Source organism: Sorex araneus, chromosome 1 (genome assembly GCF_027595985.1).
Source record: "Sorex araneus isolate mSorAra2 chromosome 1, mSorAra2.pri, whole genome shotgun sequence".
Taxonomy (NCBI): domain Eukaryota; kingdom Metazoa; phylum Chordata; class Mammalia; order Eulipotyphla; family Soricidae; genus Sorex; species Sorex araneus.
The window spans coordinates 40,240,052-40,296,985 of record NC_073302.1 but is presented as its reverse complement, the minus strand read 5'-3'; the positions used below and the strand labels follow the sequence as shown (position 1 = coordinate 40,296,985).

The 56,934-nt window shown below is 45.6% G+C and overlaps 1 protein-coding gene across 1 annotated transcript; it reads right to left on the bottom strand.

Annotated features, from left to right (window-relative positions):
* Positions 1-1,255: 1,255 nt before the first annotated feature.
* KIF24 (kinesin family member 24) lies at positions 1,256-48,270 on the bottom strand. Its single transcript, XM_004600382.2, has 12 exons — positions 47,654-48,270; positions 40,235-40,424; positions 34,066-34,163; positions 31,572-31,787; positions 26,385-26,472; positions 14,942-15,063; positions 14,006-14,111; positions 11,079-11,150; positions 7,537-7,646; positions 3,165-5,222; positions 2,136-2,229; positions 1,256-1,714 (listed from the first exon to the last, which is right to left on the bottom strand). Exons 1-12 carry the CDS (start codon positions 48,268-48,270, stop codon positions 1,574-1,576), a joined length of 3,912 nt encoding a protein of 1,303 aa, XP_004600439.2. The 3' UTR covers positions 1,256-1,573.
* Between the last annotated feature and the right edge of the window lie 8,664 nt (positions 48,271-56,934).

The window sequence follows — 56,934 nt, the reverse complement described above, 5'->3', positions numbered from 1 at the left end:
AGAAATGAGGAAGTTCCTTCTCCTGTGAGAAGCATTGGTCGCCATGTGCTCTGCATTAGACAGGACTGGATTCAAACTGCTTCGCCAGCCTCAGTGGCGCTGCAGTAACTGATAAAGTACTTCACCGTTAGTTTCTTGTCCTATGATGATTCAGTCCCCATCTCTAGTGCTTATAGCTGGCTCCTGCAGAGCCTTTGGGCCAGGAAACGGGAGAGGCCGCCCTCTAGTGGTCAGATAGGGCATTGCTGAAGTGTACAAAGAAGGGTCTCCCGAGTTTGAGAAACCAGTTTAGTCCCCCCGTTGCCCTTTAACTTAGCCCTCCTTTAATTTTTAATTCTTTAAATATTTTAATTTATTTTCTGGTTTTTGGCCACATCCAGCAATGCTCAGGGCTCTGCACTCAGGAATTAATTCAGACTGTGCTCGGTTTTAGCCCTCCTTTAAAACCTTAAAAATTGGGGCTGCAGCAATATAGTACAACAGGTAGGGCACTTGCATTGCATGTGGCTGACCTGGGTTTGGTGCCTGGCATCCTGTATGTTCCCAGTCCTGTCAGGAGTGATTTCTCAGTGCAAAGCCAGGAGTGAGCCCTGAGTATTGCTGGGTGTGCCCTGCCTTACCCTCCTCCACCCCAAAACAAAGCAACCTTGAAAAGTTACTCTTGGCTTGAAGGAAATGAAAGCATCACACCAGGATGGGTCTAGAGCTGTGTCACGTGACTCTCAGTTTGACCGAGAGCCTTGGGAAGTGAAGTTTTGTTTTTTGGCAGGGTGTCGGGGATTGCACCGAGAGCCTCTGACATTCAGGCTACATGTTCCATCACTGAGCCACATCCTGACCCTGCTTTGTATTCTGATCTTGAGCTTCCTAAGAAGATACATAACCAAGTAGAACTCAGACGAAGGGCTCGTTGTGTGAGGGCAGAATTCTGTATTCGCACATCACACTGCTGGCCAGGGCCCTGGAGAGGTGGGCTGGCCAAAATAGGCTGAGAGGGGACCTGCTTTGGATTCTCCCATGGCTAAATACCCTATAAGGGTTTGTGGTGGACGAGGAGTCAGCCAGGAATTGAGGGACCACGGGAGCCAGGAGGGCTGGGTATGTGTGACTGGCTGAGGGTCCCAGAGATGGGACGGGCACATGGCAGGGATGCGGGCGCCCTCTGCTGTCTCAACACGGGGTTGCATAGCGGTGGGGAACCAAGGGAGGCTGCTTCACACCTGCTGCCGGTTCCAGACACTTCAAGGTTTATTGACATTCTCAGAAGGAAACCGATTCACCCGCGCCCTGCCCACACTCGGCACCCTCCGCAGGTCTGGAGTAAGGCACAGAATTAGCTTTCTATAGAGCATAGCGTGCTCTTCAGCTAGTAACCTCTAGCTTACCACCGAGCACCCCCAATTCTGATTCCCAAATTAGGAGGGGGTTGATTATTACCACGGACAAAGGGTAAGACTCCCTCTGCCTGAGGAAAGGGCTGGCCTTGCTCTGCATCTCACAGCGCTGCTCCTGCTTGGTGCTGCAGGCTGGCTGCATCCCCAGGCTCCTGCCTCCCCCCGTTGGTCTGTCCAGCCTAAGATACCACCGTCCTCTTGGGGGCTGTGGGCAGCCTGTGGCAGGCCAGGTACAGCTGCAGCTGGCTCCTCAGGCTCTGGATGCACTTGGATTTCAGAGCCATGATTTCATCCAACTGGACCACAAAGTCTTCGAAATCCTGAGGAAGGAAACGGGACAAATGCCGGGTGGGTTTTCTCGGCTGTTGGGAAGGTTTCGGAGCTCAGCCCCTCCCCTGGGCTAGTCCCAGTGGTGCGGCAGTGGGGGTGTCTCTGGATGGAGACACTGGACGGAGAGGACAGGCAGAGCGGAGGGCCTGGGGAGAAGACCTTGGCCTTCAGGTGTTAAGTCCCCGGCCGGCCCAGGGAGGGCCCCACCAGCCATTTGGGAGACAACTGCGAAGGACAGGCTGAAATTCCCCAGCCTGTGGTCCTCACACCCCCAGGCCTCGGTGCAGGGGCCTTTGGGGGGGGTCCCACGGCCTCAGCAGACAGGTCCCATACAGAGCCACGGCCTGGCGGGGCCAACACTCTGGCCAAGGGAGTCTGACGGCCCTCGGGGGCCCAGACAAAGCCACTTACGTGGGGAGCCAGGCGGCTCATCAGCGTCTCCTCCTTGAAGCTCAGCTCGGCCATCTCATCCAGCTGCTCCTGGTGAGCTCGGATGACCACCTGTCTGGAACCCCAAAGGAACGCCGTCATCCTCTCGGCCTCCCATCCAGGAAGGGGGGCTTCCTGGGGGCAAGAGCTGTTTCTAGGCCAAGCGCTCCCTCTGCCAAAGCAGCCTGGGTGGCAGCGGTCTGTCGGCCGGCCGCCTCCCCTCCTCTCCCAGCCTCGCCCGGACACCAGCAAGACACAACAAGCAAGAGCCTAGGGGAGAGATGGCTCTGGGCGCTGCCCAGCTTCCCTGCAGGGGGCTCAGGGCTTGGGCACCGTGCCATCGGCGCACTCAACTGCAGTCTCCCCATTTCCCCAGAGCAGAGGGGCTTGGCAAGCAGTGGGGCGGTGGCCTTTGGTTGCCCCTACCCCTTGTTCCGGGCCCCCAGCATCACTAGCCCAGACAGTATCAGGCTGATGCGCTGGCCTTGCACGTGCCATCACACGGGTCCCTGAGCAGCACCAGGGAGTGGGCCCCAGGCACTGGTAGGTGTGCCCACTGCCCCCACCAAGAATAAAGCCACGTGACCCCCGGGGCAAAGGGGGGTACGGGTCCTTGTGCACCCTTCATCAGTCATGGCCCCAGCCCAAGTGCAGCAGCTACCAAGTCACCTCCCAGCTTCCCCCAGGGCACGGGGGCCACAGCAGGTCCCCCCTGCCCGCCTCCTCCTCCTCCTCCCGCTTCACAGGCTGCCTGTCCTCTCCTACTGGAAAGAGCTGCACAACCCAAGCTGCCGGGTTGGGACAGGCTTGCAGACGGGACAGATCCTTCCAGCACTCTAATTTCGCTGGGCTGAGGTGCCACAGGCCCGTCTCAGAGCGCTTTACGGAGTGTTCTATTGGGGAGGCGGGGGGGGGCTGGTTTCTGGAAGAAGACTCGCCTCACATCAGTGCAGCTGAGGTCCCTCTCCCTCTCCCTCTCCCCTCCCCACCTCTCTGGGAGAGTGAACTTACTGCGCATGTTCCAGGGAGGGCCGAGGAAGGGTTCCGGTGCTCCTGGGAGCACGGGTGCAGGCCAGCGGAGAGCCTGGTCTCGCCAAACTCCTGGGGACCAGTTCCTGTTGGAGCCACATAGGGTCCTCACCGAAGCAGGGTGACCTGATGCAGTCTGAGGACACGCCCTGTTCCCGCCAGCTGCGCCCTGCGGGGCACACGCTCTCCTGGACCCATGGCGGCAGGGCCTGCTCCCCACTTCCTGCGGGCAGGCTAGACCCTCGGGGAGGGAGGCTGGCGAAGGGTGTTCCTGGGAAGCCCCCAGAGCTGCCCACTTCCGTCTCCTCCACATCAGCATCGTAGTGCTCGCTTGCCACGAGCTCCTGGGGAAAGGGCATCGTCTCCCGGCTCTGCCCAGTGGCCCCGAGGTCAGCCTCCCTGGCAGGGGGTTGGTGGCGGATGGGGGACGGGGACAGAGCGGGAAGCTCGGCCCCAGGTTTGTTGTCAGGAGGGGACGAGGAGAGCCACAGGGACCCCGTGGCCCGGGGCACTGGCAGGACTTCCTCCTGGTCCTCCGAAGACGCGATGTGGTCCTCTGGGTGTCCCCCTGTGTCTGCAGTCAGGAGACTGTGTGTCGCCCCGCTCTGGGCGCGCTGCCGCACGGGAGAAGCCCCCTCATCGTCAGGATTCTCCAGCAGAGACACGGTGAGGGGAGCCATCAGCCCAGAGGCGTTCTCTGAGCAGGAGCCGAGCTCCCCTCTGGAACCTTCTCCCGGGGAAGAGTCGCTCGCCAGCACTGCTCTGGCCGCTGGAGCGGGGCTGTCCTCGCAGGCCTCTCTCGGAGAGGTGCTGGCTCGGTCCCGCTGGTCTGGGGATCCCGACGTGGCCATGTGGGACAGTGAGAGGGAGAAACTGTCCTCGTCCAGGGTCTCATGAGGCTGCTCGGCCCCGAAGGTGTCCTCTGTGGGGGCAGCAGCGGGGGTGCCTTCGCCTGTGCGGCTGTGCCCCGGGGCCCCCTGGGGGCAGCTCGGCTTCTCTACCGGGGTGCCCCTGGAAGGCGGCCCTGAGGAGGGGGCGTGCCAGTCCCAGGGCGCCTCCCCGGGCTCGAGTGCGGCTCCTCTGGGGCTCCTGGGGCCCCAGCAGTCCAGCCAGGCGCCCTCTGGCCTGGGGCTGAACGACAGACCCTGTGGCCACCGCCGGCCGGCCAGCGGGCCCTGTGGCCCGGGCTCGCTCTGGTGGAGGAAGAAGGAGTCTCTGCTCTTGTCCCGGGGCTCCTGCTTGGGGCCCCTCTGGCTGGACAAGTGGGAGAAGGAGTCTTCACTGAAGTCGCTGTCGTCGGGCTCGTCGGCGGGGGTGCCCTCGGGGCTCTCGGGGTAGCGGGCGGCGGGCGGGGAGGGGGCGCGGGGGTGCAGGGGGCCCGCCTGGGCGCGGTACTGGCACAGGAGCTGCTCCAGGGGCTGGTAGTGCAGCTTCTGCTGCAGGAGGGGCGGCCGCTGGAACTGCTGGTGGTAGAGGCGCAGGTGGGCCTCCCTCTCCTGCTGCGGGGGCACGCGCGGCGGGGCCTGGCCGCAGGACTGCTCGCTCCGGAACACCAGCTGCTTCTGCACCGGCCGCACGGGCTGCACCTTGCGGCCCTTGGCGGGCAGCTTCCCTGGCGCCGGGCCGCGCCAGCTGGGGGCTCCTGGGAGGCTCCTCCCGGGGCAGGGCGGCGGCGACTCCTCGGCCTTCTTTTGGGGGAGCTGTCCGCCGCGCGCGGGGGCTTTGCCAGGGCTGCCGTGAAGGCTCCCCTCCGGCAGAGGACTCGCTCTGGGGCCGCCTCTTTTCCCAGGGGCCTTTGGGACAGCAGCGAAAGGCACGTTGGGAGGGTGACTGGCCAGGGGCGGGGCCTTCCCTCTGGTGGAGCCGGAGGCCACTGTGAGGGGTGGCTGCAGGCCCAGCTTGACTTTTTTGGGGGAACACTTGTCCCCTGGCAGGGCCCCGGGGGAGCTCTGGATTCGTTTTGGAGACATGCTCCCGGATGTCCGACTCCGGCTGGACACAGCGGAGCAACACTTCATGCCTTTCTTGAGTTCTTTGACCCTGCAAAGGACAGAGGCTGGTGAGGAGGGTTCCCTGCCACTCGGGGCCTGCTTTCCTAAGCCCGTGGAGCAAGGCATGACAACGGTTTGGAGTCTGAGCTCCCCGGGGAAGAACAAGGAACTGGAGAGAGTCAGCAGGAACTAGCCCTCTTTAGCTGAGCCAGGGGCCACAAGCACTGACAGCCTGGGACACCCCCCCCCCGCCCCCGCACGTGGGGGCAGGCTGGGGGCAGGCAGGCGAAGGGTCCACTCAGGAGCCCCGTCTCCTGATGACCTGCTCTCAGGCTTTCCTGGAAAACCTTCCCTCACGGCCGCTGGGCACTTCAGGGAACAAAAGCCTGTTGAGAGAAGCAGCCACTTGGGGGAAGTGAAGTGTCTACTCATTGCCAGGGCTTCCCACCTGAAGCACAAACAGTGGCAAATTCTTTTTCTTTATTTTTTGGTTTGTTTTTGGGCCATACGCAGCAGTGCTCAGGACCTGCAGGGATCCTTCAGGAATCACTCCTGGCAGTCTCAGCGGGGACCATATGTGGTGCCAGGGATTGAACCCAGGTCGGCCACCTGCAAGGTCGGCACCTTGCCCACTGTACTACTGCTCCAGCCCCAAACAATTCTTGATTGCTGGATTGCTGGATCCGACCCTAGTTACCTAGTCACCAGTTACCGGTACCCACCACTCATCCCACAGCAGTACTCTCCGCCAGAGGTTTCCAGACATCACCACGTGTCCCAGTGGCCCAAGCACCCCTCCAAGGAACGTAGAGAACCTCGCTTGACTCCGTAAGGGAATCAGCAAGCACAGAACCTCTAGCATTCATCAGGTCTGCGCTAGGCCTGTCAGAGTTCCACGCCACAGTATTTTTCACTCTGTGATACACAAAACCCCGTAAGAACACATAAGACTTTTGAATAACAAAGAGACATCAAGGAAAGGTGTGGCTTTCCGGTGCTTTGCAGTTTGCCTTTACATTCCCTGGGAGGAAGCAGCCTTTCTGCCTGGGTCTCTGAGAAAAGACCCTGTCCAGTGTTTCGGTTTTAACCCAATCCTGAGTTGTAAATGCTCCCTCTAGCTACTTCTGAAAACCAAGGCGATCAGACACAGACACTTGATTTAAATCTTTTCGATCTGAGAGGAAAGGCAGGCTGGTGGCAGCGCTAAGCAGAGTGTCACAGGGCATGGTTACAGAGGACAGGTGAAGCTTGAGAGACTCAGCAGGGCATTTGTTCAAGAACAGACAGAGGTGCCCCGGCAATTCCAGATTGTTCTAGGCTACTTCTTGTGACAGAACCTAAACATTTTACACTAAGAGAAAAGCACCAATGTTTCTCCTACTAAATGATTCCAGAAGCCAGAGGGCTAGAAAGAATCTTTTTGTTTTAAGGTCAGACCCCCAGGGTTCGGGGACCATATGGTTCTGGGGATGGAAACCAGCCCCCCACAAACAAAGCATGCCCTCAGTCCTTTGAGCTACCCCAGCCCCAGTCAGAACCTTAAAGTGATTTGGTCACCGATGTCTCCCAAATGTACTCACCCTATTACAAAATCACTCCTGCCACTGAATTCTCCTGCCACAAACTGGGATTCAGCTAGAACTTCATTCATTTATTTAATTTGGTTCAGGGCCCCAGTGGCTGTGCTTAGGGCTTACTCCTGGCTCTGTGCTCAGGGATTACATAGGGCTCAGTTGCTGGGTCAGCTTCATGCAAGGCAAGTGCCCTGACCGCTGGACTATTGGCCCAGCCCCCTCTTCACATTCCATCATATAACAAGGGAAGCCTCCTGGAGGAAGTCTGTGTGGGCGCCTATCAGTACTCTGCTGTGGAAGTTAACACTGTGAGAGTGGTCCTGATGTGCCAGGTGTGGGGCTGGCCCCTTCTCCTACGTCCCCTCACTGATTCCACACCACAGTCACAGGAAGTGGGCGTTCTCGGAGAAGAAAACCATGCCGTGAGAACTCAAGAACCTGGGGCTGGAGAGGCAGCTCTAAGGTTCAAGTTTTCAAGTTCCAGCCCTTCTTAAAGACTCAACTTATTCTCTGCCACACTCTGGGCTGGTCTCCTCAGGAGCTAACAGCTCTGAGTCCACCTGACTGTGACAATCAATCAAGGCTGAGGCTCACGCAGAGAAAACCCCAGTGAACCTTCTGCTCCAGAGAGACATTTCATCTCCTTGCACCAGTCAGGGCCACTGACGGAGGAGCTGTCTCCGGACACTAACGGAATGACCGGACCCCATTCTTCCCATCACTGACCCCACACCCCGATCACAGCAGGGTCCCAGCCCCCAGGATGGACGCCCCAGCCCAGTGACTCACCGGTCAGCATAGCGCAAAGTATTCAGGGTGTGTTCGGTGGCCATGTGGCTGGGTGAGATGTTGGCAATCATGCAGGTTTTGGCATCACCGATGAAAGAGTCCTTGAGGACCTGTCCGGAAGAGGAGAAGGCGGGTCAGCAGAGTCAGTCTGCTAAGGGGCATCATAATTCCTTACTATATGCAGGGAGTATATCGTGCCTACCATAAAAAAGCAATTTGCAAAAGAAGAAATAAAAATGATCAATAAGCATATGAAACTTTACTAATCAAAGAATAAAGTAAATCATGAAAAATGAGCATTTTTTAGCCACAGGGTGAGGCTGACTAAAATCCCATCCTGGAGAGGGTCTGAGGGGTGGGTCTGAGGGGTGAGTCTGAGGAGGAGGGTCTGAGAGGAGGGTCTGAGGGGAGGGTCTGAGGGGAAGGTCTGAGGGGAAGGTCTGAGGGGAGGGTCTGAGAGGAGGGTCTGAGGGGAGAGACTGAGAGGAAGGTCTGAGGGGAGGGTCTGAGGGGAAGGTCTGAGGGGAAGGTCTGAGGGGAGGGTCTGAGGGGTGGGTCTGAGGGGTGGGTCTGAGGGGTGGGTCTGAGGGGGAGGGTCTGAGGGGAAGGTCTGAGGGGAGGGTCTGAGGGGAGGGTCTGAGGGGAGGGCCTGAGGGGAGGGTCTGAGAGGAGGGTCTGAGGGGAAGGTCTGAGGGGAGGATTTGAGGGAAGGGTCTGAGGGGAGAGTGAGGGGAGGGTGGGGGAGAGTCTGAGAGGAACGTGAGGGGAGGACAGCTCTTCAAAAGGTTTGCCCACTTACCTCACCAGCCTGGAATTAGTAGTTTTTCAAAATTAATTAGGGACATATTATCTGGGAATGAGAAATGTGTTTTGGAAAATAATAGGGTCGTTGTCAGAATCAAGATCAGCCTCCTATCCGAAGGATTTCCTAGGGTCAGGGGCCTAGGTCAGACGTTCGCCTGACATGTGTGAGGCTCTTCAGGCCCCAGATTACCAAAAACCATTAAAGACCCAAAGGGGCCACAGAGGTGGCACAGTGGGTAAGGCCTGGCATGCATTTGACTTGAGTTCAATCCCAAGAGCCTCCGGACTGATCCCTGAGCACAGAGCCAGAAATCAGCCCTGAGCACACAATGTGGTCCAAAAACGAGGAGGGAGGTGGGGGAGGCAGGCCTGGGCTGCTGACTGAAATCATGTTCAAGAAGACACACTCTATGCCACAGATCAGTTTTTTTATTTTTTTCCCCACAGATCAGTTCTGACTAGCTACACGAACTTTTGCCCTCTGCTCTGCAGTGCAGCTCTCCCAGCGGCCCCGAGTGACCCCTGTCAAAGCACAGAGACCCCGGCCTGGAGCGCACACTGCAGGCCGACTCCCGGGCGGAGTGGGGAGCCCCACAGTCAGATGTCCTTAGAGGCTGATCTGACAGCAGACAAGGTTTTCCATTAAAAATGCAGCACGTTTCATGACAGAAAGACAGAAGGGAAAAAAATGACCTGGTTCCACCACTCAGAATAATTAGTTAACATTTGCATAATTTTCTGTACAGTTTTTTCTCATTTCATAATTTAAATTATAAAAACAGCAAGTGATCACACCTTACATGAATTTATAATGTTAGAATTCCACCTCTGCCTTCATTTATTATTCACTGCATGTCTCCTATATGAACTGCTTCTTTTGCATCTTACTAGACTATTCTCCTCCATGTGACTACGTATATGTGAAGGAAAAAAAAGTTTAAAATTTCAAAAGAGGGGCTGGGAAGACAGTAAGGCTGACCTAAATTCATTCCCAACACCAAGCCCACCAGAAGTGATCCCAGAACTGCAGAGCCAAGAATAAGTCCTGAGGAATGGCCTCCCCGGCCCCACTCCTTCAAAAAAGTGTAAAAATCACAAAGGAATAGGGCAGAGACATACTGCAGGGATTAAGGTGCATAACTTGCATGTCTCTGACCCCAGCTTCATCCTCCGCACCACATGGTCCCTGGGCATTGCTGGGTGAAGCCCAGGAGCCCTGGGGACCACTGATACAACCCTGAAGGCCACAGGCACCAAGGGAGGGGGGCAGGTAATCCCTGGTACCCCAGGGCAGCATCAGATCCTCAGGTCCTTCCCACCGGTTTTGAGGTCACAACCAGCAATGCCCAGGGTTTACCCCTGGCTCTGCACTCAGGAATCATTCCTAGTGGTACTCGGAGGACCATATGGGATGCCGGGGAGATCGAGCCTGGGCTGGCCCTGTGCAAGGCAAATGCCCTACCCGCTGTACTATCGCTCTGGCCACATCCTCAGGTCCTTGCAGTGAACTACCATCAGGATAACTGAGAATCACCAGGAGGGAAGCCTGGGCCTCTTAGACAATACTTAAGGAGTAAATTTTTTTTTTTTTTTAATCACACCCAGCAATGCTCAGGGGTTACTACTGGCTCTGTACTCAGGAATCACTCCTGGCAGTACTCAGGGGACCATATGGGATGCTGGGAATTGAACCCGGGTCAGCTATGTGCAAGGCAAACACCCTACCTTCTGTACTATCGCTCCAGCCCCAGGAGTAAATTTTTTCTAAAAAGTAAATTAGAAAAAAAATCACAAAGGCAGGACTGGAGAGATAACACAGCACGTAGGGTACTATGAAGCTGACCCAGGTTCAATCCCCAGAGTCCCATATGGTTCCCAAACTCTGCCAGGAGTGATCTCTGAGTGCTGAGCCAGGAGTAAGCCCTGAGCACAGCTAGGTGTGATCCCCCCAAACAACAACAAATCACAAGGCAGGGAGTAGAGACAGCTCAACGGGCCAGAAACGTGCTCTGGACTCTGGCACCAACCACATGGTTCCCTGAGCACTGCTGAGAGTGGCCCAAAACCAAATAAATAATCAAAAACACCCAAACCAAACCAAGACAAATCACGTAGGCAGTGATGACACTCCTCTAGCTAGTATTCTCACATCACCAGACAGCTCAGCCATCTTTTCCATCAGTGCATGTCAGAAACCAATCTTGCTCTTTATAAATGCAAGGTTTTATCTCAAAACACTGATCTAATTATGTCTTACAGTCAAGAAAATACCAATGACAGTGCTACTACCTCCTTCAAAAGCTCAGAGACTGGGCTGGAGTAGTAGTACAGCGGGTAGGGTGCTGGCTTTGCACATGACTGACCTGGGTTTAATCCCCAGCACCCCATACGGTCTCCCAAGCTCCATGAGGAGTGATTCCTGAGTGCAGAGCCAGGAGTAAACTCTGAGCACTACTGGTATGACCCCCCAAACCAAACGAAAACAACAAAAACAGAGACCTTACTCAATCAAGTTTTCTTTTCACTGGAACTAAGAAACTTTGGGAAGGGGTCAGGCTGGAGCTGTTGCCTGCAGAGCACCCTGAGCTCAGATGCCTCAGTCCCTGAAGCAATGGACTACCCTTGCTCCGAACCCCAACACCATGCCTGGAATCAATGCTGCCTTGCTGGCTGGCACCGGATGTTCTGTAAAAGGAGGAACCGATGAGTGAGAGCGCAGAGCTCCCCTGGGATTTTACCTGAGTTAATTTACTTTGCCGGAATGGAGTGTGGGTGTGCTCCTGATCCAGTGCTCGGATGCATTCCTTCAGCTGCAGAGAGGGAGAACAACAAGCACATCAGCTATTGAATATTAAGCACAACGAGCCACAGGCTGGAGTTTCTTAAAAACTTCACACTCAGGTAAGCCTCCCAAAGGAAATCAACAAGGATGCCTTAGGAGCTTCCTGTCGATAAAGAAAATCCTAGACTAGAAAACCTTGTCCTACTTCAGCTGTGCCAAACTTAGCATTTGTGGCCCAATGGTTAGCCCTGGAATGGGAACAGACCCACTCAAGGTCTGTCCTTTAGCCCCTGAGTCCAAGCTTAGAGCTCTCCGCTCTCACTCTCTTCCCAATCACCCCCGATCCCACCCTACACACACACACACTACTACTGAGTGTACAGGCAACAGCAGATTAGTCAGAAGTGGGCAGGAGGAATTCCAGAGTCAGAACTGGGAAGAAACTGAGAAATCCCCTACGTCTTGGCCCTTTCAACCCCCATTTTATGTACTAGGAGAGGAGCGTTTGGACTCTACCTAGCACTGCTCAGAGGCTACTCCTGGCTCTGAACTTGGGGAACCAGATGTGGTGTGGACTGAACGAGGGTCTGCAGAGTGCCAGGCAAGTGCTTTAACTTCTGTACTATCTCTCTGGGTCCCTCATCTCCACTTTAATTATTTTTGGTTTGCGGTCACACCTGGCAATGTTCAGGACTTACTCCTGGCTCTGCAATCAGGGATCATTCCTGGCAGGGCTTAAGGACCATATGGGATGCCAAGAATCAAACCTGCAAGGCAAGATCCCTACCCACTGTACTATTGCTCTGGCCCCAGTGATTATTACTTAACATTACTAATTCAGGAGGTCATTAGGCCTATATACTGAGTAGAGAAAATAAAGTACACTAATGTTACTAGGGACTGGAGTGATAGCACAGAGGGTAGGGTGTTTGCCTTGCATGTGGCCGACCTGGGTTCGATTCCTTTGTCCCTCTTGGAGAGCCCGGCAAGCTACCGAGAATGTCCCGCCCGCACGGCAGAGCCTGGCAAGCTCCCCGTAGCGTATTCGATATGCCAAAAACAGTAACAAGTCTCACAATGGAGACATTACTGGTGCCCGCTTGAGCAAATCGATGAACAAGGGGACGACAGTGCTACAGTGCAATGTTACTAGACTAAGAATTCTAGCACAGGGGCCAGAGTGATAGTCCAGCGGGGAGGGTGTTTGCCTTGCACACAGACGACCCGGGTTCAATCCCCAGCATCCCCTGTGGTTTCCCGAGCATCGCCAGGAGTAATTCCCGAGTGTAGAGCCAGGAATAATGCCTGAGCATTGCTGGGTGTGACCCAAAAAGAAAAAAAAAAAAGGAATTCTAGCATAAAAGAGAAATAAAAATTTCTACAGAGATTTCAATAAAAGTCCTGAAATCTTAATTTTGAATTAATTCATTAGTAATCCATTTATTAATCATTAAAGTTGATATATTTTTCTCTTTCAAAATATACAGGGGGTGGGGAGTCTAGGTGGGGAAGGGAACACTCGGACACTATTTGAGGGAAACTGACACTCGGGTGGAGAGTACAGTATTGAAACGTTTTATGTATGAAACTTTGCTGTCATTATTAAGCTTGCCCTGTGTGCACCGACCTAGGTTTGAGCCCTGGCAGCAAATCTGGTCCCCTTAGCAGACAGAGTGCAGAGCCAGGAGTGACCCCTGATCAGGCATCACTGGGTGTGGCCCCAGAACAAAAAAGAACCAAAAAAGAAAATGTTGAAGATGAGTCAGGAGCACAAGGACATTACCAAAAACTAGCAGGGGCGAATAAAGATGATACAGGAATATGCCTGAAAAGGCTTCCACTGGCTAAAGCTATGCTGTTTACAGTCAGCCTGGGGTTTGACTTATTCCAGCGACACGCCATTTGATTACCCTACCTTGATAGTATGATTTAAAATTAGGGGGATGAATACTTCCCACCCTCTTTTTTCCTCAGAATTGCTTTGGCTTTTTGTGGAGTTTTATGGCTCCACACACATTTAAAAGATGTGCAATTTAAACAGGAAAAAAGAATATCATTACGCCGAATTTATAATCGTATGAACAAAAAACTGACTCATGCTGGAAATGACAGAATAAAGGGAAAGAATAAAGCATTTATCTCATCTTCTCTGCTATTTCAGGAAAATCAGAAAATTGAGGGTAATTATTTCCAGATAATAAATACGAAAGGAATATCAGACTTGGATAGGACTGGATAGTAAAGAGATTAGGCTTTTGCATGTGGCCAAGCCCCTTTCAAGTCCCTGGCACCACACTTGGTTCCCTGACCACCATCAGATTGAACTCTGAGCACAGAGCCACGGAGAGCCCCTGAGCACCCCCACCCCCACCCCCAAAGAGAACTAGAGTGTCAATGTTTTGGGTGTGTGGTGCCTATGTGAGCTCATGTGCAGGACCACTAAGGCAGAGGGTGTTGTGTGGCCCCCCCAGAAAACACCGCAACTAAGTGTGTGTGCAACATCCAGTCGATACAACAATGAAGGAAAGGGAAGGGGGGGTGTGTGGGGGGAAGACACTTGAAAAACACAGAAACCAGATGAAATGAATCTTAATCACATTCTTTGGTTAACTTGATACACCCCAAAATACTATCAGCATGTAGTCAATATTAAAAAGTAATGAGATGGCTTTTGTTTTTGTTTCGGAGACACACTTAGTGGTGCTCAGGGGTTACTTCCTGGCTCTGCACGCAGGAAGTACTCCTGGCAGTGCTCAGAGGGATCATATGGGATGCCGGGGATCGAACTTGGGTCAGTCACCTTTAAGGCAAACGCCCTATTCACTGTACTATGGCTTCAGCCCGTCCGATGTTTTTGTAAGCTCAAGGTTTCAGACAACTTACAGCCAAAAGACTCTGGTTTATTTCGGCACCTTCCATCTTTGTCTGTCTGTCTGAGTCCCTGGCATCTGCTGCTCTTTCACTGCCAGCCAAGTCGATAAAAGAGATCCTAGAGAGAAGACACAGCAGGGATGACTTCTCTGGGACATGGACTGACTTCTCTCTCGGTCAGTATTTTGTGACTGCAGGAAGAAATTAATACTGGCCCATCCTCAGGAAACAAAAAACATTATTGTCAGCCTTCCAGAAGTACGGCAAGATTCTGATCTGTCAGCTGTGGCAGGCACTGTTCACTCAGGCACTTCCGTTGGGTTTCCATCATTTGTGAGAACGCATGACTGAAATTAATAAAAACATTCTTCCCATAAGGCTAAATGACCACAATGCAAATCACTTAGGTGACCACTTAGATAATTAAATAGAAACTTTTGTGGGCTGCTTTCCAGCCCCCCCGCCCCCCAAAGAAGAAAGAAAGAAAAGACTCATTACTCAGAGGTGTGATAGGCTCATCCATCAGCCTGGCAGAGTTTGCTAAGATAGCACCAGAAGAGCAGTGAATGGATCCAATTGTCTTATGGCTTCTTTCAAGAAGGATGGATTAATTTTCTTTCTTTTTCTTTTTTCTTTTTTTTTTTTTTTGCCTGTACACTCTCTGAGAAGTGTTTCCTGCTATTCTTCTGCTGACACTGTGTTTCACGTTAGCAGTAATCAATGTCCCTTTTAATAACTTAGGGTTGACCAACAATAGGTCATTACTTCATTGTTAATCAGCGGATGGCACTTTCGTCCAGTGATTTATTTCAGGGCTAACAACTCTACTCCGGATCCCTGAAATAAAGAACTCCATGGCGGCAGGGAGTCCTGCTGTGGATAACATGTATTTCAAAGACACATTAGGGAAAGACGGACAATGCAATTCCCTGCGTATTCCCAGCTCACCTGCCAAACGTCCTCTTGGCTGAATCCTTGATCTGTATCTGGATGACAGCATGGGAGCGGGAGGAGTCGGCATTAACTCCAGTGGCCCCGGTGCTCCGCTCCTTGCTGCCTTTCAGGATCACCTGAAGAGAAAAGCCACAGGGTGACTTCCCCATGGAGTAAACAAAGCCCTCTGGCTCCAAAGAACTGGCTACAAGCAGGAGAGGCTAGATAGATATATAACTTTGTCAGTACACTCTTAGTTTTTCTCCCCCTCCATGTGGAAAGCTGCCGAAACACTAAATCATGTGGAATAAGTACCCAACAGCAATGAAACAATGTGGAATACTAATCTTGGGAGAGAACATTCAATAGCTCAAGAGCTAATTTACTTCTTGATCTCATATGCTCTTTTTAATATCTTTGATGGATTTAACCTGACTGAAATCCCCAGGGCATAACTTGGCTCCAAAGCAAAGTCCCATAATCCCCATCTATCTTAGTAACTGAAACAAAGGACCGAAAAGTGCATCATGGAATGACTGATCACACCCACCTGTTCTACCAGAATGCTGTCATAACGACAGCCAGGCCTGATGCGTAGGAACATGAAAGTGATGAGTTATCACAATTTTCATAAGCTCATAATTTCCCTTGAGACCAGTGCCCCTCCAAACTGGAATTGAAAAAAAAAAAGTGGGTCCCTCAGGAGATGGGTATGGGAGAAAGGACTGAACTCTGGTCACTGGGAGCAGTCACATAGTCACACATCCTCAACATGGGTAGAGGGAGAAAGTGCTGTTTACTGAGGTTCAAGAAGGTAAAGAGGGGCTGGAGTGATAGCACAGCGGGTAGGGCGTTTGCCTTGCACGAGGCCGACCCAGGTTCAAATCCCAGCATCCCATATGGTCCCCTGAGCACCGCCAGGGCTAATTCCTGAGTGCATGAGCCAGGAATGACCCCTGTGCATTGCCGGGTGTGACCCAAAAAGAAAAAAAAAAAAAAAGAAGGTAAAGAACATTAGATATATTATTTGAGAGTCAGAGAGATGGCATAGGGGGCAAGGTGCTTGTATACGGCTGCCCTGGTTTGACCCCTGGCACCACATGAACCCCCAGCATCACTAGATAGAGTATTGGAGATCCCTGAGCATCACCTGGTTCGGCCTGGATAATATCCCCGAACCACAAGGCCTAAGCAGCACCACATCCTCAGGCCCTAGCATTAAACTGTGAGCCTAGTTAGTAGTGGCTCCTGGGTCCCTAGGTCCCACTAGGAGCATCCCCAATATATATTGAGGGCCAGAGAGATGGCTCAATGGGCTGGGCAGCATATAGGTATATATGTCCAGCCACATGCAAGACCCTGAGTTTGATGCCTGGCACCATGAGATTCCCTAAGCACTGCTGGGTGAGCCCTGGTGGTCCCTGAGCATTCCCAGGCCAGACATCACGGAGGGTGCCTCTCCCCAGCACTACCGGGTGTAGCCCCTATAAAGGTATTATTTGGCAGAATCTGCACAACAGCTTAATGTGAGATAAGTGTGATTATTATGAACAGCTGACAGATGAGGAATACTTAGAGGCTGATACTCACCAACAAATGTAATATGACAGTCAAATTCTACCAAGTAAGGCACTTAATGACAAATTTAGTTATTTTGCAGCAAATTACAATATGGATGTGGTATTTCATTTTTCCTCAATCTCTCAGAGTTTTAATCTGACCATAGTAAACAGAGCCTAATTTGCGAATTAAGTGTCCAAAGAGTCAAACTCCAACAGGAGGCTAAGCTAACAATTCAACAAGAGGCAGGTTACTTTCTAAGAAATTCTGACAACTAGGCGCCCTCTGCCACTTCTGTTGAGACCTAGGAAAGCTCAGAGAAGCCTGAGGGCCCAACTATCAAGGAACTCTAGGGACTGGCAGGAATTCAAATGATGGCCTTGAGGTTCACCCCCCAGGGAAGTTCGAGGAGGGTGGCTTCTGGGGTTCTATTCTAAAGTTCTGCATAGCATTTTCACTACACCATGTTGTACTCGGTACCCGTGAGTGCTCAGAAAATCTACTGGAGGGGCAGACTTTCCTGACAAACTACCTTCTGGGGAAGGCAGAAGGGAATTTCTGGCCTTTGGTTCAGTTTCCTGAACTTCAGTAATGGCCTGCGATCACTATGTCTTTCAAAAACTGGTAAAAACCAGTTAAGGGGCTGGAGCAATAGCACAGCGGGTAGGGCATCTGCCTTGCATGCGGCCGACCCAGGTTCGATCCCCAGCATCCCATATGGTCCCCTGAGCACTGCCAGGAGTAATTCCTGAGTGCAGAACCAGGAGTAACCCCTGTGCATCGCCAGATGTAACCCCCCCCAAAAAAAAGCAAAAAAAAAAAATTACCAGTCAAACTCTGAAAAGAATCATACAAACCTTTTCTATAAATGACAATCAACTCAAGTAAGCAGAGAGGGAAATATGTGAATTTAGATTGAATGTAGATAGCATCTTGGTTGTGTGAACTTTTGCAAATCACTTGACTTTTTTAAGAAATTGAGGTGCGGGGGCTGGAGTAATAGCACAGTGGGTAGGGTGTTTGCCTTGCAAGCGGCAGACCTGGGTTCGATTCCCAGCATCCCATATGGTCCCCCCAGCACCGCCAGAAGTAATTCCTGAGTGCAGAGCCAGGAGTAACCCCTGAGCATCACTGGGTGTGACCCAAAAAGAAAAAAAAAAAAGAAGAGAGAAATAGAGGTGAATTTCTTACCTCTGAAATAGTACTGTCATTGGTTATATTTACAGAGAAACTCTAAAAGATACATGTAAAGAACTTAGAACCATGATAAATACCCATACCTTTTTATTTTGTAATGTTTTGGGCAATACCTGGCACTGCTCAGGGCTTACTCCTGACTCTGTGCGCAGAGAGCACTCTTGGGGGAGCTTGGGGAACCATATAGGGTGCTGGAGATCAAACCCCAGTCTGTCACATGCAAGTCAAGTGCCCTATGTGCTGTATTATTGCTCTGGCCCCTCGATACTTAAAAAAAAACCAGGGCCGGAGCGATAGCACAGCGGGTAGGGCATTTGCCTTGCACGCGGCCGACCCGGGTTCGATCCCCGGCATCCCATATGGTCCCCCAAGCACTGCCAGGAGTAATTTCTGAGTGCAAAGCCAGGAGTAACCCCTGAGCATCGCTGGGTGTGACCCAAAAAGCAAAAAAAATAAAATAAATAAAAAATAAAATAAAATAAATAAAATAAACCAAAAAACTAAAGAACAAACATCTTTGTTCCCCAAACTTAAACTATTTCTTTTCACAAATGTAAAATAATCAAAGAGTTTCATGGGGAAATAAAGCTTTAAAGATCAACATAGGGGGCTGGAGCAATAGCACAGTGGGTAGGGCGTTTGCCTTGCAGGTGGCCAACCCGGGTTCGATTTCCAGCATCCCATATGGTCCCCTGAGCACCGCCAGGGGTGATTCCTGAGTGCAGAGCCAGGAGTAACCCTTGTGCATCACCGGGTGTGACCCAAAAAGAAAAAAAAAAATCAACATAGGCTTTCCTAGTGCCAGGGGAGAAAAGAAAGGAGGAAAGGAGGCAGTGAAAGAGGCAAGGAAAGAGGGAGGGAGGGAAGGGAAGAAGGGAAGGGAGGGAGGGAGGGAGGGAAGGAAGGAAGGAAGGAAGGAAGGAAGGAAGGAAGGAAGGAAGGAAGGAAGGAAGGAAAGAAAGAAGGAAGGAAGGAAGGAGGAAGGGAGGAAGAAAGGAAGGAGGAAGGGAGGAAGGAAGGAGACCTAATTTACTGGGGGGGGGGGCTGCTACAAGGCTAGGGTTTAGCCAAATATACAAAATCACCTTGAGAATCACTAGTCCTCCTACCCTTCTTCTCACTGTCTCCCCTTCTCAAATTCTCCTCTGGTAACTGGAGAAATCTCCATCCTTTAGACAAAATGTGTTAGTGAACTGGAGATCTACTACAATAGAAAGCAAAGACAGCTGCTGAATTCTGTGGCACTGAAAAACATTCAGGAACTTAACAAGAGTAGGAGACAGGGGGCTGGACAGGTAGTGCGGGGGTTAAGACGCATGTCTAGCATGTAGCTGGCCTGGTTTGACCCCTGGCACCATCCAGCTCCCCCAGCATCGCTGGGTGTAGCCTGGCCAGGGTGGCCAGGGAATCCTCAGGCCTTGGCTGAGAGCTGCTGGAACAGGTCTTCCCATATTCCCCTTCCCTCTCCCCTGCCAAAAAAAGGATATGGCAAACTGAGCTAGCATCAATCTAAACATTTTACATTCCTGATCTTCTTTCCTTCTCTATCACCTAACCCAATCATCTACTGTCATCGACAAACTTCAGGTTCAGAATGATACAGGAAAGATTCAAGGACACTCGGTGCTGGGACTCAGCTCTGTCTGCTCAGAAGGTGTCACCCACCAAGCGTCAAGCACAAACAGCAAAGGGCTCCGAGCACTTCTGCAGCTTAGGCACAGAGATAACTAACGTCTAGTCCAGAGGAAGCTCTTGCTCTTTAGAGCCAAGGCAAAACTCAGAACACAAAACAGATTCATTAGAAATCTGGGAATGGGTACCTTTCCATACAGGAAATGTCTGCAAGAATGATTTACAAAACCTGACAAGGGGCTGGAGCAATAGCACAGCGGGTAGGGCGTTTGCCTTGCATGTGGCCGACCCGGGTTCGATTCCCAACATCCCATATGGTCCCCTGAGCACCGCCGGGGGTGATTCCTGAGTGCAGAGCCAGGAATGACCCCTGTGCATCGCCAGGTGTGACCCAAAAAGAAAAAAAAAAAACCTGACAAATCATTACAACAACTGGTGATAAAATGCCACCAATTTCCAGAGAGAGAGAATCTCAATTCCAAATCTGGGAACAGTGAGGAGTCAGTAAGGGCCCCTGGTAAAGGCAGGGAAATCCTGGTCTGCCCCCTAAGAACGGGTCATAACTACCCCCAACCTGGAAGGAGAGCTTCCTGGGGAAGCACAGGCCTGGGAGCAGGAAGCCGAGGGTCGGGCAGGCAGGCAACCCTGGCCCTGTGTGAGGCTGAGGGCGATTTGTGAGGACAACAGAGAAAGATAGCACCTGAGGGTGACACTTGAGCAAACCCAGAGGCGATACCTGAGTAAGCATGATACCTGAGAAAAGGTGAAAGGGTGACACCTAGGTTAGTGCTGTTGTTTCAACTCAATAAATGTTGATGAGGGTAGCTGGGTCAGATCTCACATCGCCTGAATTGATCTTGACTTTCCACCTTGGTCTGGGCTGTCTGCCGTCTTGTCCAACCTTCTCTGAAGTACAGACTGAGGGTATCAGTGGCAAGGATATAATTATATATTGATAAGAAACATCTGTCACCTACTTCCCCAGGCAGCTCTCCTTGGGCTGGAGCAGAGCCCTAAGCTCTGCCAGGGCAGAGGGTTGATTTGCCCCGGCTAAGCACAATTGCGCTAAGGATAAAGGACTCCTACTCGAGTTTGCACCTTTCCCATCCAATTGGACCAGTTTCCCATCACCGAGTCTTCAGGTGGACCACTTTCTTCCAGCCAAATAAAGGAATGGCTGGAGGAAGCTGGGACCCCAAGAAACAGGTGTGTGAGAAAGAATCTCGTTACAACTCCATAGCAGGGGGCTGGGCAGGTTAAAACCAGCTTCGGTCTCAGGGAGCCCCCACAGCCCTGCCCACACACTTCAGTGCCTGTTTTTACAATCTCGGCCAAGAGAATTCTAGGCTCTAAAGTGACCCTCGAAAACAGCCACACTCAAAAGCTGGGGCTGTAGCAATAGCACAGCGGGTAGGGCGTTTGCCTTGCATGCGGCGGACCCGGGTTCAATTCCCAGCATCCCATATGGTCCCCTGAGCACCACCAGGGGTGATTCCTGAGTGCAGAGTCAGGAGTAACCACTGAGCATCGCCAGGTGTGACCCCCAAAAAAAAGTAAACCCCCCCCCAATAAAACAAAAGCTATCTGAGACCTGAGAACTGAGGAGTCTGAAAAATCACAGAAATAAGAGGTCGCAGTCCTTAAGCAAAATGTATTTGTTCCATGAAAAACAAAGTTAAGAAAAATTCCATATCAAAGGTGTGCCACCCTGTCTTTTCCCACGCCACATGCAAGGGCGATGCTGCTCTAGGTGGGTCTTGTCAATTACCCAGCCCACCCTTGGCGTTTCTCTCCGCCTCTACCTAGGCATGCCAAATATACTAGAAGAAAGACCAGGAGGGCTGTATGCTAGCATTGCCTGGAGATTTTTAAAAATAATACCAACTTTGGAACTGGAGAGATAGTACAGTGGGTAGGGCATTTGCCTTGCAGCACCCACTCAGATTCAATCCCTGGCACCTCATTTGGTCCCCTGAGTATTACTCCAGGAGTAATTCCTGAGAGCAGGGTAATTCCTGAGTAACTTCTGAGCATTGCCGGGTGTGACCAAAGTCCATTCCTTCTCCCCACCACCCCCCACTTCCAAAACAATACCAACTTTTAATGTTGTGAATAGAAATGTAAAAAAAAAAAAAGCATTTTGACTGTTCTTATATATATATATATAAAAAAAAAAGTATGACCCAAAAATGCTATACTTAGGCATATACTAAAAAAACAAACAAAAGACCAGAAAACAAACCCATACAAAAATGTGTCCCTAAGCTTTATACACACTTTAAATGTGTCACTGTAGCTTTATACACACCAACCAAACAGTGGCAAATGCCTAAAGGCCCATCAGGAGATGAAATGTGGCATATCTACACAACAGATTACTCAGCGGTAAAAAGAAAGAATTGCTGAGACATGCTACAAGGTGGATGAAACTTTAAAATATGACAGGGGACTGGACAGAGAGTAAAGGAGTTAAGGTACTTGACTTGCACTACCTGAGGTGCCAATTCTTTTTTTTTTTGGTGATGGGGCACACCAGTGGTGTTCAGGACTTACTCCTAGCTCGGTGCTCAATGATCATTCCTGGTGGGCTCTAGGAACCATAGGGGGTGCCGGAGATCAAATTTGGGCCGGCCGCATACAAGGCAAAATGCCTTACCTGCTGTACTATCTCTCAGGTCCCACCAGCTCAATTCTTGGTAGTGCATACGGCATTCCCCTGAATGCCAACAGGAGTGGTCCCTGAGCACAGAGCCAGGAATAAGCCCTGAGCACTGCTGAATGTGGCCCCCAAACAAGCATACAATGCTAGGAGGGCTGGGGAGAGAGAGCTCAAATGGCTAAGGATTATGCCTGGCCTGTAGAGGCACCAAGCTCAACTCCTAAACCACTGCAGAACACCACTGGGTGGCCTGGGTAGCCCCTAAGACTGCCCAGTGTGACCCTAGTGGTCCCACAGTGACAATCCCAGGCCCAAACACTGAACCATCAGCCTAGATATCCAGGTACAACCAGCTTGGTGCAGGAGTAGCCTTCAGGAACCTGCACACTTCACCAAACATCACCAGGAAAAAATGGTAGGAACTGGGATGTAGCTCAGTGCTAAAGCTTATTTATTTATTTATTTATTTTTGGCAGGGTGGGGGCGGAAGGGGTTTGGGCCACACCTGGAGCTGTTCAGGGACTATTTCTTGTTTAGTGCTCAGGAGTGACTCCTGGCAGTACTCAGGGGACCATATGTGGAGCTGAGAATTAGAATCAGGATCATGGCAGCCACATGCAAAGCAGGTGCATTACCTTCTATGCCATCTCCAGTCCCTGCACATGTGAGGTCCCGAGTTCAATTCCTGGAAACACACACACACACACACACACACACACACACACACACACACACACACACACACACACACACACACACACACACACACACACACACACACACACACACACACACACACAGAGCCAGACCCAAAGGTTGCATGTTGTATGATTCCATTTGTCTGGTATAATGACTAGGCAAATTCTTGGAAGCGCGCGCGCACACACACACACACACACACATACACACACACACGAAGCCAGACCAAAGGTTGCATGTTGTTGTCTGGTATAATAAGAGTAGGCAAATTCTTGGAAACAGAAATCTGCAATTGCCAGACCTTGGAGACAAGAGATGTAGGGAATAACTGCTGGTAGTAAAGAATTTTCTTTTTGGGTGATGAAAATGTTTTGCAATTTGTTTTGATGACTGCATACTTTACGCAGACATTAAGGAAATCTCTGATTTGCATATTTCAATTTAAAATTATTTTTTGGTTTTTCCACTGAGTGCTCCGAGCACTCTGCAGCCACTGCTGGCAGTACTTGGCTACACCGTACAGGCCAGTTGGTTCAATGCTCATGTCCAGTGACATGGTGCTGTAAAACCATCATGCAGGGGTCCAACGGGGTCACATCCAGCAGTACTCAGGGAACCGTGTGGTGGTGGGTACTATAGATTTGTGACCTCTGCATGCCAGACATGACCTTAAGTATCTCCAGACCCTTAAATTATTTGGGTCTTTTGGGGGTGGGGGAGTTCGTGGGGGCACCTGGCAATGCTCAGTAGTTACTACTGACTCTGCACTCAGGAATTACTCCTGGTGTTGCTCCGAGGACCATATGGGACGGCAGGGATGGAATCCAGTTTGGCTGCGTGCAGAGCAAATGCCCTACCCACTGTATTGTATACAATTCTCCTGACCAGAATTGTATATTTTAAAAGGATAGATGTTATAGAATTTAAGCTACATTTCAACTTTAAATTACAATACTACTCATATCTGGATCTCTCCCCAGTGAGAAATTTTTATTTAACTGATGTTATGGAGACTCAAATAAGCATTAAAAGATCTTAAGATGAAGTAAAAAAAGACAAGAAAGAAAATGAGACAACACATTTATGACACAGAAGACTATTATGTCCATAATACACAAATCAGTAAGAAAAAGACAGATAACCCACCAATACAGAGAAGACCTGAAATGGCATCTCCAAAAGCAGAAATCCCGAAGACTAAGAATATGAAAAATGATTCAATTTCATTCTCAATTAGCAAAGTGCAAATTAAAACCACAATACAATTAAGGTCATATCCTGACTGAAAAAAAAAAAATCTATCACTAGGAAGTGTGGGGAAGCTGAGAGCAATGGAATGGCTCCTACCCCAGGTGGAGGAGTTTATATCACTTAGGAAAACAGTTGGCATCACTGAGGAAAGACGAAAATATGCAAGGCCTCTGACCAAATTATTTTACAATTAGACACATCTCATTCTAGAGCACTCATGCGCTGTGTCCTGAAAAACCCAAAAAGAAACATATTATTTATAAGAAAGCTCAGCTAGAAACAAAAGCCCATGAACAGTAGAATGGACAAATTGTGGTCTATCCATATGACAAAAATGGAAACGGTAGCGTATGCAAAAGATGTAAATGAAACTAAATAAAACTCAAAGTAATGAGCAAAAGTACCCAATCACAAAATAATGCAATTCTATCCTAACAGTTAATGAATAGGTGAAAACTAAGTTATATGATGCATAGATGAATGTATCTGTGGCAAAACTATAGTAAAGAACAAGGAATTTCTTTTGTGACCAAGATAAATTGGTGACAAAACAGGGAGTATGACCGGGAAGTTGTACAGGGAGCCTGTGGGGTGCTGCAGTGTTCTACGTCTTTAGCTGGGTGGCTGATTTTGAGGGTGCTTTCTTTTTATTAAACTGCACACACTTAGGTTTTATGCAGTTTCCTTTACAGTCTGTTTTTCCCAATTAAAAAGGTAAAATTATTATTTGTTGGTGCGGTGGTTTGGGGCTTGGTGATATTTAGGGGCTATTCCTGACTCTGAGCTCAAAGATCACTCCTGGTGGTGCTCAGGGACCATATGGGGAGCCGGGATTAAATCAGCACTGTCCATGTGCAAGGCAAGCATCACACCTGTACTATCTCTCCAGCCCCTTATTTTATTTTTTTTCCTTATTTTATTTTTTAAGTAAGAAAAAGAACTTATATGTATAATGTAAAATCAGGATCGAGGGTCACTGTATTAAAGGAAGGTTCGTCAGGAATATAGCTGTACATAAGTTAATAATTACTCCGAACAAGAAAAAAGTCCACCCTACTCTATTAACTCTGGATAGATATCTCAGCAGGCAGTTTAGTCAGTAAGTTAGCGGGGTCTTTATTTAATTTGGGTTTTGAGGAGAGCCACATCCTGCTGTGCTTAGGAGTTACTCCTGGTTCTGCACTCAGGGATCACTCTCAGTGGTGTTCAGGGGACCTACGTAGGGGACTTCAGGGGACCTGCATGGTTTCCCAAATACCACCTGGAGTAACTCCCAAGTATGAAGCTGAGTAGTCTGAACATTGCAAGCGGTTGTTAAACCAAAACACGTATCTTTTTTTTTTTAAGTTTTTGGGCCATACCCATTGACACACAGGAGTTACTCCTGGCTCTACACTCAGAAATTATTCCTGGCAATACTCAGAGGACCATATGGGGTGCCGGGGATCAAACCCGGGTTGACTGTGTGCAAGGCACATTGCCCTACCCGCTGCACATTACTCTGGCTGCAAACCACATATCATATTTAATATCTTTACAGGCAAAAGATGTGGTTTCCTTGCATGTGTGTAATTAAATTCACAGAAACAAAACAAACTGGCAGCTACTAGAGACTGTAGGAAGAAGGAAATAAGTTATTATTATTTAGTGGGTAGAGCATTTCAGATTTGCATGAAAAAGTTCTGTTCCACAACAACAATATACTTAAAACTGCTGGGCTGTACATTTGAAAATAGAACATTTGAAAAATGGCAAATTGTGTGTTTTTAAACTGAATTGGAAGTGCTGGAGAGAGTTCAGTGGGAATGGCTCTTGTCTTGCATCCACTGGCCTGTTTGATCACAGCATTGCAAATGGTCCCCTAAGTACTACAAGGAGTAAGCTCTGAGCACCTCCAGGTGTACCCCTCCCTCTAAAGAAAAGAAAAGTTACAAATAAAACAAAAGAGAAAAATGATTTCTCCCTAGCAGCATCTCCCAGAACCCACTAGCACAAAGATATATGTTAGCGGCCTTTGAAAGTGGCCCCTGAGTATCATTTCAGGCACTGGGTCCTCCCTTGTGCCCTGCCTACCCTATCTCGGCACTGGAACAACAGCCCTGTAGAAAGTCAGGTCGGCCTCACGAAGGACTTGCAACGTACCGTGTGGAGTGTGGGGTGCTTGCCTCTGCTCTGCCTAAAGCCGTAGGACAGCAAAGTGGATTCTTTTCTTCCACTTAGGCTACTTAGTGGGACGATTAAGACGTTGCCCCGGCCAGAGAGACAGTACAGGAGTTAAGTGCTTGCTTTGCACCAACTCTCCATGGCTTGATCCCTGGTATTCACGATGGTTCACGGTGCACCAACAGGCGTCATCCCTGAGCACAGAGCCAGGAGTGAGTCCCGAGCACTGCTGGGTGTGGTGCCCTCCCCTAACACTACACCAAAATCAAAGACACACAAAAGAAGGGAGTAGGTTACCTCTAAGAGGAGCTCCACGCTGTCCACCTGCAGCTCCCGCAGACCCACGATCTGCACCACGTGCTTGCTGTCTTCTCTCGCGAAGAGCCTGGCAAGGCAAGAACAAGGCTGGCGCGGCTGAGGCGGACTTCGCTTCCGCCTGCCCCAGAAACCATTCTACCACTACCTCCTCTCGCAGTACTCTTTGCCTGGAATTGAGATAGATGCTCCCCACCAACTCCCCCACTTACGGAAACCAGTCCTGGGCTTCAGGTACGGTTCTTGATTACCACCAGCATTTGGTGATGAATCTGCATTTTTGGTTACATTTCAAAAAATGGGCATTTCTGGGTTTGATCTGGGTTTGATCTCTGGCACCTCAAAGAATGAGCAATATCACTTAGACCTGTGTCAGTCAATGCACAGTGTGCTTCTGGCTGCCGTGACTGATTCGGGAGGAGATATGGGATATCTGCTGCTCCAATCAAAATAAAATTCTTTTCTCAGGTGGACTGGTGCCTGGGAATGAGGGGTGCTCTCTTTTGGGAAATGAAAACATGTCAGAAAAGTAAGAACTATTTTGTATTCACAAGAGAGACAGTTTGGGAATGAAGCTCACACCATAGACCTGAGAGATGCAAAGAAACTGGCCCCTGGGCCAGAGAGCGCTCCAAGGACTGAGCACGTTTTGCATGTGGGAGGCCTGGGTTCAACCCTCCACATGGTCCTCTAAGCACCCTAGGGGAGCAATCCTCAAATAGGCTGTGACCCCTCCACCTGGAAAAGAAAAAAGTAGAAAAGAAAAGAAACTGGGCTTTTGAGAGTCTGGAGTAAACAGACTCGGGCCTGGCAGTTCTCTAGGATTTCTAGTTATATGAGTCAATGACTTTCCTAAATGCTTTTGCCAGTAAGCAATTAAACTGGGGTTTTGTTTTATTTGCAATGTAAACAGTCCTGATATATTTTCTAAGGGAGTAAGAGCTGGTGCTGCAGCTGAAAGCCTCAGGCCAGCGCTCTTCAACATGCTTACCCTTGCAGACTGGCACCTGTCCTGCACGCCGACCCAAGGACCAACAGTTAGAATCAAGGTGGCTTTTAGCTTTTTAACACAGCAGACTGCACTAACCCATGGACCAATGGTTAAAGACCACTTAGGCCTACATGTAAGGTAATGAATGATTATAGTCTACCTGCAACATTAAACCAAATCAATTAAACCAAATCAATTAAGGGGCATGTAGTGAATATTGTGAATTTTTCTTTCCTTCCATCTACACTGCATCCAAGTTTCCAAATTTTTACAGAAGAATTGGAGGGAAACAGCCTCAGATGCCCCCAGACCTTCCAGAAGACAAACTGTGGGAACAGTTAAGCTTCTGGTCTAGGAGCCCTCGTGTCATGCTCTGAAAGGAAGTCCTAGACATGCCTCCGAGGCCCATCACCTGCGCTTGCCCCAGAAAGTTTCCTAAGAATAGCCTTATGTGTACCACTAGATTTTTAAATCCTCTAGGAAGAGTTTTTCTATCACTTTCTATGCAAGGGTATAGAAACAAATTATTTTCTGCTTTAGAAACTAACCTGAAGTGCTGGAGTGGTAGTACAGCAGGTAGCCTTATCCACAGCTGACCCGGGTTCAATCCCTGGCACCCCATATGGTCCAGGAATATTCCCTGAGCACAGAGCCAAGAGTAAATCCTGAGCACCGCCAGCACAGCCCCAAAATTAAATTAGCCAGGTTGGGTGGGGGGGAAGCCTAATTTGGGCTAGGGAGATAGCCTGGAACACATGCTTTGTGTAGTGTAGATGGAGGGGAAAATATTTAACGATATTCACTACATGCTCCTTAATTGACTTGGTTTAGTTGATTTGTTTTAATGTTGCTGGTAGACTGTAATCATTCATCACCTTAGATGTAGGCCCAGGTTTGATTGCCAGCACATGGTCTGCTGAGCATTATTGGGAGTGACCCAGGGAGTGGCCCTAGAGCACTGACCTGGGAGTAGCCCCTGAACACTGCCAGAAGTAGTCCAAAAGAATAAAAGAAATGAATTTGAAGGGGCCCATGGGACATCTCAGCGGCTTGGAGAGCTTTCAAGTGGGAGGTCGTGAGTTTGACCCCAACAGTGCTGAGGACCGCTGGACTACCCTAGTGGTGCTCAGGGGTCTGCAGGGGATACCTCGGGATGCTTGGGGGAGTTCACGGCTACTGAGCATCCAACAGCTGAACATCCGACCGTCCCTTCATAAAAACAACTATTAAGCTCTCCCAGGCCGCTCCCTGCCCCACACACAATAATGGTTTTTATTCTCATGGCAAGTATAATGCAAAGGAAATGGTCATTCTAAAGGCAAGGATTCCTAGTAAGGGCACTGGGGCAGAAAGGAAAACTGTGACTCGGCTAACCTGAGTCTTCAAATCCAACACAGAAAGTAAGAAAAAGAGGCCACTCTTACTCAAGTCACTGCAACTAGCATCTTCCTGTTTTTGGCCTGTGCGTCAGGACTGAATGCTGAACATCTGCACAGCCTCTCAATTGTGGCAAACCCAAAGATCCCAGTGGGCTCACCAGTGATGCCACTTAAAGTAGTGCCCGTAAAGGATGGTGGTGACCCTACTGACCTGTAGCGTCTCCCCTCTCCCGCCCCTGCGATCTATCCCTCCCCTACTCCAGTGCCTCCTTACAGGTGGACCTAGTACGTGCTTTCGGAGAATGCCTCCGGTGCCTGGAGTCTACAGAGGCGCTCTACCTATTTGGTTTCCCCGTCATGCCCTCCTCCTTTCTACCTGAAGTGGCTGCTTCTAAAATGTTTTCACATCAGGTCAGTTTAGGATTAATAAATTATCACAAGGTTAATTTATGTTAATAAATGACAATCATTTATCCTTCCACCTCTCCTCCTTCTCTCCTCCCTATTTGCTAAGGCAGGCCCTCAACACCATCAACTCAGCTGACTCCTACTAGTTAAAAGTGTTACTTTCAGGGGCCAGAGTGATAGTACAGCAGGTAGAACATTTTCCTTGCATGTGGCCCTCCCAGGTTCAATCCCCAGCATCTCACAAGATCCCCTGAGCACCACCTGGAGTAATTTCTTAATGCAGAACCAGGAGTAACTCTTGAGCATCGCCAGATGTGACCCAATCCTCCCATCTTCCTCACCACATACAATAGGGATTTAAACTTTTTAAAAGTTAAAAATCTAATGTGCTTGAGTGTTTGATCACTATATGACTGAGATGCAAACACGAAAGCTTTGTAACTGTTCTCACGGTGATTCAATAAATAAATAAAAAATAAATAAATAATGGGGCTGGAGCGATAGTACAGTGGGTAAGGGTGCTTGCCTTGCACGTGACCGACCTGGGTTCGATTCCCAGCATTCCATATGGTCCCCTGAGCACTGCCAGGGATATTCCTGAGTGCAGAGCCAGGAGTGACCCCTGTGCATTGCCAGGTGTGACCCAAAAAACAAACAAACAAATAGATAAAAAGAGAAAAAAATCAAATCAAACTTCCTCCCCAAAAATGATTATTATTGACTCTCGGGCCGGGGGGCCATACCAGCGTGCATTCCGCCGAGATTCGACCCAGGTGGCCACACTTTTGTGCGGCCGCTTTGCTGCTGATCGACCATGATCTGGAGGCCAGCTAGGCTACTTTTGGTCCCAGCAACTGCTTGCAGCTATGTCTCTAGACTGTGAACTAAGCCATTGCCCCACACTGCCCCAGGAAGGGAAAGGATGCGATTTCTAACATAATTCTCCCTGGGCTTAATTACTAAAATACAGAAATCCTAAACCGCGAAGCCTCTATTGCGGCTGCACAACTTCATATCTCTTCATTCTCAGCAATGGAAAACTAATTATCAAATGCTTCCTTGTCAGTAGGGCCATTTTTTGGGGGGGGAACTCCAACAGCAATAGTGAGTTTTGTGTTGAAATATGGAATGTAATCAAGGTAAAGAGAAAATGAAGTGAAATTTATCAGCTACGCAGGTGGGGGTGAGGGGGTGGGGGTGGGAGGTGTACTGGGGTTTTTGGTGGTGGAATATGGGCACTGGTGAAGGGACGGGTGTTCAAGCATTGTATAACTGAGACTTAAGCCTGAGAACTTTGTAACTTTCCACATGGTGATTCAATAAAATAAATAATTTTAAAAAAAGATTATTATTTCCTTATTCTGACAATACAATTTTTTTAAAAAAATTAACCAAAATAAGGGGCTGGAGCGATAGCACAGTGGGGAGGGCGTTTGCCTTGCACGTGGCAAACCCAGGTTCAAGTCCCAGCATCCCATATGGTCCCCTGAGCACCGCCAGGAGTAATTCCTGAGTGAGAGCCAGGAGAAACTCTGTGCATCACCGGGTGTGACCCCCCCCTCAAAAAAACTAACCAAAATAAATCTTCAAAGGCACTTTATATTATGGCTTAGAGTTTCCTTTCACTTTTAATTAATTTGAAATAAATTTAAATTGCTTCACACTAAAAAAAATTTTTAAATCTAATGTGAAGATTTTCCTTTTACATATTTCAGAAAGTCATCATTAAGTTTACCCTAAGATTGAGAGAAAAAAATGAAGAGAATGTGGGAAACAGCTTATCGTTCTTCCACTGTAATAACAGTTCAAAAGAATTAGGAATAAGACCTAAGTACTTGTTGATTTTCTGATTTCCTGAAAATGATCTTTTTTCACAGACTAAAATAAAAGGGACAGTTTTTTGATATACACAAGGATATCAATCATTTACAAAATACTAATGAAAGTCTATTTACATTTTTCTCTAGCTGAAATGACAATTAAAAAAATATGCACCTTGAACTCAAGGGGACTCCTGCCACTGTCACTGTCATCCCATTGCTCATCGATTTGTTCGAGCGGGCACCAATAACGTCTCTCATTGAGAGACTTATTGTTACTGTTTTTGGCATATCCAATACGCACGGGTAGCTTGCCAGGCTCTGCCGCGCGGGCTCGATACCCTCGGTAGCTTGCCGAGCTCTCCGAGAGGGGCAGAGAAATCGAACTCGGGCTGGCCGCGTGAAAGGCAAATGCCCAACCGCTGTGCTATCGCTCCAGCCCAAGGGGACTCCATTTCACAAAAAAAGGTGTTATCATAACCAAAGCCTCTTGTCAAATCCCATGATTCGGTGAGAATCTGGCTTAACCCAAAAGCGAACAGGTTTGCAGTTCCCCGCTTATGTCCAGTACCTTTTCCTTCTATTTAGGAGATCATAAAGCTGCCCGCAGTAGATCTCATAGAAGCTGATCCACACAAAGAGACGCCTTCGTGGCTGGGACACTTCTAGTTGTCTGAAGATATCTTTGGCGGCCAGAGCATATAGTCCTGGGTTCTGGTGAGTTCCTATCATGGTATAGGTCTTTCCGGCACCTGTCTGTCCATATGCAAAGCAAGTGGCGTTGCCTCTGAGGAAAGAATCACTGAATCAGTTATATAAACCGAGAATGCTAATCTACACATAGATTTGTAATGTATTTTAATTTGGTGGGGGCTGGGGGTGGTAGAGTGGCAGCAAATAGAGATATTTGACTCAGCAGGGTAAGTCAATGTTAGCGCCTTTTGTCTTTTTTGGGGGGTGGAAGGGCAGGGGGTTTGGGCCACTCTTGACCATGCTCAGGGGTTACTCCTGGCTCTGCATTCAGGTATCACTCCTGGCAGTTCTCGGAGGTCCTATGGAATAATGGGAATGGAACCCAGGTTGGCCATGTGTAAGGCAAATGCCTTACCTGCTGTACTATCACTCCAGCCCCAGGAAGATTCTGTATTAATCCTGAAGGATAAATTTGACAAGAGAAGTAACAGAATTAAATATAAGAAATAATAAGATTGGTACTTGAGGATAGAAGGTAAGGTGCTTGTCACATAAGGTCCTCTGAGCACTGCCAGGAGTGATCCTTGAGCACAGAAAAAAAAAAAACACAGGAGAAATCCCTGAGCACTGCTGGGTGTGGCCCCCAAACAAAAATCAAACAAAAATAGTAAGATCATATGATACACAAGACCGGAATTACCTACTCTTATCAATATTCAGGAAGCACAGAAATGAAATCAGTTAAGCAAAATATCTAAGGAGGGATTCGTGAAAAGTCTTCTCTCGGGATTTGTTTCTAAGATCCCTTCTAGCCTGATGTTCTATGATTTTAGGTGAGAGTCATGAAGCTTGCACATGTCTGTACCCCTTGTAGGCTAAGCAACTGCAGACTAAGAGGTAGAAAGGACATCTGGGAGACCTGTCGAGAACAGTTTGATTTAGAAGGTGTTGGGGACCAAGAATATTGAGTGCTGTGGGACTCAACAATGCAATGTTAAATAGTAGGCAGGTAAGTAACCATTGCAGACTTCAACAGGAATCACACAAGCTAATAATAAAAAGTGCCACTTGCAGAAAGAAAAAAAATTGTACAGATACATAAGTAGAGGAAGGCAGGAGACAGCTGAAGACACAGAAAGATCTGAAACTAGATCCAAAGAAGTAATAATACAGCAAGAACAAAGAAACCAAGGAAGTTTGAAATCAGGAGATAAGATCTAATGGGATTTAAGCTATTTAGGGCAGAGACCAGGTTACTTTTCTACCTATTTAACTACTACTTGTCTTAAAAATCCTGAATCCCAGAATTATGGTCAGTTGAGTATAAAGCACAACTAGGAAGAGAATTACAGGGGTCTGGAGTGATACAGCAGGTAGGGCGCTAGCTTCACACGTGGCAGACCAGAGTTCGATTTCTGGCACCCCACTTAGTCCCAGGAGTTCCACAGGAGTGATCCCTGAGCACAGCCAGAAGAAAGTCCTGAGAACTGCTGGGTATGGCCCAATTTATAATATATATTTGTGCATCTCAATATATAAATCATGTCTCATTTTTTAAAAAAGTTAGGCTGGAGCAATAATACAGCAGGTATGGCACTTGCTTTGCAAGCAGCTGACCTGGGTTTGATCCCCAGCATCCCTTATAATCCTCTGAGCACTGCCAGGAGTGATCCCCCCCAGCCCCCACCAAATGTTTTTAGGTCATTTTTAAAACATAAAAGTCAAAAAGCAGGCCGGAGAAGTATATCTAATAGCTAGGAGGTCTGGTTACTTCTGGGCACTGCATGTTCCTTAAGCATCCCCGGGAGCGACCCCTGGCACTGATCCAGGTGTAGTTCCCAAGCAGTAGAAGGTGTGGCTCCAGTGAAACCAAAATCAACTCTGAAATCAGTGACTCTAGTAGGCTATTTAGCATTTTCTACTCGTACATGCTTATTTCTTTCTTCTTCACAGGAAGAAGTCCTTGTGAAATTGTTTAAATCAAAGATGCATCCATGAAATAATCATTTATCTATTCCATTTCAATTAAAAAATTAACTGAGATATAGTGCTAGAGTATGTAATTCCTATTGCCACAAGTTCAACTAACTATAACCACATAAACTTCCTTATTCTGAGGACTTGTTTAAAGCACTTAATTTCCCCACAAAGCAAAGAAAATTATAGTAGAAAAGGAAATTCTGCTGAACATCTTTGAATATTTGGTAAATCCTACACAAAGGAACAATAAACTTTCCAAGAATCTAACCTCATTAGATGAAACAAAATTTATATTTAGTTTAAATAACCGAAAACTATTAAGTGATGTTTATCAAGGATATTATGACGTTCAGAAAACAGAAAGCAAGAGAAGCAAATGGTTACTATCATACCCATTGAAAATATGCTGGATGAGTGGGTGAGTAGTCTTCATATATACATCTCGATTGGTACAAGATTCACCAAAGACTTCATCAAAATAAAAAACATGCTGAAAAAGAAATTTGATATTGATATTGATACAAAGATACATTTTATGGATTTTTAAATCCCTATTCTAACTAATGATAAATAACAAATACTATACTTTTTAATATTAACTGTGACAAACTTGTAAATAAGTAGTCAATAGCTCTCAATTGACAGGGCCTTCTTTTTAAGATCTCTATAGACATGTTCTTAGAATGAAGAAACTCCTGGCTCTGCGCTCAGAAATCACTCTCAGCAGGCTTCAGTGACTGTAAGGGATGCCAAGCAATGAAACCAAGTTGGCTGTGTGTAAGGCAAGCAACTGTATTATCTCTTTGGGCCCCTGCATAGCCCAAAGAGATAAAATATTTTTTTAAATATTTAAAAAATTCCAAATACATTTATTGCTCAGCTGGTTGCAAGTACATTGCAAAAGGCAGTTCATGAACTCCAAAGATAAAGTCATCACCATTACTTTACCAATGTGAAATGTAGGCAAGTACAGAAATAGTGAACTATAACGTAAAAAACAAACAAACAAACAAACAAAACCCTTGAGATAAAGGCCATGTGCAATTCAAAGGAAAAACATTCATTTTGGGGCTAGAGAGACGGTACAGTCTGTCAGGTGTTTGCCTTGCACATTGGATTCTTGGCATCCCAGAGTCAGAAGTAACCCCTGAGCATTACTGGGTGTGGCCCAAGAAACAAAACAAAAAAGAAAAGTGAAATAGAAGATTAGGACAATAAATTAGTTCTATGTTGTACAAGGTTTGGAATATCAGCCTTAAAGGATAGAATGAGTTTCTTACTTACTTTAAGCAACAGTATGAAAACAGTTTAAAGGATTTTTTTTGCAAAGAAATAAAAATGGTTCTGAGTCTTTTTTTTTTTTTCTGTTCTTGCTGTGTGGGGACACAGCTGGCAGTATTCTTGGGGACGCAGTGCTAAGGATGGAACCCAGGGCCTCACAAATGGAAGGCATGTGCTCTACCCCTTGAGCCATTTCTCCTGCCTGTTCTGAGATTTTTAACTGGAAAATTAATCTGGTTTTACACAGATTGGCATAGGGATACTAGATTCAGTGGTGAGGGGAAAAAGGTCTAAATTAAATAACAATGGAAATAAAGAGACAGATGCATGAGAAATTTGGCAACTGGCTAGATATGGGGAGCTATGGAGAGAAAAGAGTCTAAGATTACTCCCAAATGGAAAAGTCTGGTAATCAGGAAAAGAGAAATAGGAGACCCCATTAAATTGGGTCTGGAAAGCATTAGTTCAGCAGCCATAATTATTTATGTAATTTGGAGGCTTATCATTTTTGGCAGCACAACTGTTTCTGTAAGAAATTCTAATAATTTCCAGTCTGACTGTAGCACGATAAAGGCAGTCCAAACACAATGAATAAGGGTGATCTTCTGCTACCTCTTGGGCCTGCTTTAAACAGCCACTTAGGAACCAGAGATAGCACAGGGGTTCAGGCTTCTGCCTTGAATGTGGCTGACCTGGTTTGACCCCCTGAGCACTGTCAGGAGTGGCCTCTGAGGAACAGGGGTGTGAACTCGCCAATAAATATATATCCACTTAAAGACAAACTGTATGGACATATAAATGCCCATAGAGATAAATATCCACTTAAAGACAAACTGAATGGACAAGTCCAGAAAACATGCTTGTGACATTTAATATAGGTCACTCTATCTCATTTGTGGTTGGTTTTTTTAATAATTTATTATTGTTTTATTAGTGAATCACCATGAGGGTACAGTTACAAATTTACATATTTTCGGGCTTGTGTTTCAGTCATACAGTGCTGGGGTGTTTTTGGTACCATAGTAATGTGAGTTTATTAGGTCAATCTGAGAATAAATTGGTCACAATGTTTAAGAGCCCTAACTTTCATTTTTTTGTTTTGGGGTCACATCCAGCATGCTCAAGGGTGAGTCTGGAACTGTATGTGATGCTGGGAATCAAATCCAGGTTAGCTAAGATCAGAGCAACAACTTTACCTGCTGTACTAGCACTACAGCCTCTAAGTTTTCACTTTTTTGTTTTTGTTTTTACTTTTAGGTCACACCTGGCGATGCGCAGGGGTTACTCCTGGCTCATGCACTCAGGAGTTACGCCTGATGGTGCTTGGGGGACCATTATGGGATGCCAGGAATCGAACCCAGGTTGGCTGTGTGCAAGGCAAATGCCCTACCTGCTGTGCTATTGCTCCAGCCCCAAGTTTTCATTTTTTATATAAAAGTAACACATCTACTCACAACATAAAATTATAAACATAAAAAAGAAATTGAAAATAAAATTATAAATCTTACTACTGAAATAATCATTGTTGAATCTTTGATATATTCTAGTACCAACTTTCTTTTCTGTATATATTTTAAAGGAAGTGGATGGTTCCTTTTGGCCAGAACTGTCATCTTCAAGTCAACTGTCAAAATGACCAACACAAAGGCAAAGAAAGCAATTCCCTACCCTCTATCCCTGCTACATGTTCTCTAGATCTTTTAGGAAACTTTTGTTCCTTTTGGCCACATAGGATTTACAAGAAAGGCGTTATTATGGGCAGTGATCACAAAGGACTGTCCCACAAATGTTCTGTGGCAGAACCGGAAGTAATCTACAGTGAGTACCTAGTGTCAAGTACTGTCAACAAATGGGCAAGTCTCTCACCAAGCAAATTCATGTTCGTATTGCGCATATAAGAAAATCTAAAAAAAAAAAAAAAAAAAAAAAAAGGGCTGGAGCGATAGCACAGCGGGTAGGGCGTTTGCCTTGCACGCGGCCGACCCGGGTTCGAATCCCAGCATCCCATATGGTCCCCTGAGCACCGCCAGGGGTGATTCCTGAGTGCATGAGCCAGGAGTGACCCCTGTGCATCGCCGGGTGTGACCCAAAAACCAAAAAAAAAAAAAAAGAAAGAAAATCTAAGAGTTGAAAGAGCTTCCTGAATCATGTGAAAGAAAATGATCAGGAAAAAGAGGAAGACAAAGAGAAAGGTACCTGGGTTCTGTTAAGTATCAGCCTGCTCCGCCCACAGAAGTTCACTGTGCGACCCGTGGACAGGAGCTTCAGTGGCCGGAACCCATGCCCTGTGAATTCACTGCATGAGAGGTGTTTTTTAAAAAAAAGTAAAACCTCTGGACTACCAAAAACAGAAAGAAACTGGAATAAAACATATGCAGTTTTATTTTACTTTTCACTTATATTGATATAAAATTTAGTAGTTAATACAATTAATACATAAGATCATACAGTAATATGACTGTGTAGGATAACAAAAAACTTGAAGGGATAGGATAACTAGGATAATTCATAAAACGAACACATAGTTTACTCTTTCAATTCCTAAATAAGGTTTAAAATAAACTCAAAGAACCTAGGTTCACTATTTGCTAGGAACCACCCTTTTCTTCTTTGTAGCCCAATACTTTTATATTATAGCATTGACAGGTAAAGACTTTGACCTATGAGAGCAAAGGTCCAAAGTTCAAATAGCAGAGAAAGTACTAGAAAAACTACAGTGTTCAATAAGTATTGACCAATGGTAATGACAAAGAAACAAGGTTATTGTGTTTTGGGAGAATGGAAAAATACAAAGATAAGATGATGCCTCTTTGAGGGAATTACTGTGACAGAACCATCATTAAGGAAGTCTTCGGTAGATGGTGATTGGATCGGGCTATTACTGTGGCTCTAAGTAGCCACGGAACTAGATAGCATTACAACTAATTGGTCATTTAGGCCATCTTCAAAATAAATACCTCCCACCTAACCCTAATAGATTGTGCATTGATCAGCAGTCGATAAAGCTGTTAAAGTTACTGGGTTGGTAGTACAGTGGCCTAGTAATTTAGTGTCTATAGAAAGACTGAGTGGATTACTGAGAATGTCACTGTGAAACATAATTTTAGTACCAACAAAAAAGAAGAACAATTCAGATATAAAAGAGGGGAGATGTTAACAATTTGACTTTCACATTTAACAATTTATTCTAACAGAGTAAACTCTAAGCTCACTAAAATTATTAGCACTCCAAATTACTTACTGCTTTTTTTCTCTCACAGTCAATGTGTTGAGATAAGGGGTGGGGGGGGAGGCGGGGGGAAGGAGGGGGCAGGAGGGAGGGAGAGGGAGAGAGAAAGATAGGATGAACTTAAGAATTTATGGAGATAGAGGCCGGAGTGATAAGTTCAGCAGGTAGGGTATTTGTTTGCCTTGCATGCAATCAACCCAGGTTTGATCCCCTGCACCCCATATGTCCCCTAAGCCATGCCTAGAGTGATCCCTGAGCACAGAACCAGGAGTCAGCCCTTGAGTACTGCTGGGTATGGCTCAAAACAAACAAAAGTAACAAAAAAGATGTATGGAGATACGTTTATGAATTCCTAAAGTTCTGAATTCCCAAATCTTTGTTTTTTTTTTTTTTTTTTTTTTTGCTTTTTGGGTCACACCTGGCGATGCACAGGGGTTACTCCTGGCTCTGCACTCAGGAACCACCCCTGGCGGTGCTCAGGGGACCATATGGGATGCTGGAATTTGAACCCGGGTCGGCCGCGTGCAAGGCAAACGCCCTACCCGCTGTGCTATCACTCCAGCCCCTCTTTGTTTTGTTTTTAGTGAAGCAAGATACTTTTTAACTGAATGAAATCTATTTAGAAAGATATGAGGGGAGAGAAGGAGGACATGTTCAAGAGAATATGGGCTTCTCCAATGGTAAAAGTGAGCAAAGAGACATGAGACAAGCAAGTGAGATACATATTCAAGGGAGACACAGGCTTAAAGAACAAGCCTGAATCCCCAAATCTGAACATCTGGTGGATGTTAAACCATCTGTTTTAGATTATCTGCAGTTGCTTCACATTTTAGGAGCACCTAAATTATGTTATCTCTCATCTAGGGTTCTGCTAATTCCATCTCAGGCTGCAGAGTTATTGCAAGGGCATCTTCCTATCAGCTTGGAAAAAGTTTTTCCATAACAAATCCTTTCTCCTTGAACTCTTCTTGATCGTTTGGGCAGGGAATGAAAACATTTTTAATGTGTCTGAGCTGTTAAGTGTTTTACTTAAACTTTTATATGTAGGATATGAAATCATATCCCTGGATTATAGTTATCCACAGCAAGAGCTACCTTTCATGAAGTGGCCTGCTCAAGAGGCCAGTTTCCACCAAATTAAGTCTAAACCTAAACTGAGCTGAGAATCAAAGAATAAACTGGTTGGCAACCTTGGACCTTGCTGCTCAAAAATCACAAAACTCTCACAAAACTCCACACTCACCTTGAGCAGAGAAACTCATACTATGGACGGGCATGAATTGAGTCAATGGAACCATCTGATAATCACTCTGGGACACAAGCTGTGACTGATCTAATCCTTAGGGATTAGTCTAGCTAAACTCATTATTAAAATTATTTTTCTCCCCTGGGGGCTAGAGTGATAGCACAGCGGGTAGGGCGTTTGCCTTGCACACAGTCGACCCAGGTTCGATTCCCAGCATCCTACATGGTCCCCTGAGCACCGCCAGGAGTGATTCCTGAGTGCATCGCCAGGTGTGACCCAAAAAGCAAAAAAAAAAAAAAAAAAAAAATTTCTCTCCCCTCATTTCCGCTATCCCCTTTTGCTGAGTATGTATAATTAAATACATGTAAAGTGTGATGCAATTTTTTGTTTTGTTTTGCTTTTTGGGTCACACCCAGAAATGCTCAGGGGTTACTTACTCCTGGTTCTGCACTCAGAATTACTAATGGCGGTGCTCTGGGAACCATATAGGATGCGGGAATCGAACCCGGGTTGGCCGAGTGCAAGGCAAACGCCCTACACGCTATGCTATCACTCCAGCCCTGTGATGCAGTTTTATTATAAAACAGTAGAAGAATTCCATTTCTGTTTCCCCTTTGCACTATATGTTTCTCAAATGAAGGTTCAGGTATTACTGATTTAACACAGTGAGTTTCACATCAGGAACGAATGCCACTGCCTAAAATGAGATGCTGAACTTTAGAGTGAGTACGCTTCTACTCAAACAAACGAAAAACCTGATACACACAGTAATATATGTTGCAAACACAAAAAAAGAGAATCATACCTGCAGAATGTATTGTGTGAGGTCAACTGCTTCCTTCTTTTCATGAACAAGTAGAGTTTCTTTGTCTTCTACGGTGATGATATTAATTTCTCCACGACGTACCTCTCTTATGCCTAGAGGTCGTTTCCGAACACACACTCTGATTTTCTCCAACTCAGTCCAAGGATTCTCTTTCTCTGAGGTGTCAGGTCTGATACACAATTATAAGTGAGTGGACTTTAATTCTTAATAGAATAAGACCACTAAAATATCAAATTATCAGTCCATCTTATTATATATTAGGTATAATACAGGTAAGGTTATATATTAAAGTGTTGAAAATAGGGGTCAGAGTGATAGCACAGTGGGTAGGTGTTTCCCTTGCACATGGCTGACCCGGGTTCGATCCCCAGCATCCCACATGGTCCCCTGAGCACAACCACAAGTAATTCCTGAGTGCAGAGCCAGGAGAAACCCTTGAGCGCCTCCAGGTGTGCGCCCCCGCAATGTGTTTACAATAAAAAGTTATTTTATTAGTGAAATTCTGATTACATCTATCTTCATCCCTACACAACACTCGCTATTTTGTCCTGCAAAACAAACAAGAAAACAAACTTGAGTATTTCATTTTAGGTGTGGTCTACCTAAAGGCTAATAACGATGGGGCCGGAGAGATACAGCGGGTGCTTGTGCTGCACATGGCTGGCCACGGTTCAATCCTCGGCATCCCATATGGTCCCTCAAGCCCACCAGGAATGATTCCTGAGTGCAGAGCCAGAAGTAATTCTTGGGCTGGGTATGGCCCAAAAACTAAAAAAGAAAAAAATAATAATAATGATGCTCCTTGCCTTTTTTTCCTTTTCAGCCATAGCAGGTGGTACTTAGGGGGTTAACTCTGCAATGTTCAAGCCTGGACTTCCCACATGCATTGCATATGCCTTAGTTCTTTCTGCTATATCTCTGGCCCAAATGCTCTTTCTTTATTCTTTCTTGCATTTCTTTTGCATTTCTGTCCCCAATACTCTAATCCACAAACTCAAACGCCCCTCCAAGGCCTTCACAAGACCCAAACCCATGTCTCTGGCTTCCTTTCAATTATCTGGCACATTTGACTATTCTCTTGGCCATTTAATCTAATTTCACCCTCCCTCCTCCACATGGCCTGTGTTTCCTAAATATCTCAAATTGCATCCCTGGCAAGAATAGTCACATGATGGTGTTTGCAGTCATCTTTTAATTAAGGATCAGTCGGGGCTGGAGCAATAGCACAGCGGCAGGGCATTTGCCTTGCACGCAGCTGACCCAGGTTCAATTCCCAGCATCCCATATGGACCTGCGAGCACCGCCAGGAGTAATTCCTGAGTGCATGAGCCAGGAGTAACCCCTGTGCATTGCTGGGTGTGACCCAAAAAGCAAAAAAAAAAAATATAATAGTAAGGATCAATGTCTTTGACCCACATACTAAAAATTTTTTAGCAAGGAGACTAGAGTGATAATATAGGGGTTCAATGCACAGTACCCCATATGCTCCTCTGAGGCCTGCCATGAGTGATTTCTGAGTGCAGAGCCCAGGAGTAAGGCTTGAATACCGCTGGATGTGGTCCCTCCTCCACAAAAAAAGTTTTAGCAAGACAAATTATTCATGTCCTTTACACTTTAGAATTTGATTGATGGTTCCTAACGTAACTTTCACAAAAGATTTTACACAAGATATTTCACCATATAATTGTTTAATTTCAATATTCTGAGTTCAATAGGCTGGAAAAATACTTCTTGCCAGGATCTATCTAAATTAGTAAAAAGTAGCAAGTTGAAGTTGTAATATAATACATAAAGTACTCAGGGCATTCAAAGCATGCTTTTGTTTTTCTAGTATATTTTTTGAGGTTAGTATGGCAATGTCATTTTTTTTTTGCTTTTTTTTTTTTAGGTCATACCCGGCGATGCACAGGGATTACTCATGGCTTTGCACTCAGGAATAACTCCTGGCGGTGCTGGGGGACCATATGGGATGCTAGGAGTCGAACCCGAGTTGGTCACCTGCAATGTAAACGCTCTACCCACTGTACTATTGCTCCAGCCCCAAGTGTGGCAATATCTTACCAATTACTAAATCTGGAAGATTAAGGGCTGGAGAAATAACTCAATGGGCTGGAGCATGTGCCCAGCATGCAGGAGGCTGGGTCTGACCCCTGACACTGCATGGTCCCCCAAGTACCATCAGAGGGGCCGGAGCGATAGCACAGCGGGTAGGGCGTTTGCCTTGCACGCGGCCGACCCGGGTTCGATCCCCGGCATCCCATATGGTCCCCCAAGCACTGCCAGGAGTAATTCCTGAGTGCAAAGCCAGGAGTAACCCCTGAGCATCGCTGGGTGTAAAAAATAAAAAAAAACCAAGTACCATCAGAAAAGTCTGCCCTGGGCCAGAGTGATAACACAAAGAGAAGGACACTTGCCTAGCACACGGCCAACCCAGGCTCAATCCCCAGCATCCCATATGGTCCCTCAAGAACCTCCAGGAGTATTTCCTGAGCGCAGAGCCAGGAGTAACCCCTGAGTATCACCAGGTGTGAACCAAAAAGCTATGGGGCAGGGGAGAAAGAAAGAAAGAAAGAAAGAAAGAAAGAAAGAAAGAAAGAAAGAAAGAAAGAAAGAAAGAAAGAAAGAAAGAAAGAAAGAAAGAAAGAAAGAAAGAAAGAAAGAAAGAAAGAAAGGAAAGGAAGAAAGGAAGAAAGGAAGAAAGGAAGAAAGGAAGAAAGGAAGAAAGGAAGAAAGAAAGAAAGAAAGAAAGAAAGAAAGAAAGAAAGAAAGAAAGAAAGAAAGAAAGAAAGAAAGAAAGAAAGAAAGAAAGAAAGAAAGAAAGACATCTCACACCACAGAGACTGGCACACATTCAAAAGAACAAAAGCAACCAGTGCTGGCGTGGACGTGGGAAAAAAGGGATGCTCTTTCACTGTTGGTGGGAATGCCACTGGTCCAGCCTTCCTGGAAAATATGGACAGTCCTTCAAAAACTAGAAATTGAGCTTCCATATGACTCCGCAATACCACTTCTGGGAATATATCCCAAGGATGCAAAAAAGCACAGTAGAAATGACATCTGTACCTACATGTTCATTACAACTCTGTTCACAATAGCCAAAATCTGGAAACAACCCAAGTGCCCTAGAATAGATGACTGGTTAAAGAAACTTTGGTACATCTACACAATGGAATACTATGCAGCTGTTAGGAGAGGTGAAGTTATGAAATTTGCTTATAAATGGATAGACATGGAGAGTATCATGTTAAGTGAAATGAGTCAGAAAGAGAGGGACAGACATAGAAGGATTGCACTCATTTGTGGAGTATAGAATAACATCACTTGAGGCTGACACCCAACGACAGTAAATATAAGGGCCAGGAGGACTGCCCCATAGCCACAAGTCAGCTTCATGAGCGGAGGGGAGAAGGCAGATGTAATAGAGAAGGGATCACTAAGAAAATGATGGCTGGAGGAATCAGGATAGGAGATGTGTACCGAAAGTAGATAATGGACCAAACATGATGACCTCTCAGTGTCTGTGTTGCAAGCCATAATGCCCAAAAGTAGAGAGAGAGTATGGGGAGTATTGTCTGCCATGGAGGAAGGGGGAGCGTGGGAAAGGGGGGGTATACTGGGGATATTGGTGGTGGGGAATGTGCACTGGTGTTTGATCATTGTGTGATTGTAACCCAAACATGAAAGCTTGTAACCATTTCACAGTGATTCAATACATTAAAAAAAAAGAAAGAGATAATTTTTCATTTCAGTGCTATTTATCATTTGCATTATAACCCTTGTGTGATTACGATTTATTGAAGCATTTTTCTATGTTTACACATTGGGTTGTTTTGAGTTTTTACCTGTTATCAGCCACATGATTTATATTTTTTAAAACATACTGTGTGAGTCAGTAGTTTTACTGTCACTGTACAGAGGAAAAAGATTTAAAATATTGCTACTTGAGTAAGTTATTGTTTCTCCTTTCTCTCTATACCCAATTACTAATTAACTGCTTTCATTTTTCTCTTAATTATTCCTTTGTTCTTATTTTGATTTATATATATATCCTGGATTTTTCTCTTCTTATCTAATATTATTTGGTGTTCTATTTTTTTATTATAGAACAAAAAGTAAGATATTCCTAAATTCTAAAGGGTTGAATACAATAAAGTGTGTTATTTGGCTTATACTTGTTTATAAAGCAGGCACTTAAATAACTTTTTGTTCTATGTCATTTCAATATAACATTGATAAAAGCAATTTATTCTAAAAAAAAAAAAAGAGAAAGAAAAAGAAGAAAAAGAAAAATTTCCCCAGCAGTGCCAGAATGACTTTGACTTCAAGGATGGAGCAGGGACTAGCTCCTGAGCACGAGTGGATGTGGCCCCCACCCCACCCAAAAAAAAAAAAAAACAGACAAAAACAAAAACATTTCTGGTTTAATGTTCTATCTTCCCTAAAATAAACTTATCTGATGAGAAAAGAGTTAAGACAGCTAGACTTGGGCTGCAGAGATAGTATAGCAGGCTGAGCATTTGCCTTGCACACAGCCAGCACAGGTTTGATCCCCAGCATCCCACATCGTCCCTTGAGCCCCACCAGGAATGATGAGAGAGAGAGACAGAGAGAGAGAGAGAGAGAGACAGAGAGAGACTACTTTCTTCCACTTTCCTTTTAATGTTTTTTTTTTTTTTAATTCTTTCCCAGCATGCTCAGAAGACTACGACATGCTCAGGATCAAATCCAGCCTCCTTGGGGCTGGAGCAATAGGACAGCAGGTAGGGTGTTTGCCTTGTATGCGGCCGACCAGGGTTCAATCCTCGGCATCCCATATGGTGCACTGAGCAGCGCCAGGAGTAATTCCTGAGTGCAGAGCCAGGAGTAACCCCTGAGCATCACTGTGTGTGGCCAAAAAGAAAAAACAAAAACAAATCCAGGCCACCTGCATACAAAGCACACACCCAGTCATTGAACTCTCTCTCTCTGGCCCTCCATTTTTCTAACATGATCAAGAATGGAAACAGTGAGATAGAGGCTAGCGAGAGCCTATAGGCTGGAGCACACATTCTGCATGCAGGAAGCCCAGAGACAATCCCTGAGACTGCATGGTTCCTGAACATTGCCAAGGGCAAGCCCAGAGCCACCAGTCAGCAGTAGCCCATAAGCACCTCTCGGTGCACATCCACCCACCTCAAAAAAGAGAGGGGAACACGGACAGAAAAGATCAGAAGGCGCCATAAACAGCCTATTCTCTGAGTTCTGCATATAAGCTCTTCTCTTGCCCATGTACCTGTTTCTCTTTCCACTCTCCTACCCTGAACCTAAGAGCCTCCAGATATCCTAATTATCTGCATATCTATAACTGGCTTTGGCAAAGGAGATACTTAGTATCTGCCAAGTAAATGAAAAAGCAATATTTAAATTAAACATTCATGCTATCCAAAGAAACACTGCAAAGTGCATCTTTATATTTATAAATAATTCCAACTTTATTTTAGGTGTAGTTTAATCACTGTATCACTGTCATCCCGTTGCTCATCGATTTGCTCGAGCAGGCACCAGTAACGTCTCCATTGTGAGACTTGTTGTTACTGTTTTTGGCATATCGAATATGCTACGGGTAGCTTGCCAGGCTCCGCCGTGCGGGCAAGATACTCTCGGTAGCTTGCCAGGCTGTCCAAGAGGGGTGGAGGAATCGAACCCGGGTTGGCCGTGTACAAGGCAAATGCCCTACCTGCTGTGCTATTGCTTCAGCCCATTGTTTAATAAAAGGTTGTAATTTCCAAGAAAATATTTACTCATCCACCACTGAACTAATTGGTGGTAAGCAACAATACTGGCTTTGATAGTGAAGGAATGATCTGTTCTCTAGGAGTGAAAACACACATTGTGTCTTAGCAAAACTTGAAATGAGAAAAGAAAACTATATATGCTCAGTCCTCTGCTAAACCAAACAAACTTTTCAGTGACTATAAAATTCAGCTACGTGGGCTTGAGTGCTCAGTACAGCAGGTAGGGTGCTTGATTTGCACGTGTCCAATCTGGGTTTGATCACCAGCATCCTGTATGGTCCCCCAAACCCTTCAGGAGTAACTCCTGAACACCGCTGCATGTGATCCCAAAATCAAAAATAAATAAGTAAATAAAATTCAGTTATGTATTTCAAACTACTTATTTTACCTTCAAAATCATGTTTTTTTTCTTTTTTCTAAACAACTGGGTAGAAATCACGTCCTCTGAAACCTTAGCCAACATAAAATCAGATATAAATACCATGTTTTACAGTATGAATAACAGCCTTAAAAAAAAAACTACAACCGTGGCTTAAGAATATATCTTGTTTCTCTTTAACTCACATCTAAACTCTCTGTACAGCAAAAGGAGCAACATATATTACTTTTAAAAGGTCATATTTAGGGGCTGGAGAGATAGCACAGCGGGTAGGGCGTTTGCCTTGCACTCGGCCGACCCGTGTTCGATTCCCAGCATCCCATATGGTCCCCTGAGCACGGCCAGGGGTAATTCCTGAGTGCAGAGCCAGGAGTAACCCCTGTGCATCGCCAGGTGTGACCCAAAAAGCAAAAAAATAAAATAAAATAAAATAAAATAAAATAAAATAAAAGGTCATATTTCCATCATGCCATTGTTAATATTAGAAATAATTTGATAGTTCACCTTTTAGGGACCTTATTTTAAATCCTAACTTGAAGCACTAGGTGAAACTAACTTGGTGTCACTTTGATTCTCAAACTCCACCAAAAGTATCTTTTTTGCCTTGGGAGAAAGGGGATACTCACACCAGTGGTGCTCAGGAATTACTCCTGGCCCTTGCACTCAGGGACCATTCCCAGCGGGGTTTGGGGACCATATGTGGTACTGGGTACTGAATTCAAGTCAGGCACAATTGTCTTACTCTCTGCAATCATTGTTCTTTTAAGGCAACAACTGTAGAAAGCCATCAAAATTAGGGCCATATATCAAAGTATACACGTAAAAGTACCTTCTCCAATGACCTACTTAATTCAACTAATGCTCTTTGTTTAAAACTAGGTTTTATGTCTCCTTTTTGTTTAAATAAATTTGATAGTTTTTAAAAACTCTGAATTTTATAATTTTTTTTTTTTTTTTGCAGAACACCAGTTTACTATTTTCCCTTCACGGATGGATTAGCTGTATCATTTTACACTAATAAATAATAGAAATAGGTCTGCTGGAAGAATAGCAGAACTTGCCAAGTGGCAGCTGCTTTATGTACATGAACAATATCATCTTTCTCCCATCTGGAAGGTCCCACTTTCTTACCCCTCCACCACGGTGTTTCTGTGAATAAGGAAGAGTTGCTCTCTCCTGTCACAGAGAGACCTGCCCTGGTCTAAGGCTACACAATCCTCAAATACAATATAATTAAATTATTACCTGATACAAGAATGAGGGATTCCATAGTTATATCCTGTAACATGAGAGACTCTCTGAATAATGGGAATATCACCGTCTCCCGGTATTGGAGAAAAGTCATTTGCTGAAAAGAGGGAAGAAGGTGTCTCTGTTTGCACACAGGAACCAGCAGCCGTGGCATTCAGAAATCCTGTTTTTATATGGTACTGGGAATCATCAGGGAGCATGTGCTCCAACACTTTGAGGTAACTAGACTTCTGTTCGTTTGCAGAAAAGTCTGATAAGTTGCACATTTCAAACCCATTGGTGCTAGTTTTGTCGTTGCTGTCAGCAGGAGACTCAAACTGTAGTTGCCTTCGAGGGCCAGGTCTGGGTTTCTGAGACTCGGTTTGTAGACTACTTGTCTGAAGATGGTCTGGGCTACTGGCTGCTCTATCTTCTTCCTGCATAATCTTAATGATTTTGATAAGCTGGAAGAGACGTTTGCGATCATTCATATCATGGACTCCCAATCTGGAATAGTCCTTCATCGTAACCTTGGCTAATTCCTCTATTTTCTGAAGGCCAACGGCGGTAAAATGAGGATAATACTGTGCAAGTTCAGCTTCACAGAGACATTCATACAACCACGATGCCATGTTTGTGAACAGATTTCTGTAAGCTGGAGAGAAAAAAAAAAAGGACACTTGAAATAGTTTATATAGTTCAATCATTCCTTTAAACAATGAAAATTATGAAACATGTAGAAAATTTCACTAATATACTAAGTTGCTAACAAATATATTGTATTCTGAAAGATTAAATAGCAGAGCACATAAGAAAAGATACTTATGAAACATTTGTAGTAATTGTAGGTATAACCTACACATCTTCTTAATAAAGTGATCTTAGATTGTATATTCAGTAAATGCACATACACATAACTAAAGTCACTTACTTATTTCTGGGGAGTTCCTTCCAATCTGCAGTGTCTACTTAACACATGCCATAAACTACTGAAATCTTTTCCCCACCACTGTAGTAGGACTAATTTTAGATGTCCAAGTTAATGTCAAGGCATGTTGCACAACTGTTTCCCATATTAATGAACAAAGGCTTAAGAACTCTTTGAGAATGGAAAGCAGAACTAAGCAGCAAACCAGCGAGGATTACAACTGTGTAAGGCAGAGGAAATCACATTGATATCTGACAAATATTATTAAAAATTGAATAGAGTTGCAAAAATATTCTTGTTAATTCAGAATCTACTAATTCAGAATTCCAGATAGTCTAAAAAGTACAGTCATTTGTAGAAGTTTAGATATGAATAAGTTACTTAGGAAATAATATTAAGGTTCAGGATTTTATTTTGGGGTGACACCTGGCAGTACTCAGGGCTTACTTCTGGCCCTGTGCTCAGGAATCACATCTGGTGGGTTCAGGGGACTATGCAGAGCCGGAGCTCAAACTTGGGTCAGGGCTCTTGCTTTGCATTTGGCCAACCTGAGTTTGATCTCTGGCATCCCTTATGGTGCCCAGAATCCCACCAGGCATGACCCCTGAGCATAGAGCCCAAAATAAGCCCTGAGGAGAACTGCTGGATGTGGCCCCAAAGCCAAATAAATAACAATAAATGACTACAATTTGCTCAAGATCTTTCCACATCCCTCTGCCTGCTAAATCATTTATGCCACTCTTGCAAGACAGCTTAATAGTTATTTCTCTTCCACCTCACCTTTCTCAACCCTTTTTGTCTTGCAGTCTCTTCTCTGATTTTACCACCCAGCATCCTAGGCAATAGTTGTTAAACAGTTGTTAAACCAAGTCACCAATCCCTATCCTTCTGATTCCTCTACATGGAATTCCTGTCTCCTCAGGAAAAAATCTATTTAGTTACTGACATGTTTCTACATAAGCGGGCAGCATGCTGCCTTTCTAAGCCATATAGTTAGCTTATATTCTTTTGTTTTGTTATTATATCTGTCCTACATTCCATTTTATAAAGGTCCAGGCCCTCACCCCTTCTGGAAGAAACATCAGTATCATTCTTGGAGCTTAACAGTATAGACATAATACAGAGTTCCATGTCTATGAAGAAAAATAATTTCTCACTGTTTGAGAAAGAGCACCTAAAAAGCTCCTCCAGGTGATAATGATTGTACCCCCACACACACTGATCTATAGCTATCATAATTACAACCACAAACAGCAATGCACTGATCCAGCAATTCCACGTATAAAAGTAATCCTGCAGTCTCCCAGAGATATTATATCCAAGAACAATAATGTATACAAAGGTTTTCATGGTAGCACTGTTGCAAGGACAACAAAAAAAATAGGGACTAGTTATATAAATCATGATAAACCATTAAATAGAATACACATCAATTACAAAGATTAAGAAAGCCTGGAATATAGTTCAATGTGATTCACATATATGAGGCCTTAGGTTGAATTACCAGAAAAAAAAATAACTCAACAGATTATTGAAAGAAAAGAAAGCTGTCCTACATATTGTCAGGTGACTAAAACAAAGTAACAATTTGTATAGTACAGGGATTGTTAAAGAGAAAGAGATAAGCAGATGCAGAGATCTATCATAGATCGATTATCAGGCATAAAATACCTTTGACAGTAAGTACGCACTAAAACATACTGCTCTCAGGGGAGAGCTCATTGTGGAGGGCAAGCATAGGAAAATTATTTTAATCTTACCAATAAAGGCCAGTAATGCCTTTCCTATTGCTTCTATTGCTGTCTATCACCCAGAACAGTTGGTTTTTAATTTTGAACCATGTGATCGGTTACTACTGAAAATAACTATTTCTATTTCCATCTATCTCCCTCCTACCTTCCTAACCTCTCCAAACAGACCCAACACAATTTCTTGGTTCTAATTTGGTGTTTTTCCCTCTAGTTTTTACTTTCCATTTACTTTCATTCTTCTTCTTTTCCCTACCATTTTATAGCCTGAAAAATTCAACACGGGTGAGAGCTACCAGAAACACCTCAAATTATGTGTTTGAGGGGCTGGAGCGATAGCACAGTGGGTATGGCGTTTGCCTTGCACACGGCCGGCCCAGGTTCGATTCCCAGCATCCCATATGGTCCCCCAGCACTGCCAGGAGTAATTCCTGAGTGTAGAGGCAGGAGTAAGCCCTGTGCATCGCTGGGTGTGACCCGAAAAGCAAAAAAAAAAAATTATGTGTTTGACTTAAACTGATAAAAGTAACCAAAAATTACTGTTTTAAATTACTCCTACTGTTGCCAAATTTTTCATGACCCCCCCAATTCCATCACAATTTAGACTCAGTTTAAGAAGTTAGGTGACAGTGTACGTGTACAACATAGTGAGTTTTGACAATTATATGCCTGTGAGACCACCATAATTAAAATACAGAATATTTCCATCACCGTCAATTCCTAATGCCTCTTTGCATTCCATCCTTCCCACTGGCCCTTGGTGACAACTGCTTTTGCCTGTATTCATTTGTATTAAATTGTTTAATATGTAGTTATACAGTATATTCTATTTTGTTTCTGTCATTTTTCATTAGCCCGATTTTGAGGTTTATGTGTGATACATATACTGTGCCCTCATTTTATTTAGAAGAATGAATTAGTGAGCAGCTTCAGGCACAGAGTTCTCAAGCGGCGATTCTAAGATGGGAACTTAGGTCTTCTCGTGGCAAGTGGTCCCATACTCTTTCCGCTATTCCATGTTGCACACAGTCCACCAGCCGCGTGATGGGCTAGATCTCTACCCTGCTCAGCAGATTGGATGCTTTCTGCAGATCTGGGCTGCCGCATGGAATCTCTCACAGCTGCCATCCTAGAAAATGCCCTGCAAATCAGCAAAATTCACAGGCCAGGGCCAGATGAACAGGTTTTTGCATGCAAGACCCACTCATATTCAGTGCCACAAGTATGCCGAGCTCTCCTTTGTGACAAATTCAGACTGCCAGGTCCCAGCTGTCAGAGTAATGATCAGAAATAGAGTCTTGGAAAAAATCCAGCTGGCAGAAATTCAAGCTTTCTTGTCCTGGTGGCAGAGAAAATAAACTGGAAGTGAAATACACGCACAAGGAAATTTATTCACATTCCAGGATGTGGATAAGCTCCAACTATTTAACATGCTCCCTCAAACTCTCCATTTATCTACCTAAACTATGTAACTCTACCCACCTAAATTGCTTGAAACTGAACTGGGAATACAATAACTCTTAGTCATTTAGCTGTGTAACCTTAGGCAAAGTCACTTAGTTTCTCTGAGTTTCATTTCCCTCTTTCAACAAGACCTTTATGTAAAACTAATTTGAAAACTGTAAAGTGCTCTATAAGGATGAGGCTATGCCCTTCTATTCACTTTGATCTCTGTGTCTGGCATATAGGTAGGTTTGGCTGCCTGGCTTACTAAAAGCAAAAATAAATACCATATGGAAGACTTTTAAATTATTAATGAAAAACTCAATATATAACACAGAATTAAAAGGTTAAGGGACTGAAAATACTAAAGTAGATATATTTGCAAAATATGTTCATAGTAATACTATGTGTCATTACTATAATACGCATCTACTAGCTTAAGATGAGTTTTTATTGACTATTATATAAGTACTTTTCTCTCCATCACTGTAGAGAGTTGCCATAAATGCCTGATTATCAATTATAATATTAGATGATAGTACATATCAAAAGACCAACACATGGGCTGGAGAGATAGTTCAGCAGGTAGAGGGTTTGTCTTTCATGTGGCCAACCTAAGTTGGATCCCCAGGACTCAATATTGTTCTTGAGCTCCACTAGGAGAGATTCCTGAGCACAGAACCAGGAGTAAGCTCTGAGCTACGCTGCATGTGGCCCAAAAACAAACAAAAATGACCAACACTCAATGTAAATCATATGTATATGGGCTCTTAATTTTGTTTTGGTCAACTTTACCAAGGAGTAATTTATGTACAATAAACTAGACCCATTTTAAGAGTGTAGCTAGGAATTGGAGCAATATTACAGGAGGTAGGGCTCTTGTCTCGCATGCAGCCAACCTGGGCTCGATCCCCAGCATCCCAGACGGTCCCCTGAGCATCTCCAGGAGTAATTCCTGAGTGCACAGCTAGGAGCAATCCCTGGGCATCGCTGGGTGTGGCCTAAAAACAAACCAAAAATAAAATTTAAGAGTATAGTTATATGAATTCTGACAATGTAACCACATCAATCAAAATACAAACACTTCTAGAAGCTTGCCATGTCTTTGGCAATCAATCCTCTCCTCTATGCTGGGCCCCAGGTAATCACCGACCTGCTTTCTGTCATCATAGATAGGTTTTACTTTCTAGAATTTCACATAAAATAAAATCATATAGTGCCACTGCTATTTCAATCTATATAACACATGGAAACTGAATAGGGGAAACCTACTTTGCATGATTTCTCCTTAAACCGTTCGCTGGAGACAAGTTAAAATGAGTACACTGATATTTCATACATTTTCCCCCCCACCAAGTCAAATGTGTCACCTAATAAAGACATGTTGGTGGTGCTGCTGCTGCTTTGGGGCCACACACTGCTGGGCTCAGGGGATGATATGGGGTATCAGGAATCAACCCCAGGTAGACCATGTGCAAGGTAAGCAACTTACCCGCCATACCATCTCTCCATCCCCAGCAGGTACAATGTCATTAAAAATCTAAAGAAAATATCAGATTCTGCTATTGCCTATTTATAAGACTATCAAAATTTTCAATAGTTTTAATAAAAGTTTTGGATCATGGATCACAGCTTAGTCTTCAGTCCCTGTTCTCCCTTCAACATGTAACTACCTCACTTGCTTGTCTGGATATTTCTTTACTGGCCGATTTCCACTCTAGGGAAGCCCGTGTTCTCTCTCCAACATGTACTTCTCTCTCGATTGCTCTCCCCTCACACTGTTCTAAATAAGTTTCAATAAAACCTCCCTTGCTTGACTGAAAAAAAAAAGTTTTTAATCAATATAAAAAATGCAGAAATCCTAAATCTAAAACCTATAATTCCTTGCCACTTAGAAAGACTAGGGGAAAATGATCCAAGTTTTATGTGTTATAAGTTTACATGAAGGCAATTTATTAAAAAAGTAATAATACTTTGAGAAATCTTGCTCACAGAGGGTAACCACGGTACATCTAAGACATCCAAATTAAGTTTTAGTTTTTCAAACTTACCTAAGAGGAATGGCTGGGGGGAGGGGAAAAAAATTAACAAATCCCTGTATTACATTTATCAAAATATAACTCACAAACTATAAAACCTAAAGTGCAATTCCATAGTTTTAAGAATATTCAGAGTTAAAAGAAAAAAAATATTCAGAGTTATGCAAATATCCTCACAATCCAATCAGAATATTTTTATCATACCGGGGGTATGGTGCCACCAGTAGGTCAACCTGTACCTGTGGGGTGGTGAGTTCATCAGCAGCCTGATGATCCCTACAGACTTCCAGACACCCTAAAATTGCTGCCGTGCCTTTGCCCAGACCCCAACAACTTGGGGCCAAGTTTATCAAGAAATTAAACGGCCAAAAGTTAGGTATGTGGAAGACATACCCACAAACCACCTCCGGCTCAGCTATATAAGCTCATTTATTGGCCTTATTTCAGAGACCCATAAATCTCGAAAGAGACCAAAGGATGCAGTTAGGACCTGTAGCGCAGAAGTAAGTGAGAACCCATGACTGAGAGCCCCAGGCTCACTTGGATCAGGACTGGGACTCCTCCCTGCCAAGTCCCCAGTTTTCCAGTAGCTTGGCAGTCACACCCACAAACTGCCCCTGGCGCCATGTAATCTCATCAATGGCCAAGACCCAGAGACTATAAACTAAAGCTCCCAGAAGAGAGCGCTGCAGAATGCCCTGACCCTGTGCCAAGCTGTCTTCACCAGGGGAACCTTGGAGGGGGACAGGCTGAGTTTCCCTCCTTGCCCCAAGCAGAACCCCGGCAGCTGAAAACCTCCAGGACCCAACTGCTGCCATGTCCAAGGCCACTCTCCGCATGCTCAGATGATCCTCACCAAGAGGGGACGAGCCTCACTCAAGACGGGATGAACCTCACCAGAGAGCGGACCGGCAGGAAAACCCAGGTATGTGGGAACCCGTGACTGAGGTCTCTAAGCCCACTTGGATTGGGATGGGCCTCCTCCCATGTCCCCAGTTTTCCAGAAGCTTGGCAGTCACACCCACAAACTGCCTCTGGCACCATGTAATCTCATCAATGGCCAAGACCCAGAGACTATAAACTAAAGCCCCAGAAGAAAATACACAGAATTTCCTGGACATTATATTCTATCCATAGCAAGCAATACAAAACAAATCATCTAACACTGCCTTTTTGGCAGGTTTGAGTGATGGTGAGACTGGTGTCGAAATATCAAATGTAACCAAAGTAGAGAGAGAGTATGAGGGAAACTGTTTGCCACACAGGCAGGGGAAGGGTTGGAATGGGGGTGTGGGGAATACTGGGTATTTTGGTGGTGGAAAATATGCACTGGTGAAGGAACAGGTGTTAAATGATTGTATGACCAAAGCTCAAACATAAAAGCTTTGTAACTGTATCTCATGGTGAATCAAAAAAGGGGGGGGGAATAACAATAAAATAATAAAATAAAATTAACATTCAGGATAGAATAAAAAAAAAGTAATGTGGAGTTCATGCCCAATTCAATCAGTTTAATCAATGGCTGAATGAATGGCAGTACTCCTACATTATTAAAAAGAAAATTTAGGAAAGTTTTTATCAATAAAAAATACCTTCCTTAAATTTTTTTTTTTTTTTCTGCACCAGGCAATGCACAGGGGTTACTCCGGGTTCTGCACTCAGGAATTACTCCTGGCGGTGCTCAGGGGACCATATGGGATGCTGGGAATTGAACCCGGGTCGGCTGTGTGCAAGACAAACAAACGCCCTACCCACTGTGCTATTGCTCCAGCCCCCAAAAAGAGTATTTTTTATCATAAAAGAAACCTCACACGTTTAATCTTTGTTGTTACACTGACATCTAACAGGGATAAGACTGCCCTCTAAAACATTTCTTATAATTATCAAAAACAAAATTAACCAGCTGGAGAGAGAGAGAGAGTACAGGGATTGAGGTACTTTCCTTAAACGAGGCCAACCCAGGTTTGATCCCCTGGGAACCACATATGATTCCCCCAAGCAACACCAGAAGTAAGTTCTGAGCAGAGAGCCAAGAGCAAGAGCAGCCCTGAACACTGCTCGGTTTGGTTCAAAGACCAGGAAACTAGAACCAAACTTAACCATGGAAGAAATCAGTGACACGTACTGTGGTGTTCCTGAAAAACATAAGTTAGGGTAGAGAGTTGTCAAGAACACAAACACAGGCTGGGCGGCAGCTCAACACCTGCAGCGAAGGTGTTGCCTGCAGCAGGCCCAGATTCTATTTCCAGCATGGTCTCCTGAGCACAGCCAGGGCTGACCCCTGAGCACTGCTGGGTGCAGCCCAGCCAAAACTAAAAGAAAAGTACCCATTTTAGGGTCCAGGAACAGCTCAGCACCAGGGCACATGTCACAATCCCCTACATACACACACACACACACACACACACACACACATATGCCAAGTACAACCCCAACAACACTGCCATTTGGAAGCTCTGGTGCACCACAACTGAGTGTGCACAAGCATCACAACCAAAGGACACCAGTAGGGCCGGGGTAAGTTCATGGGTGGAGTACCTGCTTCGAATGTTTGAGACTGGATTCTATCTCTAGTATTAAGGAAAAAGTGATCAAGTATGTTGGCCCTGAAGCTAGGTGTTTGGCAACTCCCTGACCCCCAGAGAACGTGTGTGCAAGCACTACAACCAAGTGTGCACGAGAAACTGGTGTGGCGCTGGGGCTCTGTTACTTAGGATCGATATTTCACACGACAGGTCAGGATACACACACACCCACACCACGATGTGAGTGGCAGCTAGCACAGCTGAGCGTTTCTTCTCTTTTTCGTGTCTCATAGTGAGCATACAAAGACATCCTAACTCTAGTTACCTAGTCATGCAACAACACGTAAGAAACACCTCCAGACCGAAAACATCACAATGGAAAAGCAACGCAGAACACCACCACGCTTAGTGAGAAAAGATGGTAGCCCTCAAGACTCAACCAGTAATAAACAGATATATAACCTCTCTGATAAGGACTTCAGAGAGATAATATTGAGGGTATTTAAGGAGTTCAAAGAAACAATGGAACAGTCGGCCAATAAAATACAAGAAGATATGAGCACAGAAATGAGGAAACTATAAGCAGAAATGAAAGAACTAAAAAGCCTGGTAA

Coding starts and splice junctions, on each gene's coding strand:
- KIF24 (XM_004600382.2), bottom strand. CDS start 48,270: ATGGCATCGTGGTTGTATGAATGTCTCTGTGAAGCTGAACTTGCACAG. Junction 14,112..14,941: donor GCCAAGAGGACGTTTGGCAG/GTGAGCTGGGAA, acceptor TCTTCTCTCTAG/GATCTCTTTTATCGACTTGG. Junction 1,715..2,135: donor TGAGCCGCCTGGCTCCCCAC/GTAAGTGGCTTT, acceptor TTCCTTCCTCAG/GATTTCGAAGACTTTGTGGT.